Genomic DNA, 72,089 nt, shown 5'->3' on the forward strand with positions numbered 1-72,089 from the left:
GGTGACCCAAAAGTTCAACTCATCAAGACTACTGACCAAGGCACCAACATGTGCCCTTTCTCTGTGCTACAGTCTTCTCCCAGCATGGTAGCCTGGCTCCAGAAGGGAGTGTCCTAAAATGGTGTGCCTGAAGACATTGCTTTGAAGTTCACCTAGAATCACTTTCATCTTACTCTATTGGTTGAAGCAGTCACAAGCTCACCCAGATTCAAGGGAATGGGTCCATAGACTCCACCTTCTGGAGACTGCTGAAGAACCCATGGTCATTACTTTTTAAACTTTCATAGTCAGGAATCAAGATAGAGGAAGATGCATTGATGCACACTATGTGCCTTCAGGAGCTGATGATGTCACGCTGATATGAAGGCTTGGTTCTGGATGCTCTTGAATTGCTCCTCTGTTTTCCTGAGGGCCGAAACCAACCCTAAGGTGTCTGCCATCTAACTTCTGTGCAAGAGGCAGTGGCTAAACAAAGGGGGCCTGGTGATGCAGTGGGTAAGAGCTCAGCTGCTAACCAAAAGGTCAGCAGTTCGAGCCCAACAACTGCTCCTTGGAAAACCTATGGGGCAGTTCTACTCTGTCGTATAGGGTCATTGTGAGTCTGAATCAAGTCGATAGCAATGGGTTTGGTTTTGGAGACAAGGGAATATGAGGCCTAGGAGTTAAAGATTTGCACCTGGGTTCAAAGCACATCATAAAAATACACTGTACCCCCGCCCAATATAAGTTAAGCATTTTTACAATACTGTATGGGCTGTTGTCAACAGCTTACCACTTGGGACTAGAAACAGTAATTCATCAGATGATTTCCAGGTTGAAGTACAGATTCTAAAACAAAACAAAACTCAAACCTGTTGCCGTCGAGTCGATTCCAACTCATAGCAACCCTGTAGGACCCTATACGACAGTAGTAGAGTAGACCCATGAGGGCAGATTCTAGGAATGACTAAATCTTTACCTTGTTTATTCTTTCATTTCCTCTGCAGAATGGATACAGCAGTTACAACAGCTTCTACCTCAATATGTAGCTACTTTATGGTAGTGATATAAAAGTGGGATCCCACACTGGCTGGAATCATCAGGGAAGCAACGAGGTTCAAATGCTGTTTTCCAGAGCCAGTTCTCTTTGTTTCCTTCAACTGCTTTTCATCTGAACCACTCTGTCCTTGTCCCAGTTTCCAGTAGTAAGCCCTGGAAAATATCCTTTGCCTGTGAGCCCTGTGTTTTTCTAAAAACACATCCACACTCTTCAAATGCAGGCTCCTTCTAACAGACATAAAAGCAGCGTGAGTTTTCTTTTTTTAATCCATGACCACATGGTAGATTCACTGTCTGCCCACATCTGAGAACAGGAGCTCTGGGCAGCTGGTCTCCACAGTATGCAGACTGGCAATGGCTGGATGGGAGAGACAGATGTATGCCAGGCCCAGCACCGGAATGCCTGTCAGACTGTCCAAAGAGCTCAGATTAGCAGAAAGGCAATTTCTGCTCTATGGCAGGGAAGCTATAGACGCGAATAGTCAATTCTACACCTTGTTCAAAGTGAGTATTATTTCTTCGTGAGGTCTGAGTATTCACCTTCATTACTGTCCACTTCTTAAGGACACAAAATGATCCCGGTTTGCTAAAATCCATCCCATTCCTTAAAATCACTAGTGTTTGATGGAATCCATTATTGTTTGCCAGAATCGCAGAGGTCATTCTTAGAATGTTAATGTCTTAAAATTATTATCTGCTAAATTAGATATTAGAGGGTCAGAGAATAAGAGGAAGACCCTCTGTGAGATGGATTGACACGGTGGCTGCAATAATGGGCTCAAGCATAACAATGGTTGTGAGAATGGCACAGGACTGGGCACTGTTTCATTCTGTTGTACATAGGGTCACTCTGAGGCCAAACTAACTCGATGGCAGCTAACAACAGCAAAAACAACAAATTTGATATAATTCTGATGAGCAACTAATTTCTCTTTTATGGCACGATCAGCTTTAGTGGAAAAAGAAAACAGCAGAGATCACAAGAATTGGTAATGTGTGGAGAAGCTCTATATAGTATTTATAATCTTAATATATCTTTATAATGTTACTTCATTTCAGTCTAAAAATCTGCTCCATGAATGTAAATTATGTACCAGTGACTTGGTGACTTAATATCTCAAACATATTGAAGAAAACACTGGATAGTTAGTTCTACTAGATGTGGAAGGGAAAATGGTTTTCTTGGCTTTGGGGAAGGCTAGACATCGTATTAGTTCCCTAGGGTGGTCATAACCAATTACCACAAACTGAGTGGCTTAAAACCACAGAAATGTATTCTTTCGCAGTTCTGGAGGTTAGAAGCCCAAAATCAAAGTGTTTGGGGCCGTGACCTCTCTGAAGGCTCTGGAGAAGAATCTATTCCATGCCCTTCTCTTACCTTATGGTATTGCTAGCAGTTCTTGGCATTCTTTGGCTTGTAGATCCACCACTCCAATTTCTGCCCCCATTACCACATGTCTGTCTTCTCGTGTTTGTCTCTCTGTCTATTCTGCTCTTCTTATAAGGATATCAGTTATATTGGATTAGGGCCCACCCTCCTCCAGTATGACCTAATCTTAACTTGATTACATCTGCAAAGTCCCTGCTTCCAAATAAGGTCACATTCACAGGTACTGGGGTTAGAACTTCAACATATCTTTTACAGGAACATAATTCAACTTGCCAACAGGCACCCAGTAGGTGGTGCCTGCCTAGAAGTATGGCACAAGGACCTCGACATCAACATCAGCACAACGGCGCAGTGTCAGAGCCCTCTGGATGCCTGTGGTCTGTGCATGAGTTCATGTGTGTGTGTGTTGGTGGGGGGATCACTGTGGGCTCTGCGGACCAAAGCTTTCTCTAGCTTGAACATCAACCTTCCCTTCCGCTTACATTCTCCCCTACCCCTCCCAGGCAGCACATCCTGGAAGGAGCCCTCATGACCCACTAGTCTCTGATGGAAATTTAGCGAGGGATGGCAAAGCTCAAGTAAAAGTAAGGAAAAAAGCTGTTGACAAGCACTCATAAGTACAGAGATGGGGAAATGGCTGGAAAAACTGGCAGAAAGTATCTTCCTGGCCAGCACAGGGGTGATGAGCATGCTGAGAGGTGGCCTGAGTTGTGATTTAGCAGAGGCAACAGGCAAGGTCCAGTTGTCCTCTTATCCCTGCTTTAGGGAGAGAACAAGGCGAAAGCAAGATCTTAATAAACACATGAAGGTTGACATTTGGAAGATTCAAATCAACCAGAAAAGAAAAGACAGGAAATAAAAGTTCAAATACATAAGCCAATGTCAGTATTCGAATGAATCCACATCAAACAATCTCATCACAATCTCCCATAGCTCCTTCTATCTATCAACTATCTATCAAACTATCAGTCTGTCAGTCTGTCTGTCTGTCTATCTATCATCTGTTGCTCTTAAAATATAAAACTCTGTAACATGACCTACCACTACCTTCGTGGTGTGACCCAGCCAATCTCATGCCTCTTTTTATATGAATTTATTCCTAATCATCCTATGGCTCTCAGTTTAAATTGTCCCTTGCTGAGGAAAGATGTCCATGGCCTTCATGACCAGGTAAAGACTGTATACTTTTCCTTCCTAGCACAGCTAGAATTGTAGATTTGTTTTTATGATTATTTTATTAATGTCTGATTACTATACTGGACTCTTTATGACCATAAACATATCTTCAGCACCTAACATAAGGCAAGGCCCATGTCTGATGCTGATTAAATACACTGATGAATGAATGCATGCATAATGCATGAATGAATGAATGAAGCAATATTAGCAAGACACAATAGTTCCATACAAGCTAAAGGGGCCACACAAATAGCAAAGCAGGATATAGCCATAGCCCAGAACAGCTGTTAGTTGCCTCTGTCCTGCCCTCTAGCCGCTGCAGTGTGTATGAAGGCAGAGATTTAGAGTGTACTGGGAGCTAGAGGAAGCCAGGCCTCCTCGTCCCTTCCCAGGTGGTCAGAGCACCCACTTACAATGAGAACATAGCCCACACCAACAGCAGGGAGCTCAGTGAAGCAGGGTTCACATTTCTTTCCCTTCAGTGGTTTCCCTTCTCATGCCCTGTCTCTTCACATTTATTCTGGGCCACTGCTTCAGGAAAATGTGACCTTGCAGCTTGCTGAGATGTACAGCCTCTGGTTGCAGTGGGGCATTCTAGCTGTACTACAATTACTCCATAATCCATTTCAGGCTCTCTGTGTCTGTTAAATGGGCCCTCACTCATGAAACAATGAAGTCATCCACTCTGATGACCAAATCATAGGCTATTTAGGGACTGAGATGATGTCAGATCTGAGGGTTCTGAACCTGAAAAGACCTCTGCAAAATCAGATGGTGTTCATGTGCCTACTGTCTTTGGGATTAGGATCGGTTGCTTTCATAATATTCCCATCTCACAGACATCAACCCCTGAGCTGAGTGCAGAGAGAGAGGACACGAGCACTAGAAGCAGACTGCACTGGAACCCAGGCCTGACCACACAGGACCTCCTCAGCTGTGCTCACGCCCCACCTCCTTCCCACGGCTCACCTGCATCCCACGTTGCCTACTGAGTCCCAACCTCCTCAATGTCTCCCTTTTGGGAATCTCTACTTTAGGTGGCTTCTTCCTCCCAATCTGTAACTGATTTTCCTCCCCTTCTGTGCCAGCAATGCTTTGTTTCTCCAGCAGTGGTTCTTAGAGCTGAAGAGTCAGGTTGGGGAGGATTTTCCTGGCAAGTGTTCTGGTTATGAAAAGCACTGGGGTGGAAAATTCAGGGGCAGACAGAGGGAGACATTTCAGGACATACAGGCTCTTGTGGGACAAAGCAATGTTGGCTAACAGAGGGCCATAAGCAGTCCAAAGCCAAAACCAAACCCATTGCCATTGAGCAATTCCAACTCATAGCGACAGCAACCCTATAGGAAAGAGTAGAAGTGCCCCTTAGGGTTTGCAAGGAGTGGCTGGTGGATTCAAACTGCCAACCTTTTGGTTAGCAGCTGAACTGGTGACCACTGGGAAGGTAAAGGAATGAAATAAATGTGTCTTTCCTCAATAGCAGTAGGGGACAAAGTAGAGTTAGCCACAGCACTGACCTGAAGGAGCTGACAGCCTCTCCAGGGAGAGGAAAGTAACACATGGCCCATCAGAGCACAACGCAATGCCATGCATGACCCAGAGCCAGGACGTTGGGAGCTCAGACAGCAGAGGCATCATGCAGGCTGAAGTAAAGGGAACTGGACCATGCCACTGGGTTGTCCATTTAATATTTACCTCAGTCTTGAGCAAGGGGCCACCAGTGTGCCGGTCACAGACAAAGCACATTGAGTCACTGAACACTTGAGATAATTCTCCAAGATAGGAATTTTCACCTTCACTGAGCCAATGCAAAAGCAGGGGCTCTGTTAAGTAACTTGCCAATGATTATGCAGCTAATAAACAGAAGAGATGAAATTCAAACCAGGGTTTATCTGGCTCTTTCACTACTTCTGGCCACTGTTCTCTAGTTACTCACATTGAGCTCAGGAAGACACATCACAGACAAGGGGCAGAGGGAGACTTGGACATCGTGGTCAAAGAGGATTAGTCCTTAAGGAGAGAGAACTAAGTGGGATTTTAGAGGTCATCCAGTTTCCTATTACTGGAAGCTTGTAGAAATGCAGATTCTCAGGCTCCTCTCCGGGCCTGCTGAATCAGAACCTCCATTTTAACAGGAGCCCCAGTGGGTTCATATGCACATTAAGGTGTAAGACGCACAAATCCAGTTCAAACTCTCCATGGTACAGAGGAGAAAAAAACAGAGTTCAAAGAGGTAGAATCACTCATTCATGGTTGGCAGCTGGTTAGCCATAGATCACATCATAGGTTGGAATCCTGGCCTGCTGTCTCCCAGTTTGAAGGGGTTGAAAACTGGGGGAATTTAAATGGGAGAAAACCTGGGAGTGACAGGATCATTTATTTGAAGAACTGTGAATTAGGAGAGGAGTTAGATTTTCCATGTGTCCTCAAGTGAAGTGATAGGGAGACAGATTTCAGTCATATCAGGGAGAACATTCCAACAGTCAGAGCCAGACAGAGATAGAGTGAGCAGCCTCTGGGGTGGGTGAGCTCCTTGTCACTGGAGCCTTGAATCACCAGGCAGGGATATGCCAGAGGGATTGGTGCACTTCACCCCAACACAAATTTTCACTGAGGACTGAAGTTAGGTCAGACACAGTCTTGAAACTGGAGTTACAAAGACAAATAAGACACAGACCCTTGTAAAGGAGTGAAGAGACTATTCTTTTCTGATCATGATAAATCTGAGGTAGTGGAGGGCGTAGGAGGAACACCTTTCCCAGTCAGCAGGGTCAGCGTGAGGTAGAAAAGGAGGTGACGTCTGAGCTAAGAGTTAAAGCAGAAGTTAGTAGGTGTTAAAGGGTCTGAAAGGAACCAGGGGCTGAGCAACAGGAAATGCTATGGGTAGTCCAGTTCAGCTGGACCACAGAGAAGAAGGGGTAAAGTACAGTGATGTCCTGGTGGGATGTGTGTGAGAAGTCAGAAGTAAGCAACATCTGATAATGAAGGGCCGTGCATATCGTGCAAAGCAGTTTAGACTTTACTTTGAAGGTAAAGAGCCAATGAATAATTTTAAGCAGGGAAGTGAAATGATCCTACTGTTATAATAAGAAGGAAGCTAGCTGGAGACAATCTGGAGAATGGCTTATAATATGTGCTTTACCCGGGAAGGGGGGCTGTAAGATGAGATGGGCACCTAATTTAAGGCAGGGTGAACTAAGGGCATAGCTGTATGGGGAGAAGGAGGAGGGGGAGCTAAAGCAGGTTTGAAGGGATTGATTGATGGGATGTGGGTGAGCCATGGGAAGTAGTCAAGAATGACTTCTAGATCTCTGGTTTACACAATGGGAGGAGAATAAGGCCTTTACCAAGACAGAGAATGCAGAAAAAGGGACAGGTTTGGAATGAAAGCCAAGACAGTCTCAGCTTCATATTGGTTGGTTTCGGAACAACTGTGAGCCTTCCAAGGGGACAGTATGAGAGTATTTGGTAGCACTCTTCCAAGCAGAGAGGTCCAGGAGGCAGCTGAGAATGCAGCTCTGGAACTTCCGAGAAAACACAGGCTAGAGGCAGCTGTAGGTGCTTTATGGGGATGTGGCTGTAGCTGCAGCTGGGGGTGAAGATGACCACCCAGGGACAGTATGTAGGGTACAAAGAGGCTAAGACTGACAGTCTGGGGGATAGCAACATTTAAGAGATAAGCAAAAAGAAAGAGAGGAATGGTCAAGGAAGGGCGGGGAAGAACTAGATGAAAGTAATATCTGGGAAGCCAAGGGAGAAGATATTTTACTAGAAAGAAAGAGTTGACACTGATATCTAATACTATAGAAAAGTCACTCAATATAAAGACAGAGAACAAATGCTCGTTTGGCAACTAGGTGACACCTGAGGCTCCTTCCAAACTTGGTATTCTTTCATCCACTTACCACCACCACACACTGTCTCTTCATTTCATTTTCTTTGGCATCCCCCACAGTCCAGAGATCTGGACACATAGAATATCGTACATAGAGAATCTTTACTGAATGAAAGAAGGAGGGAAGGGAGGAAGGGAGGGAAGGGAGGGAGGGAGGGAGGGAGGGAGGGAGGGAGGGAGGGAGGGAGGAAGGAAGGAAGGAAGGAAGGAAGGAAGGAAGGAAGGAAGGAAGGAAGGAAGGAAGGAAGGAAGGAAGGAAGGAAGGAAGGAAGGAAGGAAGGAAGGAAGGAAGGAAAGAGAGAAAGAGGGAGGGAAGAAGTTCATTCTGCCAATGGCTGAGCAAGACTTACAGCTCTAGACAGGCGGCGCTGGCAGACTCTTCAGCCCCAGCTGTGCGTAGACTCAGATATGACAAGGAATCAGGGCCTGGGGCACAGCTCCCTGAGGGCATGGCATGAGGAAGAGTCTAGAGTAGACCTCATGTGTCAAGGCCAAGGCAGGTGTGCCTGTGGCTGTTGAGTCAATTCCGATTCATAGCGACCCTGTAGAACAGAGTAGAACTGCCCCACAGGGTTTCCAAGGAGCAGCTGGTGGATTTGAACTGCCAGCTTTTGGTCAGCAGCTGAACTCTGGACCACTGAGGCACTTCCTATAGGCACCACAAAAACACTTGTAGGGACTCCTTTAAGTAGCCCGAGAACAATTAAATGCCACCTCATGCTCTTCCTCTACTAGTTACCACAGCAAGCTGGCCCACGTGCACACACATGTGCCCACACATGCACACCAGTTTAGTGTCTCTCTCAAGGGAAAGGAGAATCCCCACCCCTTCCACACACCCCTTTTTGCAGCCTGGGAGAATCTTTTGGTTTCTTTCACCCTGATTTTTTCCCTGGCACTACCGCTTTAAGGCACTCTTTGCACACCCAGGGATTTTCCAGCCTTTTTTTTTTTTTTTTGGCTGTGTGCTGCTCTCGCTGTCATCTGGTCAAAGAAACTGACAAGCATGGGCAGGTTGCCAACTTGGCCCCAACTCCACTTGGTGTGGACTGACAGATAAATTGGCCCTGGAGGAAGGGCCAAGGAGGGAGAACAGGAACGGGGTGGGGGAGCCTAGAGGGAAAAATTTCAAATTCATTATTTTTGCTAAACCAAACCTAGCTTTCCAAGGTTCATAGCTGTAGTTGCGAAGGATGACAGAGTGCCAGCACGGAAAGCGGGCAGATGGTGCTAAGAGAGAAGCGTGGGACAAAGGCTGCGTGGGGAGTGTGGGGGCCACACAGGGGATTGGGCATGAGTCACACTCAGAATCAGATAAAGCAGTGACTCCCGGAGGGATGATCTGGCCTGAGGATCTTGGAAGCAGAGCATCTCTAGAGGCCATTCTGGCTCATTCAGGTTCATTCCAGTTCTGAGAGCGCCAGAAGCCAGAGTCAGATCCAGCCTAAGAAGCACTGACCCTTACATCCTTAGAATTGCTGAAGAAAAACTTGACCCACACCACAGAGGCTATTTGTACAGGCTCAACAGGCAGTCCCTGGTCTCAGCCCTTGCATATACCCATGAATGATACCAGTGTGGCCATCTGTAATCCTAGAGAAGGAGCTTGGACAATACTAAAGGAATTGATTCATTGTTAGATGCCATCGAGTTGGTTCCCATTCACAGAGACCCTATGTACAGCAGAACAAAACACTGCCCTGTCTTGTGCCATCCTCACAGTTGTTGCTACATTTCAGCCCATGGTTGCAGCCATTGTGTAAATGCATCTTGTTGAGGGTCTTCCTCTTTTTTGCTGACCTTCTACTTTACCGAGTGTGATGTCCTTCCCCAGGGACTGGTCCCTCCTGATAACATGTCCAAAGTACATGAGATGAAGTCTCGCCATCCTTGCTTTTTAAGGAGCATTCTAGCTGTACTTCTCCCAAAACAGATGTGTTTGTCCTTCTGGCAGTCCCTGGAATATTCAACATTCTTGAACAAACCATAATTTGAAGGCATTAATTATTCTTTGGTCTTCCTTATGCATTGCCCAGTGTTAGCAGGCATATGAGGCAAATGAAAATACCATGGCTTGGGTCAGGCGCACCTTAGTTCTCAAAGTGTCATCTTTGCTTTTAACACTTTAGAGAGGTCATTTGCAGAAGATGTGTCCGATACAATACGTCATTTCATTTCTTGACTGCTGCTTCCATGGGCATTGATTGTGGATCCAAGTAAAATAAAAGCTGTGATAACTTCAATATTACAAAAAGACTAAGACCTAAATGCATATATTTATTCATTCTTGACAACCGTGGTTAGAAGCTACTACCAGATTCTCTAGTGAAGAAGACTTGGCTTTTGATAATAGGTCTTCACAGTATAGCCTTCATATTTTAAGTTAATGTATAGTAAAACGTACATAGTTTTCATTCCATAAAGTAACTTCATCATTCCCTATTAATCTTGTTATTTCTGTGAAGCCCCAAGATAAAAAACCTTTCAACTATTTCTGTATCCAGATATTTGAACTTGGAGATCACCCGATTATTACAAGCTCTAAATATTGAGTAAACCAAGGCAAGCAGCCCCCTCCTCCTGCAAAAAATGTTGTCTTAATTCCTATTTCTCCCTGAGTATATGTTACACATCCTAGAGGCTCTGTGACATCATAGGATTACTGGATGCCTGGGATGGAGCACATTGTTTTAGAGACCGTTGGAAGGGCAGATTTGGAGATATTAAAATGGGCAGGGGACAACTCAGCTTTATCTGGACTGTACGACAGCCTATTTTCCATGCCTCTCCTTCCTGTCAATGTCAGTCAGCTTCAGGCCTGCCCATAAGTTTTAGTTCCCCTACACTTGTGTTTGAATAGGACGTTTGCAGCCATGTTAACCTGATACCTGATCCAAATCTAGGCAGATGTCACATTGGCTTCGAGGACTTGGTTCCTATACCTTGTTCATGTTATCTTTGACCCTTAGCCCTGACCAGCTGTTGCTTTCAGCTCTTTCATTTTAGTTCATGAATTTCACCCTGGTGGCCAAGAGAGTTTAAAGTTTGGAATCTAGTTGGTGTGTCAAGAAAGTTACTCCACAAACAAAAACCAGGCATTTAGAGTGATATAAAAATTCTGTGTATGTGGTACAATCAGGGCATCAATACTAAAGGAGTTGAGAAGAAATTTCCTTAGATGAGACACTATTCAGTAGATAATGCATAAGAGGGATGAGGGCGAAGATGAATTCTGAGAGTCTCTCTAACGAGACAACTCTTGATTCTAACAACAAAGGAGTCATGTTGACAGGAAAATCCCCCAGCAGAAATCAGGGAAAAACTGTACAAATATATATAACAATATATGTAATGCTGTCTTTTGTTTAAAACCAATATTGCCTATTTGGAAATTCCAATTTTATCTATTCTTAATACTGTATGACATAATGCAGAAGGTAAGAGTCCCAAAACCCTTTAGTAGCTTTTTGGATGCCAAACAATTCTTACAAATAGCTATTTGGGGAATAAAAACTAAATGAATAAAAATCATGCTAATCGGATTTCCTTTGATTCGGACTTGTCATTCAGAGTTAAGGAGGTCAATACTTACTTAACACAAGGTATTTCAAGTTTGCTTGGGTAAAACAATTGGAAAATTAGTATGAGAACAAGCCAAGTCAAAAGTACCATATAAGTGTTTACAAGAAGACGTTGTTGTTTTTGTTGTTGTTGGCTGCCTTCAAGTCTGCCCCTGACTGAAGGCAACCACACGCACTACGGTCCCATTGTGGCCCATAGGATTTTCATTGGCTGACTTTTGGAAGTAGATCACCAGGCTTTTCTTCCTAGAGGTAAATAGTTGGGAATCAAACCTGGGTCTCCCACATGGAAGTCAAGAATTCTTCCACTGAAAAATTAAAAATCGAATTCATTCCTCACTAAATGGTTAGAGTGAATTTTTAAGAAATACTAGTATTCAAATGTACTTGGTGACATGGATACATTATTGAAAAGTAAAAAACACCACCAAAACAAAAACAAATAACCTGCAAAAGTAGTTGAAGATTTTCACTTTTAATTTCCTCCAAAAATTGAGGCTCCAAAAACTGTTTTTAAAGATCTAACATATTAAGTCATTTTCTCCTGTTATCACCTTCTTGAAATGAATATTCCAAATAGTAAACATGGTAGAAGTAAAGGTAATAAGTAAAAGAGGAATGTTTAAAAGAAGTAGTTGGGGGATTAACCTAGAAATCAACAAGGGTAGGAATTGCATTTATCAGAGTCCTTTTGGAATGACATAAGATCCAAAATGGGTTAAATGAACCAAAAAAGATCTGACAGCAAAAAATCCAAAAGATGATCTTTGTCTCTAGCAATTTACCCCTTTGACAAAGACTAACTGAGTAGCTAATGTGTGTGAGATGGGAATTCAGAGACGAATAAAACACAGGCTAGGTCCTCCTGGTAATGGCAGTCCAGCTAAAGATGGCATTCTCCATTACTTTCCTATCCTATTGCTATGGATTCAATGATGTCCCCCGAAAATATGTTTCTCCTTGGTTGTCTTCCATTTCGTGATCTGATATATTTATTCTATGTGTTGTAAATCCTCTATGATGTTAATAAGACAGGATTAGAGGCAGTTATGTTAATGAGGCAGGATGTAATCTACAGGATTAGTTTGTATTTTGAGTCAATCTCTTTCGAGATATAAATAAAGAACAGAGCAGAGAGGAGAGGGACCTCACACCACCAAGAAAGAAGAGCCAGGAGCGAGCACATCCTTTGAATTCAGGGTACCTGTGCTGAGAAGCTCCTAGACCAGGGAAGATTGATGACAAGGAACTTACCCCTGAGTTGAGAGAGAAAGACTTCTCCTGAAGCTGGTCCCCTCAATTTGGACTTCTAGACTCCTAAACTGTGAGAGAATAAATTTCTCTTTGTTAAAGCCATCCACTTGTGGTATTTCTGTTATAGCAACACTAGATAACTAAGAAACCTATGTCCATGCCAGATATCATTAATTAATCACTAAATTCTTGTCTACTGTGCCTGAATATTGTCTCTGAATCCCTCCAAATATTTGGCTCTGCATAGACACCCTCTATTAATGAAATTAGCCTACACAATGAGTAAACACTTCTGGAATAGGTCCTTAGCCTCCTTTCTACCATGTAATCAGACAGGCAGTACCATAAAAAAATAGGATTGGGAAAAACATGAGATTTGTGCTAAGATCTCAGTTTAAATTCCAGCCCTGACATTCAGACTGTGACACCTCAAGTGAGTAGCATACAAGATCTCTCTGAGCATCAGTTTCCTCACATTGAGAAAGATACTTCTTTCCAGCTGTTGTAAGGGTTAAAGTTATATAAAATTATTTCAAACTATAACCAAAAGCAAAAACAAACTAGGTGCCATTCAGTTGACTCCAATTCACGGTGACCCAGATGTATCAGAGTAAAACTAACTGCTCCATACGGTTTTCAATGATTGATCTTTCAGAAGTAGGTCATCAGGCCTTTCTCCCAAGGCACCTCTGGGTGGACTGGAACCTCCAATCTTTTGGTTAACAGTCCAGTGTGTTAACTCTCTGCGCCACCTAGAAACTCAAATTATAAAGTAGCATAAAAATATAAGTTATGATTTTTGTGTTTATCAGAAAACGCAATGCTCCAGTGAGTTTCTTTGGGCTTATGGTATAACTTGGGAAGTGGGCCATTTTGTACCAATGGGGGGAGGAGACAAGTAAGCAGATATCTCCCTAACTTTTTGAAGAATCTGGAAGTCTAGCCATTGCTATCCTGGTTCTTTTAGTTAAGAGCATGCTTTAAATGACAGGCATAGGAGAGCTTGCCAAGGTTCATCCCGGATCTAAGTAGGGAAACAACTACTCTAGTCTATGGAAATATGGCTTCAGGTTCTGGAAAATGGGCCCTTTCTGTCGCTTTACCTCTTAGCTTCCACATAAAAAGTGCAATGGGATAGGTATTCTAGTTTTAGAAACTTCACAGACCACATAATGTGGCCAACCCTTTCACAATCTCAGAGTGAGGTGAGCCTCCATTGGAAACCTGGGCCTTCAAGTCTTCCTAGATCTAAAGTGTAAGCTGATATATGCACAAATGCACACAGGGAGAAAGCAAATATTTTGTATGGATAAAATATCTTTGTGTGCTTACAGACACACATAGCAAAACATAAATGTATGTTGAGGCAACTTCCAGAAGGCCCTGCCAAGTAGACCACTAGAGGTTCACCCAGAGACAATTAATTCAGGGGTCTCAGGAAGAATCCTCCCGCCTTCAATGTCAAAACATACTTCCTTTGTCAGGGAACAAAATCTTCCATTCTACCTTTAGAACCTAGGCCTAAGCCCTGCTAAGAGAAGTCAGCATGAATCCTTTAATTTCCATGAAGGCATAAGGTCTCACGGTGAATCCTTTCCTTGTTGGTAATGCAAAGAGAGAAGGAAGTAAGAGCCTAAGAGTTCTGGACAGTGTAGAAGGTGAAAAGGAGCATAATGGAGGGATAGAGTGGGCAGAATATGGTATAAGGACAGATATGCCCAAATCAAACCTCCTGGACTTCAGGAGTATGCCCACATCTTGCCTTGGCTGCAGATGAAATATTATATTTTAACCACCAAAATATGGTGAGTCCTATCCCCCATCTTGTCTGCCCTAAGTACCTCCCAGTTGAGTGTCTTAGGATGTCAGAAAAGGATATCTGGAATTAGTCTCAAGGCCAGTTCTTTCCTACTTCCCTTCCTTCCTCTACAATGGACTAGGAGAGCTTGATGTGTACAGGGTACAGAGGAAACAGTAGAGTCCCCTCTTAAGCAGTCTCAACAGTCAGCCAAAAGGTAAACTGAAAATGGAACCCACTCCCTATCATATGCTTTCGCTGTTGTTGGTTGACGTTGACACAGCTCTGACTCATAGCGACCTTAGGTATAACAGAATGAAACATTTCCTGGTCCTTCGCCATCTGCACAATCTTTGGTATGTTTGAGCCCATTGTTGCAGCCACCACATCAGCCCATCTCATGAAGGGGTTCCCTCATTTTTTCTGACCCCCCACTCCAAAAACATGATGTCTTTTTCTAGTGATTGGTCTTTCCTGATGATGGGAGCAAAGTAAGCAAGACAAAGTCTACTATCCTTACTTCTAAGGAGCATTCTAGCTGTACTTCCTCCGAGACTGATTTATTCATTCCTCTGGAAGACCACAGTATATTCGATATTGTATATTAAAACCTGTTAATTCCCCGCAAAAGAGAGAAAAGCCAATTTTTCTGGGATAGTTCAGCAGAGCATCAAATAAAGTAGCTGTATTACATTTAGAGGACGTGGTGTAGATCTCCCCACAACACAATCACATTCGGCACAGTGTGATGCACACCTCAGACTGGCATGAAGAAATGGAACTGACCAGGCAGCAGAAGACCCACGGCTGCCATCTCATTGCACAGATGTGCACACAGGCACTGGGGTGCAGAAGCTCCACAACCACTATTAAATTCATCCTCTCTCTGTCTCTCTCACACACATGCACACACACACACACAGGTTCAGTATCTTTCTTTTCATAACCAGGAAAGAAGGAGTTGTTCAGCAGAGCTAAGGAAAGGAACTCGCTCAATCTTTTCAAAGCTTTGATCCATTTTCCTCATTTTGAGTAGGTTTCAAACAAACAACACCACCAAAAAAAAAAAAAAAACTTTCTAGAGACCTTCCCTTTTCTTTACAAGTTTCAAAGAGAAAGAATCACAAAGGAAAGGTGAAAACCAGCAGTACCGGGTCTGAAATGGCTTGGTAGTTACCCTTCCTAACTGATAGTCTCTTCCAGGGCTCTTCTCTCCTCCAATCTAGGAAGGCCTATAGGTTATTTCCTCAAGAGGAATCACTCTGACAGAGACCTTGGATTGAATTGTGACCTCTGAAAGTATATGTTGAAATTCTAACCACCTGTACCTGTGAGTGTGACCTTTTTTGGAAATAGGGTCTTTAAAGATGGTGTCAGTTAAGTTAATGTGGTATCATACCAGATGGAGCGATGCTGCAGCTGAAAGCCAAGGAATGCCTGAGGCTACCAGAAGCTGGGAGAGACAAGGAAGGGTCTTCTCCTAGAGCCTTTGGAGAGAGCATGGCCGTGCCAACACCCTGAATTCAAACTCCTAGTCTCCAGAACAGTGAGACGATAAAAGTCTGTTCTTATAAGCCACTCAATTTGTGGTACTTTGTTACAGCAGCCATAGGAAGGTAATACACCTGCTCTTGATTTGTATGTGGAAGAATAAACCTATTCTATCTCCAAGGTGTCCATGCAGCTGCTTCTAAGTAGTCACAAACCAGTGAATTAACCATCCCAGGATTTGGAATCCACTCTAAAGTTGTGATTCTAATGCACTTGTCTTGGAATTCTTGCTAAAATGTAAGCCAATAATTTAGTTCCTCTATAACCACTCCTTAACCATTCATTACCAAACCAAAAACCAAATCCACTGCCACTGAGTCAATTCCAACCCATAGTGACCCTACAGGACACAGTAGAACTACTCCATAAGGTTTCCAAGGAGCAGTTAGTGGATTTGAACTGCCGACCTTTAGGTAGCAATCAAACACTTAACCACTGAGTCACCAGGGCTCCCCAAAATGTAAAATAGCCTCTAATTAAGAAAAGCAATTTATTATCTTACCTACAGTAGGAATGTGAAGCACTATGATGGGAATAGAGTTGGGTCTATGTTTCCCAGACCTTAAATGATGCCTCCGAATCTTTGAACAGCTGTCTTCACCCCTTTCCATAGAGAAAGGGAATTTAAGCTCTTTCTATTCCGTGTTTCTTAGCTGTTGTAATCCCTGCCTGTGTGTGTCCTGCTCTCTGTTATTTCCGAAGCGCTCACGGGGTTCCTGTTTACCTGAGCCTCGACTCTGTCAGAGACTCCTGCATTCAGAGGCCTGCTGAGGAGGCATCTTCAAGGGACACTCAGCCTCTGGACATTGTCCAATTTGGCAGCTTTACCACAGAGCTGCTGAGTGGGAGGTGTGGTAGCCAGCTGGGAAGGAAGGCGGCTGGTGGCAGCCCAGACCAGCCTGCTGAGCCAAGATAAAGCTGCAGGAGCCGTGGTTATTGCCAGAGGGGATGTCTGCTGGATTCCCACAGGTGACTGACAGGAAGGAGAGAGGCCAAGTCAAAGACTCCTGTCAGAGGCAGTGATGGGAAGAGAAGTTGCCAGAATGCTTTCTACTAGGACCAAATCTGGTACTGACACGAGGAGCCAGCCCCAGTTATGATAGCTGACACAAGTATACAAGTACAGTCCTTGCTGGCTTTAAAACTCTTTTCCTACATAAAAAAATCGTATGCTATTTAATACTTACCACAGCCCTGGGAAATAGATCAGGCAGGTAGTTATCAAAGATTTACAGACATGGAAACAGCAGTTCAGAGAGGTGAAATGACCTACTCAAGGAAGTTTCTACAGTTAGTTGGTAGCAGGGCTGGGACAAAGGCCCAGGGTTCTGCCTCCTAATTCTGTGTAAGTGGCTGAAGGTGTGTACTGCTTCCCCGAATCATCCCCTGATAAACTCTTTAGCTGTGTTGGGTGGCAGGTATAATCTCTTTCCCTGTGAGCTGCAGAAAAGTCACTCAGGTACCATGGGTTCTTCATGCCACGGATTTTGTTATACCTCACAGCTAATCCCGTCTCTGTCACACAAAGGGCTCTGCTGGATACTTCTGGCTGCCACTCCAAATCTACTCCCCACCCTTTTCCTCTGGAGGCTGCCCCTGTGGGCTAACAGACCCTGTGCTCTCTGGCTTGACTTGGGTTCAGTTAGTTAATGGGGAGCACCAGCAGAACAAGTGGGACAGACGATTACTTTCCTCCAGCTCCCTTTGTGGGATCACTAACACCTGGCTTTGGTCTTAGACCAAAGGACACAGGTCCTATCAAATGTCCTTTACTCAGCTCTTCCGGGTTTTGGTAATAGTTTGATCACTTTGCCCTTTCAGGCCTGGGGTGATAAAAGCTTCCCACCCCTTTAGTAGCCAACAGGTACTGCACTATCCTTCATGAATTTCCTCAGTTCTGCCTCGGGCTTTGTCCATAGACTCTGTCACACTTCCTCAAATGGACAGCTTGAATTTGCCTTCTCTTTTCTGCTAGAACCCTAACTGATGCAAAGATCATCTTATTTGATTTCTTTATTTTATAATTAGAACATGGGGTCCTAGAAAGGTAAAAGAATTTGCCCAATGTCTCAAAGTCAGTCAGTGACAGAGCTGCCCCTATTACCAACACTGCTGAGAGAATCCCTGGTGTGTTCGTACCTCTGTGTGTGTGTGTGTGTGTGTGTGTGTGTGTGTGAGAGACAGAGACAGAGACAGAGACAGAGAGAATGAGAATTGGAGGTGCTAAGTCAGGCTTATCCAGAACAAGATTTCTGGACCTAATTTAAGGGGACATTTCAAGGACCCAGTACTCTACCAGCTGAAAAAATGGAAAACAAATGCCTTACACCTGTTGTTGTTAGGTGTCATTGAGTTACCCAAGCAGTTATATGCCTATTATTATCAGCTCACTTGATCCTCAGCAAAAATAAAAAAGATAGAAAAGGAGATGTATTATTTCCACCATTTTAAGGATGTTAAAGCAGAGGCCTAGAAAGTATTTGCCTAAGATCAACCAACAAATGAAATAAAAAACGAGGAACAGAATTGTGACTGGAGGTCAAGCTTGCCCTGGACTGACAGATGCGTGGAGGACTGATGCTGCTCTCGTTCTGGCTGCCTTTTGGTCTGTGCGATGGAGCTAGCAGTCAGACGTCTTCTCTGGGCCACATTTCCCTCATCTGTAAAATGAAGGGGTCAGATCATGATACTGCTAAGGTCAGGTCTCTTCCAGATCAAAGATTATTCTAGAGCAGACCTGAGGCTAGTAGGGCTGTCTGGCTAAAGACAAAACAAAAGGTGCCCAGAGATGTCTCTCTGGAGACCTATTGTGGTTCACACAGAGAAAGGCTCAGCTCCTGTTGTCTTCTCCTTCGTCTGTACCGAGTAGGGCGGTCCAAGGCAAAAGGAAAGCACGTTCTCCAATACGCCTGTCTAAGCTAGTTTGGATGGAGTTTTGGCAAGAGCCGCATTGTAAATCTCCACTCCAGGAGTGGAGATTTAGGTCTCCAAACACGTGGTAAGTTTGCTTTGGACTTTTTCTCCATTCTTCCCCACGGTAAAATGTCAAAGATGTCATATGCACTCAATCGGAGACAAATTAATCTGATTAGTATTTTTACCTACTTCATTTTGGAGAAGGCATTCAAAACCGCATACATCGTGTGTAAAATCAAGATAGATAAAACCCCCCACGGTCTAGAATGTTTTTGTCAGCTGCCGTCCAGTTGACTCCCATCTCGAGGCAACCCCACGCACAACAGAAGAAAACAATGCCCTGTCCTGAACCACCCCCTGATTGGCTGCAGTTTGGACTGCTCCATAGGGTTTTCATTGGCTGATTTTCAAAAGTATATCTCCAGGCCTTTCTTCCTGATTCATTTTAGTCTGGAAGCTCTACTCAAACCCATTCAGTATCAGAGCAATATACAAGCCTCTGATGCTGCCCATGAGGTGCACTGGTGTATCAGCTGGGAATCTAAACCAGGGTAAAGGGCAAGAAATCTACCACTGAACTGTCACTGCCCTCAGATCTAGAATAAGAACTTCTTATCATTTTTTTTATCCAGAACTACAATTAACCCTGATTGCTGTCATCCATACTACTGACTCATCACCCTCCAGTCCTCTCCCCAGTGCTCAGGCTCCCCAATGTCCACCCGCAGAAGTGGGGATGGACAGAAAACAAAACCAAGGAAAATGCATAAAGAGGAAAAAAGTTAAAAATGATACCCCAAGGTGTCTCTGAACCATTAAAAAAGGACACAAACAAACAAAAAAAAAGAGCTAGATTAAAGTCTTAAAAATAAGAAGAGTCTTCAAATTAAGCATCTTTTATATTATGACCTGACAAGGCGAATTTAATTTCATAGCTTTTAACATTCAAGCTTATCTTCCCCAAAAATGTTTTTAAAGCCTGGTGTTTTGAATTCAGAATATGTCTTGGGTAAAAGCAATGATGTATGTGGTGGGTAAACTGTCAGCTAACCTGCAGATGCTTAGTTAACCTTCCGAGTTAGTGAGTGTCATTTATATGTCCCTCAGACTTGACAAATCCACTGGAAGCGCAGGGGACAGGGCAGGGTTGGACAGTGTTATGATTTGAGTTGTGTCCCCCACCAAAAGAGATGCTGGAGTCCTAACTCTTATACCTATGAATGTGACCTTTTGGGGGAAATAGGGTCTTTCTTTGACGATATTATTATCAGTTAAATCATAACAGAGTATGGTGGGTCCTAGTCCTAATCCCTTCTTTGTGGTATCTTATAAAAGGGAGAACAGACATGGAGTCAGGATCACACACATAGGGGAAGGCACCTGTCTTAGTTAACTAGTGCTGCTATAACAGAAATACCACAAGTGGATGGCTTTAATGAAGAGAAATTTATTCTCACATAGTCTAGGAGGCTGGAAGTCCAAATTCAGGGTGTCAGCTCCAGGGGAAGTCTTTCTCTCTGTCAGCTCTGGGGGAAGGTCGTTGTCATCAATCTTCCCCAGTTAAGGAGCTTCTCAGCACAGGGCCCTGGGTCCAAAAAAAAACACACTATTCTCCTGCCTCTTGTTTCTTGGTGGTATGAGATCCCCACGTCTCTCTGCTGGCTTCTCTTATATCTCAAAAGAGGTTGGCTTAAAATGCAACTTAATCTCATAGATTGAGTTCTGCCTCATTAACATAACTGCCTCTAATCCTGCCTCATTAACATCGTACAGGTAGGATTTACAACACAGAGGAAAATCACATCAGATGCCAAAATGGAGGACAATCACACAATACTGGAATCATGGCCTAGCCAAGTTGACACATATTTTAGGGAGCCACAATTCAATCCATGACAGCACCATATTGAGATACATCTCCAAACAGCAAAGGAACACCACGGATTGCTGGAACCCACCAGAAGCTAGGAGGGAGGCATGGGACAGCCCCTCTCTCAAAGCCCTGGGTGGAATGATCTCAGCCAATGCCCTGATTTGGACTTGTAGCTTCTAGAATGGTAAGAAAATATCTGTTCTTAAAAGCCACCCACTTCGTAGTATTTTGTTATGGCAGTCCCGGGAAACCAAGACAGGTGGATAAGGGCAGATCTGGGTACCATCTTCTCCTGTTCCTTCCCCTTCTGCTCCTTATCCCTGTCTCTTCCCACAGAGTTCCAGTGACACTATGTGTTACCTTGAACTTTCCTAGAAACATTTAAAAGAAAAAAAAAAAAACCATTGCTGTCAATTCCAACTCACAGTGACCCTACAGGGCAGAGTAGAACTGCCCTCTAGGGTTTCTGAGGGGCTGCTGGTGGATTTGAACTGCCGACCTTTTGGTGAGCAGCCTTTGCCTTTAACCACTGTGCATACAGGCTCCATGGCTGTCCCCATAATGCTGTTGTGATGATTTATTGAGATAATACACTTAGTAAGGTAATAAATAAGGTACCTGCCACCAAAAGAGAGCTCAATAATGGTGGATACTGTTGTCTTTGCTGATATTTGTATTTTATTGAAATTATTGTCAAAAGGAAGAAGATAATGCAGTAATGTGGGAAATGCAAGTGGTTTCATAAATGCAGTTAGTAATGATCACCTCACAGAGTTCAAAGGGAATTTCATAAATAACAGTACATTCTCCTCTCGTGGGATCGTCCCTAGACTTAATGCCAAAGGATGAGGGCCTTTCCAAGGTACTGTTGCTACCAATGACTAACTTTTATTCAATGCTTACTATATGCCAGACAGTTGACATTTACTGCCTCATTTAGCCCTCACAATGATGCTATAAGGTAGATAATATGCTACCCATTTTACAGATTCAGACACTCCAAGACATTGAGGTTCATACAATCGGTGTGTGGTCGAGCTGGAGGTTGAGCCCAGGTAGTCTGCCTTCCAAGGCATTATGTTAGACAGTCTAGTGCGAGTGGCTGTTACTCTGGCGAGCATTCTATACATTTTCCTTCCAAGGCCCTGTGTTACAGACTTTAACTTAGATGAAACTTGGAGAGATGGCTGACCAACTGGACTCCTTGGTTCCAAAATAATCCACTAATAAATAGAACGTTGCCCATGTAGCAGAGAGCCTCAGAGTGCTTATAAACATTAATTATTCACACAAAAAGAAACACAAGCCCCAGCGATAGAAACACAAATGGTGCTGACAAAACCAAACTGAGAAAGAAAAAAATAAAAAGGAACCCTTCCCTTTAACTGTTTTATGTCTGAGGTCTTTTTTTCTTTTACAGAATGCTGAACATCTTGACTTTTTTCAACATAGGCTTAGCTTTAAAATGTATGTTTTTGTCTTTTTGGTTGTTGTTTTTTTACTTCTTTTCTTTTCCACAGCAGGAACGGAGGTTCACGGTTTGAGTGGTTGATTTTGGTGGGAGGTTATGAGAACAAAAAGGGGAAGGGGGCACATCCCAGGAGACACCTTCAAAGCCGTTTCCCTGGCACAACTGTGAACCTGCTGATAACTGCGCTGCCATCTCTCGTGAACCTTCAATGAAAAACAGCGGGACTGCGCCCCAAATTCCCCTGGTGCCTGTTTGGAAATTCTATTTGCTGCTGACAATTTATGGCATAGGAAAAAAATCAGGCTGCGGAGACATCCTTCTTGATGAACGTTGTTGTTTTCTCCCGGTGACCCCCCCGCTCTAACTCCTATTTTCGAGAGAGAAGCACCTGGAAGGATCCAGGAATATCTTAGTCTGACTTTCCACCTGCCTCATTCCCTCGGCCCCCAGGAAATCTGTAAACCCTTTCCTCTCAGAATGAAACCCCAGATTCACCCCCTCAAGGCCACACGCAGGAAAAGAACAGGGCCTTCATTAAAAAGCAGCAGCCCACCTGGAGAAGGGAACCTGACAGCCTGTCACAGGAGCCAGAGCACTGGAGTAGCTATGTATTGTTAAAGCCTCCCCAGGCTGCTTGTGGAAAGGAAAACAACAACCACAAAAACTGTGGCTTAATTGGAAAAGGTATATTGATCGGTGCCTTAATCAATGGAAGGTCACAGAGATCTCAATTCCAAGGACCTCTCTGCCTCTCAGCTCAGAGCTTACCATGTAGACAGCTGGGCACAGCCAGAACCTACCAACACACAGCACTCACATACACACTACACACACAACAGAAGTTCACACATACAATACACATGGCATACACATACCACACTACACACACATACACACTACATATACACACACAAGTTCAAAATACAACACACATACCATACACACCACATACACACACAAACCAGTGCACACCGAACCACGCACATACAAGGGCTCACGACCTATACTACACACACACATACACCCCACATTTGTGCATGCAACACACTGAGCACGCATGCGCCACACACCGCATACACACACACACACCCTTGCGCAGTACACTATACACACGCACACACAGGTACACACACATGCACACGCACACCCCACCACACTGCACCAGTATCACTCCGCCCACCCCACGGCCACACTTGGGTTAAAGGATGCTGGATACGGTGCTACGTTGTTGTCGCTTTGCTCTTTTGAAACTGTAAACAACCCTGAAATCTCTGTGCGGCCTCCCGCCCCCTGCTGCCAACATCTGCATATTTTATCTTCCTCCCTCTCTCCTTGTCCCGGGGCTCAGAGCTGGCAGGAAAACTGGGGGCTGGTAAAGAAGGCAGAAGGAAGACAGATAAAAGGGTCAGTTAGCTGAGACAAAAGCTGGTCACACGTCGAGACAAATTACCGAGGTGCTTCTGCGTCTGAACCTGGGAGCGGGAGCGCGGAGCCGGGGAGGGAGAGCCGCGGCCCGGGAGCGGGGGCCGGACGGGGGACCCGGGCCGCAGAGCGAAGACCCGCTCCGGGAGGGCTCCGTCGAGGCGCCGCGCGGCTGGCTCCGGCTGGCTGCCCTAGGAGAAGTCGCCCAGGGCAGGCGAAGGCCGGTCACCGCGGTGCTGCCGGGCGCAGCCGCCAGGAGGTGAGCGCACCGGCCCAGGGTCAAGGTCGGGGTGCTCACCTTTCTCCCTCCCCCCAGTCGTCTCCCAAGAACACACAGGGTAGACAGGCTCAGAAAAAGCGATCAGTGAGGAATCTTCCCTGCTCGTATTGCTAAGCATTATGGAGGCGAAATGGCACAGTGCACAACTGACCTGCCCTGGGCCCTGGGTGCCCTGGGCCCTGGGTGCCTTGGTTCGCTCAGCCACCCAGGCCTGGACTTGGAGCCCACCTCCCTCCTCACCTCCACAGCTAGCCACTAGGAGGAACTAAAAAAAAAAAATCTCTAGTGGATTCCAAGTCATAGCGACCCTATAGGGCAGACTAAAACTGCCCGTTAGGGTTTCCAAGGGGCAGCTGGTGGATTCTAACTGCCAACCTTCTGGTTAGCAGCCCTAGCTCTTAACCACTGCACCACCAGGTCTGGCCATCCCTTTTCCTTTGCCTCCACCACTGCCTCTTGAGTTCCTGCCCTCACCGACTGCTGGATTCATGCGAGGCTCCTAAGGGTCCCCCTGCTTCATTTTATCCCTCTTGAAGCCATTCTCTACCACCCACACTAGAGGCATCTTCCTTATACTTGCTTTTTTGTAATTATTATTTTTAATTCTTACCTTCCTGATTAAAACATCCATGGCCCTCTCTTGCCTTCAGGATAAATGCCCCATGTACCTTTTCCAGCCTCCTTTCCCTACACGTACCCTATAGAAGTTGGTCATATAATGTGTGCCCCAAACTGGAACACTTTTGAGAGTGAACAGAAGGACAGGCTGCTCTTAATAATTGTTCTGGAACAGCAGACGTAATTTAGGACCCGCCCAGGCAATGGGGGCCATATGGCACCCTACAGGTATGCCTACACTTGTCCCGTATGCCCTCCGAGGATCCTGGAACACTCCCTGTTCCTTGAACATAATCGAGTCGCTCTCCACATGTATGTAACTCAGCAGTCTGGTACCTAGCATACTGCTCAACACATAGTTGGCAATCAATATTTATTGAATGAATGAAATGATTAATTACTAGTCATTAATTTCACATGCTGATCCCCTTGTCTGCACTGCCCCTCAACTACTGGCCTACTGGAAAATCCCTGGCCCTTGTAGCCCTTGAGGCATCAGGCCTCTAATCCTAGCAGAAGGAGCGAGAGTCTCCTTTCACATCCCCGTGTGCCTTCACCTGCCCTGTTTCCCTGCCTAGTTGTCTGATTGTTCATATATCTTCCCCTATTCCTCCTTGAGCTTCCTGAGGGCAGATGGTGTGTTCCATTCATCAATAATTGTTTACTGAGTTGTTCATCATATTTCCTGACATAAAATTTCTGAGCCAAAAAAAATCTCATTATCCATTGGAAGGGTATTCTAAATGGAAGTATGAGGAAGGAGTCTTTGCATATTATAACTGGAAAGGACTTAAAGAGACTCTTGACCAGCCTCTCATGCTATAGGTGAGGGAACTGGGGGCCATGCAAGTCTTGCCCAAGGCCGCTCAGCGAGTCGAGGTGCAATTCGGGGACAGAATCTGGTTTCCCGACTCCCAAGCTGACATTTCCCCCCACACTCTGTCTGCTCCTCTTGTAACATTTCAGACATCCCTGATGTAATTAAGCCAGAGTAGCTCTTTCATCCAGCAGCCTTTGTCATTGTTCTGAGAGACGGAATTCAGCAAGTGCCCGCGACTGACACTCTGGAGAGCTCTTTTTCAGAACACGCTCTGACAGGAGAGTCTGAGAACCAGAAAACACCCAGATATCTTTTATGATTCCAGTCACTGGAAAGAAGGCTTTATAATCATTGTCTAGCAAAACGCTTCTGGAACTTCTGTCTGGAACTTCTGGGGAGGTTTAAAATGATTCTGTTCAAGTGCCTGGGCCTCCCTCACCAGCATCATAAAGACTCGGTCCCTGCCTACCTCTCCAGCCATCTCTTGCCATACCTAGGCCACTTCTGCCCCTGCCGCGGAAAGCTACGGTTTCCTAAACGTATTAGGATATTTCACCTCTCTGAACACCTCTCATGCTGTTTCCTGCGCTCCACAATCTCTCCCCTTTCTAGTTTATTCTATTCATTCTTCACCATCAAGCACAGTCCTTTCCTCCTCCTCTTAGAACTCTTTCTAGACCCCATCCCCCAGAATGCAATCTCATAGCAGCCTATGGCTCCCTGTGTTTCCCCATCGCAGGATGTTAGACCTGTTCACTTACCTGTCTCATCCATCTGCCTCCTCTCCCTCTGCCCCGTGAGGTCTGTTTCCCCAGCGTCTAGCATGGTGTCTGGTAGCTGTCAGGTGGGCACAAATACCTGAATTAAATGAATATTAAATCAATGAATTACTTCAGGATATTGGTAATACACGTAATCAGATAGCATCCTTTTTTTGCTGAACAGAATTATGAAGTCCGTGTAAGTGTGGTTTTGGGGACGTTCGATCCTTCCTTCCTCTCCCCATCTAAGCTGCTCTTGTAGGCTCCTGTCACCTGCAGCCTAAATGACTGCCAGCAGCTACTCTGTGATGCCCGCAGGGGAACCTGCATTTTAAAGAGCTAAGCCTTTACTGGTAATAAGCTTTATTTGTGTGAGGGCTTCACAGTCTCAAGGGCAAAATTGCAAGCATTATCTAGTGTAAAGGAATTTTTGGAAGGAGGAAAGCCCTAAAGTCACACCGTGTAGGCAGGTCCCATTCTACTAGGGAGAGAAATTAGCCCATGTGGAAGGCTCATTTGCTTAATGAGGTTTTATCACTTTGAGGCTATAATAACCCTAAGCAGGCTTGCTCCCAGCATAAGGGCATGTGTAAGAGGCTCCCTGTGTAAGAAGTCACAAAAAGGATTCCTTGGTCCAAAATCCACCTATGGCTGCACCCTAGATGCCACATCTTTCATTTTTGGGATACTTCTGGATCCAGTGATTTCTCATATAAATGGGACAGCCTTCCAACTGATTGATCTTACCTTTTATTGACCCATGAAGCTATCAAGAAAATTATTTTTAAATATAGATCTAATCATGCCATTCTTGTGCTTTAATTCCTTCAATGTTTCCCCACTGGTGACAGAAAATAGGAAATCTCAGTCTCCTAAACCTAGCATACAAAAAAAAAAAAAAAAAAAAAACCCTTGCCACCAATTCTAACTCACAGCAACACTATAGGACAGAGGAGAACTGCCCCACAGGGTTTTCAAGGAGAAGCTGGTGGATTCGAAATGCCAACCTTTTGGTTAGCAGCTGAGCTCTTAGCCACTGGGCCACCAGCACTCCACTAACATACAAGGCCTCTTGAAATAGGTTCTTTCCTGGATTTTTCAGCCTTGTCTCCCATCACTCTTCTACCTCTCTTTCTCACTCTTATCCTATCTTCTGGGCAGACCAGACACATGCCATTCTCAAACATCTTTGCTTTGCAAAGGAAATTCCATGTAAGGTGCTCCTAGAAGACTGAGTAGGAGTACAGGTAGTTGAAGCAAAGAGAGAACTAGGAGCAGAGAGTGCCATGGAAAGCTACAGCACTTGTTTGAAGGAAAGCAGAAGGAATGGCTTGAGAGAGGGGATGAAGGTGAGTGCCATGTGCAGCAAATGGCAAGCAGTCCAGAAAGATGGGGTAGAGGAGAGGCAATAGAGCAGGAAGAGTGACAGGAGGAGAAACTGAAAAGACAGGATGGCCCAGATGCAAGCTAGAACACGTTCATAATCCTTTTACACCTGTATCACATTTAATCTTCATGGTAACCCAGTGGGTATAGTTACTCTCACTGTATTAGTGAGAAAAAGAAGGCTCGCATAGGTGAAAAATTCACCTTAGGTCCTGAGAGCATATAAGCAGAAAAGCCAGGGTTCAAGCAAGAGTTGCCAGAGCTGTGTTCATGCCTTGCTCCTCTAATGCCATACTATTACTCTTATCAATAACCCTTTCTCTAGTGCCCACCCTGTGCTCATGCCAGACATAGAAAGCATTGTGCTTGCCATTGATAAGCCTAAAAGCCTTTTAGACAAGATGGGAACACAAGAGACAATGAGAAAATCATTCAAGGTTTTATACAACCAAGTACTAGACTGAGTGGTGCAGAAGTTCTAGGTAGTGACAGTTACTGTGGACTGGACCATCCAGGTAAGGCTTCAACAAGGGAGAGAACAGGTGGATGGACTTTTAGGGAGTTGAACATGAGGACGATGGGATGACAAAGAGACAATACAATTGGAGCGGTGAAGAATTTTGTGAAGCTTGACTAGAAAATAAAGAAGATACAGAGGCACCACTGATCTGAGTGTGACTCCTCTCCCACTGAGAAAACTTGTATATCAGTCACCTGTGGTTTCAACATGCTGTGTAACAAAGTACTCCTTGACTGGATATTTAAAGGAAACCCTGGTGGCACAGTGGTTAAGTGCTACAGCTGCTAACCAAAAGATCAGCAGTTCGAATGCACCAGGAGCTCCTTGGAAACTCTATGGGGCAGTTCTACTCTGTCCTATAGGGTCACTATGAGTCAGAATCAACTTGACAGCAATGGATTTGGTTTGGTTTGGATATTTAAAAGAGCGATCACTGTTGCTCATGCTGGGGTTTGACTGGTCTAGACTGGGCTTGATTGAGCAACTCTGCTTCAGGCTGTAGGTCTATGGGTTGGCTAGGCAAAAGTGTTCAATGTGTGTCCTATCATCCTTGAGCCTGTGGGTGAGCCACGGCCTGTTCTTCTCATGACTATGGCGTGAGAAAGTCAAGACAGCAAGAAGAAGTGCAGGAGGACTTTCAAGGCTGAGGCTTGGAACCAGAATACTGTTACTTCTACTCACATGGCATTGGTAAAAGCCAAGGACAAAAGTTAAGTCATTCTTCCCATGATGAGGCCAGGGCAGAAGTGCAGATGCAAGACCAAAAAATCAAACCAAACCCAGTGCCGTCGAGTTGATTCTGACTCATAGCAACCCGATAGAACAGAGTGGAACTGCCCCATAGAGTTTCCAAGGAGCACCTGGCAGATTTGAACTGCTGACCCTTTGGTTGGCAGCCGTAGTCCTTAACCACTATGCCACCATAGATGCAAGAAGGGGTAAAGAATTGGGACCAATCATTTAATCAACCCCATCTTGGGTGGTTCTTCATGGCCTAATGTTTGACTTGACATTAGAGGGTCTTCTCTACACACATACACGCTCCATGAGATATGAATTTTCAGGGCTCCATGCCTTCCTTCTCTGTCCTACAGGGTCGCTATGAGTCGGAGTTGACTCAACAGCAATGCAGTCTACAAGTAACTATGAGGAATAGGACTCATTGAAACTACTTCTCATCTTTTCTAGTCTATTTTGAAGCTTTGCTCCTGAAGCTTTTATCATCCTTCATCCTTGCTCCTTCCCCTTAACTCCTAGAAGAATTAATCCTTCTCACTGCTGTGAGCCTGCTATATTCCATTGCACCACTTATCATGTTCCATTTTAATTCTCTGTGTAATATGGGTCTTCCCAGCTATAAAGTGACTCTAAAGGCTGTGGACTGTGCTTCTTCATTTTTTTATTCCTAGCACTTAATACATAATAAGAAACCAAAAATATTTAGTCAATGAAATACTGAATTAAGTATAAAAATACGGATGAATAAGTAAATTAAATGTAAAATGAGACCATATTATAGACAAAGGGTAAAAGAAACCTTTGTAAGGTAAGAAGCTCTAGAAAATAGATCTTTTAGAAGTTGAAAAGAAAATTTTTCTAGAAAGACAAAGAGATAAATGTATGCCCAGAAGAAAAGGTATGCCCAGGAAAAAGTGAAGCGGAGGCATGTTGACAATAGAGCTGAATGTATAAAGGAAAGCACTGTGGAAGACTTGGAATGGACAGAATTCAATCACCTTTATGCTTCTGTAGATTATTAAGCATGGACATGACATAAATGAAAACCTAGAGAGAGTGACCATGTGACATGATCCTTAGAAGCGAGGATGGCGAGACTACATCTCATGTATTTTGGACACGTTATCTGGAGGGATCAGTGCCTGGAGAAGGACATCATGCTTGGTAAAGTCAGTGAAAAAGAGAAAGACCCTCAAAGAGATAAGCTGACACAGTGGCTGCAACAATGGGCTCAAGCGTAATGATTGTGAGGATGGTGCGTGACTGGGTTGTGGTTCGTCCTGTTGTACATAGGGTCGCTAGATGTTGGAACAGACTTGACGGCACCTAATAACAGCAACAGAGGAGGCGACTATGTGACATGAGGAAATAGAAAAAGTCCAAACTTTGATGACTGACTAACTTGAGTTCATATCTGGACATTTAAATAGTATGCCACCTTGAGCTGGTCATGTCATCCCTCCCAATTTAGGTTAACCAAAAACAAAAAACCATACCACTGCCGTCAACTCGATTTGGACTCATAGGGACCCCATAGGGTTTCCAAGGCTGTAAATCTCTACAGAAGCAGATTGCCACATCTTTCTCCCTCGGAGTTGCTGAAGGTTTCAAACGGCCAACATTTCAGTTAGCACCTGATCACTTTAACCGCTGTGCCACCAGGACTCCTGGCTAAGAATAAAGGTTCAATAAACATTAGTTTCCTTCTGCCTCTTTCCCACTTCCCTCCTCAAGGGTTTCACTCAGTAGCATGTTTTGTTTCTTCGTGTTAATGAAATGAATGAATGAATGACAATCATACCTACTATATCCCTTCTCATATACCAGCACCAGAAATGGAAAATTGGAATGGATGAATGTTACGGCTGACCTAAATAAGTTTTTTCTGATGCTTTCTGCTGCTTATACTCTTATGGCTCCATCAGACACTCCAGCTACAGGGCTAATTCTGTAATGTTATTTGACCAGAATTTCTAAAAGAGATTGATGAGAATTCCAACTAAGTAGCCATTACCATGTATGACAGGCTAAAAGGGTTAAGGCTGACAATAAGGACGTGGAGAGGTATGGATTCTGAGACTTTTGCTCTCTTATTATTTAATCTCCAAATTTACTTCTAACATGCCATTGTGTTTTCTGAAGCACAACTACAACAATTACTTTAAAAACTATAAGGACTTGAGAAATCCATATGCTTCTCTTTGCATGCAGACTCAGCTATGATAACTCACGTTTTCCACTTTCACATGAAAAAGCCAATTTTCCAATTATTTTAAAACTTATAATTCACGCTATTGCTAATATTGCTGTAATTACCTATTGGCACGTACAATCTCTACCACATGAACATCAATAGACCTCTAGATGCCTTTATCTTTAATAAGTGGAAAACAATTCCCATGTTATTATCACTATTTTGTGAAGTGATTGCACAAAAGTTCTGGGAGGCATTACACATTCAACCCGCTTTAAAGCATAACTATAAGATAAGGAAGCCACAACATGGCTTAAGAAAAAAGAGGGTAGCCTTAGGAGTCGGAGAACCTGGATTACAACCCTGCATCAGTTATTTACTGGCTGTATAACCTAAAGCACTTTAAGCCTGTTTCCTCATCTATAAAACAAATAAAATCCTCATAAGCCAATAAAAGACAGTGGATGTGATAATGCTTTGTATTATCACAAGATTCTGGTGAATAGAATGTCAGCCCATTTTTAAGCTTAATTGACTATGGTACTTCTTCCTTCAGTACCAACAGTTCTTGATCATATGCTACCTCTTGAAATGGTTGAATGTCAACCCACTCTTTTTGGTACAGTGACTCTCTGTGTTTCACCAATCTTCTTTTGATGCTTCCTGTGTCATTTAATTTTTTGCTCATAGAATCTTTCAGTAATGTAACTCAAGGCTTGAAGTTTCTCTTCAGTTTTTTTCAGCTTGAGAATTGCCAATTGTTCTTCCCTTTTGGTTTTCCCACCCTAGCGATGGAAACTATGGTACTCACAGAGTATCATACTCAACTTTAGGTCACACACATAAGATAACTCAACTGAGTTGATGGAGCTGACTAACAACAGGGATCTCATCACTGTGACTTCTGAATCAGATCTTTCTTTCTATATACTCTCCCTGGCTGGTCTCATTGGCTGTCATGATTTACACCTCTAAGCACATGCAGGGGACATATGCTTGGTGGCACAGTGGTTAGGAGCTATGGGTGCTAGCCAAAAGGTCAGCAGTTGGAATCTACCAGCCGCTCCTTGGAAACCTTATGGGGAAGTTCTACTCTGTCCTATAGGGTGGCTATGAGTCGGAATCAACTCAGTGGCAACGGGTTTGGTTTTTTAGAATGCACATGCAGAACACCCAGTTCTGTAAGTGAGGTCCTGTCACTTCCTCTGTTCTTCAGACTTGTTGCCAGATTTAACTGCCTACTTGACAAGTCACTTAGAGGTCCCACAAACACCTCAAACTCAGCATGTTTCGAATTAAAATAGTCTTTCCGCACAAAGCTTGCTCCTTTTTTCTGGTGTTCCAGTTCTGAGTTAATGGCACCACCGTTAACTTAGTCACCCAAGCCAAAGACCAAGGGGGTCCACTCTAAACTTCTCCCTTTCTCGCACCACCCCCATCAATCCAATCAATTCAAACACTACCTTCTGGTAATTTTACCAAAACTATTTGTCAGTATTATCTCCCTCTCTCCATTCTACTGTCCAAGAACACATCTTCATCATCTTTTATCAGGGCTATGAGTTTCCATGATTCCACACTTGTCCTACTTAAAGCTGACTTCCCCGTTGAAGTAGAGATATCTTTAGGAAAATGTAAATCTTGCCTTCATGTGTCTGCTCATCTCATACTGTTCCCTCTTCCTGGAAGTCCTGACCCACATCAAACTCTAATTCATTTTTCGAATCCCAGATCAAACTTTATCACTTCCGGGAAGCCCCAGATTGAGCAAAGAGCCTTCTGTGTAATATGCTGTCTGTGCATACTTCTCTACTGGCCCACTAAATTTCACTGAAATTATCTGTTTGTCTCCCCATCGAGCACCTCCAAACCAGGACATTGTGCTGAATATTGTCTGTTGATAGTAGTGTCACCAGCCTCCTACTTTTCCCAGGATATAAAGAGAGACATCGAATAAAATTTGGAAGACAGATAATAGAAACCAAAAAAGATCACTTTCTCCAGCAGCAATTGCGGCCAGGCACACAAGTAAGATTTTTCTAATGGAGTCCGGACACCTTCCTAAAAATCACCCACTCAGGGCTGTCTATCACCAGATATGGATAATGACTTCCCTGCAATTTCTACACCTTTCTGATCTCCTAAAAGGCTCCCATTAATTCACACACTTTTGGATATCCTAAAGGCAAGCAGCAGACTTCCTGACCTTTACTCATCAAGACCTACTGCTGTTGTTGGTTGCCTTCAAGTTTGCTGCAACTCATGGCAAACCCATGTACAGCAGAAAAAAAATGCCCTGTCCTGCGCCAACTTCCTGATCACTGGCGTGTTCAAGTTCATTGCTGCAGCCACTGTACATTTTGAGTTTCTTCCAATTTAGGGGGCTCATCTGTTGTGATTCATAGGGTTTTCACTGGCTAATTTTTGGAAGTAGATTGCCAGGCCTTTCTTCTTAGTCTGGAAGTTCCACCAGAACCTGTCCACTATGGGTGAGCTTGCTGGCATTTGAAACACTGGTGTCATGGATTCCAGCAATATGTAAGTTATCACAGTATGATAAACTGGCAGACAGGTGGTAGAAGGCCCTGCTACATATCTGTAAATACCTAATTCCCTGTATTAATTCCTTCCTGCTTGAAATGTATGGAGTGGATTTTCTTTCCCTGGTATTCATTTTCAGGTATATTCCCATCTCTAGCGACTACATAGAACTGTGCCTCTACTAGAGCAAGTACTCAATAGTATTTCTTAAACTGAACTGAACTGATTTGCCTTTCATTCATGGTCCCAGAGAACTTTCCATCCTAGTGCCTGGAATAATTAGCTATTATTGATATTCTCATTCACCTACAACTTGTTCCGATAACTCTAAACTGCCAATAAGTTGTTATGTATCCTGCTACGAGCTGTCAAAATTGGTCCTTTATAAAAGAAGAAATATAAATGTCTAATAAATATATATTAAAAAGTTCATTCCTGTTGATAAAGAAATATTATTAAAACAAAACATATCTGTTTTAATAGATTATTGTCAATTTTGGCAAGTATGTATGGAAATAAATTTTACCAAATACTCTGTTAAATTCTTCTGGTAGAGTTGTGTTTTTCTACAGATATTTTGAAAATTTTAAAAGACAAACCTTATTCTTACTTATCAAGATATTTTAACTCCTCCATATTGTTTGATCAAAGGCAATAATCTGACCTACTAACAGAAGTTTAGACATGAGGTCGTCTGATGTAACCAGCGATTGAAGCTATTGGACATCACAGGCAAGCAAAAAGCAACTTTTTTTGTTTACACCACTTTCTTACAACCCTGTTCTCTCTGCTACTTTCCCTCAGTCCTAAATAAAGTCTGGGGCAGGTTCCATAACTTTTTCAGTCATCCTGGATAATTAGAGGCCCTCGGGTCAAATGCAGACAATAGAAAATCCAGTCAAATGTTGTATCAAAACTGAAGACTCGTATCCAGCCTTCAAAACTGAAGATTCATGTCCATTCCCCTAAGCTTGCGTTTCCTCTGGCTGGAAAACTTTCAGTGAGAAGGGAGTGTGTGATAGACGTGTAGATTACTAGTGGTGGGGAGGAGAAAATTCTTATTTGACTGGGTCTTATAATTTGTCATCTGTGCCATCAGATTGAAATGCTGACTCTTTCCCTAAGAAAAAATAGATGTTCAAAAATAGAGGATTGCCTAAATAAGTTATTGTTTGGACTTAATTTTGGAGCCCTGGTGGTGCAGTGGTTAAGAGCTATGGCTGCTAACCAAAAGGTCTGCTGTTCAAATCCACCAGCTGCTCCTTGGAAACCCTACCTGGCAGTTCTACTCTGTCCTATAGGGTCACTATGGGTCAGAATCAACCCAACAGAAACAGGTTTGGTTTGGTTTTGGTTTGGATTTAATTTATATAATTTGATGTAAAATAATATCATTAAAATCCTACTTAAACTTTCTTAATTACTTAAAATGTTTATGATGAAATGTGATGCAAAAAAGTGTATGTATCATTTAAGATAAAGAAAAATTCTGTAGAAGAAAGACTTGAAAAATGATTACTTCTATTTGCCTTTTTACAATTTTCTGTAATATTCAAATATTTTTGTCAATGACAAAATACAATTTAGATAAACAGAGAAAAAAATAAAGTATAAAACTGAAGAAGAAATACAAAAGCATTGCTTTTCCATGCCTGAGTGTTTTGCAGCCTTGCTCTTCTCTATCTTATTCTGATTTGTTCATAAGTTTATGAGATAAATCGTTCCCTTCAAGGGAACAAGGATTTAACTCTTAAGACATGCAGCCAACGCCCAAATGTCCACAGTGGTAAGCAAGCCTGTAAGGGGAGTGATTTTTGCCCTCCGAATGGCCATCAGAAAATTCCTGATGGCCAAGGAAGTGATGTAGTTTTTAAATGGGATCCAAGTACCCATGAGTGTCCCATTCTGTCTGAAGAAAATTATGGGATCAAAGATCTCAGAAATGGAGCCATCTCAGGAGGTAACTGGTCCTGCTCCAAGTCTACAACGTGACCAGAATATGAATATTTTGCTTAAGGAACAATCTGTGGCAGTCAGTGGGACGATGGTACCCATCACATTGTGCTGCTGCCAATCACAGAGGACGATGCTTCTCTTTCCCTGTGTTGAAACTTCCCTGTTCAATCTGGACACTGGAAGCCAAATCTCTTACCTTAACAAATGAATCCTAGCCAGTGTGCTAGAGGAAGGGCCTCACATCACTCCAAGGTAACATAGCTTCTACTTTTTCTCTAGTATCACTAGTTGGCCTCCCATTTTATAAATATTATTTTATATAATTTATCTTATTTTTGTTTTTGTTGTTGAGAATTATACAGGAGAATACATACCAATGCATCAGTTTCTACATGTACAACTCAGTGACATTGATTCCATCTTCAAGTTGTACAACCATTCCCACCCTCCTTTTCTAAGTTGTTCCTCCCCCATGAACATGAACTCACTGCTCCCTAAATTTTCTATCTAATCTTTTGAGTTGCTGTTGTCAATTTGTTCCCATACAACCAAACCAAAAAACCAAACCCATTGCAATTGAGTCAGTTCCAACTCATATAGATAGACCTTAAAAAAGCACAATTCTCAAGGCAGGCATTCTTTACCAGTTAAGCTAAACTATTGCCTGATTTTAAGAAGACTTCAGGGGTTGGTTTAAGGTTTAAAGATTTTCTCAGTATAATAGTTTCAGGGGTTCATCTAGCCTGCATGGCTCCAGAAAGACTGAATTCTATGAGAAATTTTGTTATTCATTTTCTCTCTTTTGATCAGGATTATTCCATAGAATCTTTGATCAAAATGTTTAGTAATGCTAGCCAGGCACCATCCAGTTCTTCTAGTCTTGTGACAAAGCAGACAGTTGTTCCTGGAGGCAATTAGCCACACACTCCATTTCCTCCTCCTATTCCTGAACCTTTTTCTTCCTCTGTTGTCCCAGGCAAATAGAGACCAATTATTGTGCCTTGTATGGCCATTTGCAAGCTTTTAAGAACCCAAGCACTACACGACAAACTAGGAAGTAAAACAGAACCACTAAACACATTATTAGGCCAATTAACTGGGCTATCCTATGAAAACATGACCTTAAATCTCCAAACCAAGAAACCAAATCCCATGAAGTATTTGGCTATACATTAACAGCCTCAGCAGCTACTGTTTTTTGTTTTTGTTTTTGTCATTGTGTAAATGTATCTAACGCACAACTTTTGCCAATTCAACTTTTTACAGGCGCACAACTTAGTAACAGCAATTACGTTAATTGGCTGTGCAACCCTACCCCTAATCAATGAGATTTTCCCATCACCATAAATTGAAACTTGAATCTTTTGATGAGCCCTCCTCATTTAACTAAATATCTACCTGTCAGAGCACTTCAGGGTCACAACAGCTCTCCTTTCTCTTGTCTCTGCTTTCTCCCTTAGTGATGTCATTCAATCCATGGTTGTAAATACCATTTATTGCTCATAAATCTCCACTTTATGTTCCAGTCATCACTCCTTTCATAAAGACTATTACAGACCAATCTGTAATACTACAGATTACAGACTATTACACCCGATGCCTTCCCAACCTCTGTATTTTGATATGTCACAGGCATCATAAAATTAATATTAAAAAAATTTTAAAGGGAAAGCCTTGATTTTTGTCTTCTTCCAGCTCGGAACATTTCCTATCTGATATCCCAACTGATAAAGATAGTATTCATCTCGTTGCCCAGGCAAAAGGGATTAAGACTTATTCTAGGCCTCTCTGTCCCTTGTATCCTACATCCACTCCATCATCAAATCCTGTAGAATCAGCCTCCAAAACTCTCTAGATCCATTTACAATAATAAGGTCTAATCTTTATGGACTATCTGGGTATTTCCTGTAAGAGTTATCATCTCCATTTTTAGAGGTCAGGACACAGAGGCATAGAATACTTAAACAGCTGTGCCGCAGATCACAGAGTTCAGAGGTGACAGACCTGAGGTTCACGCCCAGCAACATGGCTCCAGCACCTGCTTTGGTGCCCACCATCTCTTTCCCTCTGAAAGCTCTGGTGGCACAGGGTTTAAGTGCCCAACTGCTAACTGAAGATCTGTGGTTCAAAATCGCCATCTGCTCTGCAGGAGAAAGATGTGGCACTCTGCTTCCTTAAAGATTTACTGGCTTAGAAACCCTATGTGGCAGTCCTAGCCTGTCCTATGGGGTCACTATGAGCCGGAATTGACTCACCAGCAATGAGTTTTTGGGTATCTCTCTCTCTCTCTCTCTGCTCCTACAATAGCTTCCTAACTCTGTCATCTTCCATTTGTTTTCTGCTCCACCCCTAATCTATTCTCTCCGTTGAGAGTAGCTGAGTAATTTCAAATCATAAATCGGATCATATCATTCCCCTCCTTAAGCTCTTGAAAGATTTCTTTTAAATTGAATTTAAAATGGAATCTAAAATTTCTCAGATGCCTGGCACCCCTGGTCTCTGTCTGCCTCTCTGACCTGCACCCCCAGCTCCCCGGCCTGCATTGGTCTCCTTTCTACTTCTCAGACAGGCCCTTGGCCTTCACACTGGCTGCTCCCTCTACCTATCGTGCTCTTTCCTCAGCTCTGGGCAGGGTTGATTTTTCAGGCCTTAGTCCTTATGTTACCTTCTCACAGAGGCCTTTCCTGACCAAGCTCTGGGTCACTGTCTGCTCCACAATGTCATTTAATACTTTTCTTCATGGTCTTTTATTTTATTGTCTGCTCCCCTTTAGGCTGTGAGCTTCCAGAGAACAGGGACCCTGTCTGTCCTGTTTACCTCCACATCCTCAACTCTCACAACGAAAAACAAACCCATGGCCATCCAGCCGATCCTGACTCATAGCAACCCTATCAAAAATTGTAGATGCTCAATAAATATCTGTTGAGTGAATGAAAGGCTTTTGGCAGGATTTCACTGGAGGCAGTATTCTTACTACCTTTATCAGCTGCATTTTTTCTGCCTCATGTTGCCGAAGCCCTGTAAGTCTGGCCTTGAAAGCAAGGAGAGGGAGAAGTTAGTAGGTTGAGAGAAAAAATTAAAAGGTATTCTAATCAGGGTTCTTTACTTGCACAAAAAGAGAGGAACTCATTCCAGTGTCCTCAGGGGAAGGGGAAATTATGAAAAGGTTACAAAGCAGAGCCCAGGAAAGATGAACAAATAAGCCTCACTTAAACAGAGCAGGAGTTGAGGAGGCTCCAGGGGCAGTGCCTTTCCTTTCGGTCACTGGCAAGCCTCCCTCTTCACTAGACATGGGCTTTTTAGATTCTGAGGTAAATTGAAGGAAAAAAAAAAAAAGACCAACTTGGCTGGCAGAGTCTCAGGACAGTTTACTAATGGCCTGCACCAGAGGGAGGTAAGGATGATGTCCGTCTTAGTACAAATGGATAACTGAGTAAGTCTCAGATATAAAAAAGGGGCAAGGAAGTAAAAGCCCTTCCCCGTCTTTATATTTTGATCTTTTCTCCCATGCTCAGACTTGTTTTCTCTAGGAGACACCTTTCTGAGCCTCCTAGTGATTTCTTTCTACCTCCCGACTCTTTACTCTTAGGTCATTTAGGGACGCTTAGCATCAACAGATCAGAAACCCGAGAAGACATAAACATGACTTTTTTTCGTTCCCTATCTAAGCCTTTCTTCATAATGTGTTATAACTGATCCCTCACAAAGATGCTAGAGACAAAAGGATAAGTAGGAAACCATCATGATTATGCAAACCTATCCACTTAGCCTCTGGAATAGAATGCTAAGGAATAGGTCAAGTTTGAACACAGAATGTGGGCAGGGACCATATTTAAAAGATGCTTTCCCCTTCAGACAGATTGTGCATGTTCCATGAAGCCTCCAGCAATCTCTTGTTCTTCTCCCTTTCATGGTGCCTTTGCTGCTCTGCCACTCTGTTCTTTTTATCCTCTTTCCCTCACCCAGGTTTTTCAGCTCATTCATATTGTTCAATCCCCAAGTTATTAGACCCTTTAGCTCAGTTCTTCACAGGAAATTGATAACTTCTGTCTATGCCTTATATTTGGAATCATCAAAATACTATGCTAACTCATCTTTTCAAGCTTTAACACATGTCATGGTTTGCTGGTCCCCATTGCATCAATCAAGTATCTGACCCAAATCCATTCACCTCTAACTACAGGTGGGAAGGTTGTAGAGGTTTTTACAAAAGAGGAGGTGGCCAGGGTAGGTAATAATTGGCATCTCTAATATGGGGAGTTCATGGCAAGTTTGCAATTGCTCACTGAAGTAGAAGGCAAGGTCATTGTCTGAGAATAAAGGCATCCGGGATATTAATTTTTTTAAAGAAGATTGGGAGAGATTCCAAACAGCTACTGTGGGAAATGAGATGGGAAATTACCAAGGGGTGAATAATAAGATTGGTGAGCAGCATTTGAAAACTAGCCGAGATGATTAAACATGATTTTGTATTGGTCTCAGTCTGGAGCCTGATTATCTATGGTAGAAAACCAGTAACAGTAAAAATGGTAACGCACAGGTTTGAGGCAGGGTGAAGAAGGGTGTCCTTGGGTGGCAAAACAGTTAAGTGCTCAGCCTCTAACAGAAAGGCTGGCAGGTGGCACCTCAGGAGAAAGGCCTAGCAATCTACTTCTGAAAGATCACAGCCATGAAGAACCCTTTGTATGGCAGTCCTACTCTGAAACATGTGAGGTCACCATGAATCAAAAATGACTCGGTGCCAACTGGTTTTTTAAAGAAGGATGTGACGCTAGGTGGGACCTTTTGAGAAACTAGAAGATTGGGATGGGCTGAGGGATTAGAAACTTCCATGTGTGAGAAGAATAGATTTAGTGGGAGTCAGGTAATAGGATAAAGAGAAGAAAGCAAAAATTATTGTGTCATAGACAGTTTTCAAATATATTCTTTGAAGTTGGGTGAGTTCAAGGTGATGACAAATTCCAAGGACTGGCTCGAGTGAGTGCATTGCCACTGAATAGAAGATCAAGAACCTGTGAAACCTGAAGGATGGAAGAATCACCTAAGTGAATGCAGAAGCCACCAGCACGATAAGTGAGATGATTGGAAATGGAAATTGTGAACAGATGTCTTAGTCCTAGAGGACTGCATAGGGTAACATGAGATTCCACACATAATTGTGACTGGGAGAGGATGAGGCAATTCAATGGCCTAGGCTCCAAAAAAGAAGCCTTGTCAAATGAAGGTGTGGAGCAGCGATCTAGAAACGGCAGAGGAAACCAAGATCACTGTGAAAAGTGACAAACTGGGTGCCTGACTATTGAGGGGCCCACATTTCCCATCAGAATGGGAGCCCGTAAGTGAATGTGATGTGATAAGAGAAAGGATAAAGACCTATCTGGCTGCTAACAGAAAGGTCAGTGGTTCAAACCCATCAGCCGCTCTGCTGGAGAAAAGACCTGGCAATCTTCTGCCATAAAGATTTCAGCCTAGGAAACCCTATGAGGCAGTTCTACTCAGTCCCATAGGGTCGCTGTAGGTTGGAGTCAACTCAATGGCGCACAACAACAACAAAGATGGCAGAGCAGAAAGATGGAAAGAGGCTGGTTCCTAAGAGAGTTGATCTTTTAAACCAATGCAACTGCCCACCTCTGGACAGTTATATGAAAGAAAAAACAAAGCCCTCCACAAACACACACACACACATTTTTAAACACTCTAAGATTTTCTGTTACTTTCAGCCAAATGCAGTCACCTTATAAGAAATACTTCAGTTTAAAAAATAATAATAATAACCCTTTGTGGGATCAGCCCAAATGTCCTTAGGCTGCTCCTAGATCTCTGAAATAGGAAAGAAACACAGAAAAAAAAAAAAATGGATGACCTATGATTAAGTCATGTTGGTGAGTCATATCATTCATTAATTCTCCCAATAAGCACCCCCAGAAAAATCATGTCAGCTGAATTCTGACTCTTAACTACTGCAGTCTAAAGTCCATACTCTAGACAATGAACTGATGATAATGTCACAGCAGACATATATTGTGGTAAAGCACAGTCTGTATTTGATAAAATATAAGAAATACACTCCAATAGCTCTTCATTGTGAGAGAAGGGTCACAAACTAGTTAGATAATCTGAAGAAAGTTATGATCCCTCTATCCTTTATCCTGGAGCCCTGGTGACACAATGGTTGAGAGCTCAGCTGCTGAACAAAGGGTCAGCAGTTCGAATCCATCAGCTGTTCCTTGGAAACCCTGTGGGACAGTTCTACTCTGTCCTGTAGGGTTGCTATGAGTCAGAATCGAGTTTAGTTCAGCATGCTCTATCCTCTCAAATAAGGAGCCTGGGTAGTGTGAGCGGTTTATGATTGATTGCTAACTTAAAGTTTGGTGGCTCAAACCCACTCAGCAGCTCTGCAGAAGAAAGGCCTGGCTAACTGCTTTCATAAATATTACAGCCAAGAAAACCCTATGGAACAGTCTACTCTGTAACATGGAGGGGCCATGAGGGGTTGCCTTGAGTTGAGGGCCAACTGGATGGCAGCTAACAACAACACAAAATCCTCTCAAAATCTATGTTTTTACATACAAACAAAACTTCTCACCAGATATTAGGGAAGAGGTGGCTACATAGATCTCTTGTAACCCATCAGCATCCAAGTCCTATGTTCCAGGCTCTTGATAGAAAGATTGAGATGAGACTTGAGAAGGTCCCATGCTTTTAGATACCTATTACAACAACTCAAAAGGTAAGATTGGATTACAATACATTTGGTGCTTGTGTTTCCCTAGACACTGGCTATACTATCTATTTCGGAGAAGTAATTTAATTTATAGAACAACAGCATCAAAACCAAAGCAGTTTAGAAGGGTTATTGTTTTTGAACAAGCGAGGCTATCGGTGCCTTTCATGCCATCTAGTCAGCCAAAGGAGAGGCCACTCTTGGTGGCACTAGAAGCAAAGAGTGTCACAGCTCCATAAAGGAAAAAGTAACTTCTAGCAAATCTTGCACTTCTCGAAAAATCCTCTGGTGCTAAAGCACACAGGCTGGTAGTTCAGTCCACAGAGTGTTGAAAAATCATTCTGCAATTCAGAATGTCACACGGCAAAATAAAATCAACGAGTCAACAGCCCAGGAGGCTGTGAAGAATGACCACCATCCTCCCAAGGTGGGGTAAAGCTATTACCACCTGATTAAAGTCACATCGTGAAACATGACAGTGCCCTGAGAGGCCAAAGGGGAAAACGAAGCCTCAGTCAGGATCCTACTCTTGGTAAAAATATTTTGAAACTGGGCCAGCACATGTATTTCTCTAGACAAAATCAATGCAAATTTGATTTCCTTTCCTTCAACCAGTGGAAACTTAAGGAAAAGTATGCTAATCAAAGAAACCAAGTTCGTACCAGTGACTTATCTTTATGTAGCAAGGGAAAATTTCCTCCTTAAAACCAATTCTCCTTCCTTCATAATGGGTTTATGTACAGCACATGATAAAATCACAGGACCTTCTAGCTGAAAGGGACCTGGAAATCAATCCAGTACAAGCCTCTCATTTTATAGATAAGGAAATTGAGGCCCAGGGAGACTCTGATTTGCCCCTCAATGAGCATGGCATAGTCCAATAATCTTTGTATGGGCTAAACAAGAGTGAAAAACTACAAGAGGATAGACTTATTTTTGTTGGTGGGTTGCTTAAGAAGTGGACAAGAAGGAATGGGTGTTTATATTTCTTAAAAACTCAAGTTCATAATAATAAACATACATTCTGTGCTATAATGTGTCAGGTACTATGCTAAGTACTTCTCAATGGTCTCATTTAATCCTCAAAACAACCTTACAAGGAAGACACTGTTATTATCACCACCTTATATATAAGGTAACAGGGACTTATAAAAGTTAAATAACTTGCCCAAGGTCACACAGACAGTAGTAAATGGTTGAGCTAGTATTCAGATCTTGGCTCTCTATCACCACAGTCTATGCTCCTAAATAAAACGTTATTCATAAAGGTAAACGTTGGTGCCTAGATATATGGAATTATCTTTGTGGTCAAACGGCTAAGATCTGTAATTAAGGATGATCTTCCCACAGAGTATTCTGAGCCTTCTGAGGGCCACAAGCCCTCTTTAGATGGACTACACTCTAGAGGGGCAGTCCTGGTGGCACAATGGTTGAGCACTTGACTTAAGCACTAACAGTAAGGTTGACAGTTTGAACTCACCAGTGGCTCCATGGGAGAAAAGACCTTGTGATCTGTTCCCGTAAAGATTATAGTCTAGGAAATCCTATGAGGCAGTTCAGCTCTGCCATATACGGGGTAACTATGAGTTGGAATCAGCACACAACAACAGACTGTAGAGGGATGCCCAAAGCATTTTCTTAACTCAGCGTAGAACTGCATCAAAAAGGGATTGCACTGGCTACCTACGAGGAAACAAGAAAGAAGCATAACTAGGTTGGGGTTTATTTCCCATACTTTGAGGAAACCCAAAAATAGCCTGTCTAGGCAGGTGCAGCGTCCTCTGGTATCTTCAGTGTCCAGGCTCTTCCTCTCTTCCTATTCGTACATCTCTGTCATGTAGTTTTCATCTCCGTGGTCACTTCATGGTTGCAAGATGGCTGCTTCACCTCTAGCCTCCTGTTTTTACTCCTGACAGGAAGAAGAAAACAGAAGCAACAAGGAGAAAGAGATGACACCCTGATTCATTCCCTGGTGTGGGGGATTGGGCCTGTAGCAGATGGATGCAGGCAGAAGAAAACTGGGGCACTGTTAGAGAAAAGTAAGAGAGGAATAGATGTTGGAGAAGTGGCCCACAGAGCATACTCCAAAAGTAAACTGATCTTACGCAGTATGTCTTCTCCAGAGTCTTTCTCAAAGGGTGCCATGAAGGCTTATACATTGCAATCAGAACTGCTGGCTTTCCTGAAAGCTTTGCTGTGAGTGTGCAGTATGACTACTTCACACCGCACGTCCATCCCTGGATACTCTTGGGAAGGAAGTGGTTTGCATCACCAAGGCACTCATACCATTAGAACTGCCCAGAGGAGTGTCAACAGCCTTTCCGAGCTACTCTCTGAGGAACAAGATGCCATCAGGAGATGTCAGTGTCATTCTGTTTGGATCTGTGAACTGCTGAAAGCAAGTACTATTGCAGTCACTTTGTATTCCCAGCATCTAGCAAAATGCCTAACAAGTATAAATACCCATTGCCGTCAAGCTGCCTCCAACTCATAGAGACCCTGCAGACAGAGTAGAACTGCCCCATGGGATTTCCAAGGCTGTGAAGCCACATCTTTCTCCCGAAAAGTGGCTGGTGTGTCCAAACCACTGGCCTTTTCGTTAGCAGTCGTGTGCTTAACCACTGCATCACCAGGGCTCCCCCTAACAAATATAAACCAAAACCAAACCCATTACCATCACTATGACTCATAGCGACCCTGTAGGACACAGTAGAACTGCCCCCATAGGGTTTCCGAGGAGTGGTTGGTACATTTGAACTGCTGACCTCTTGGTTAGTTGTCAAGCTCTTAATCACTACTCCAGGGCTCCCCTAACAAGTGTAGAAGGTGTTAATGTTTGTTAAATAAGTGGAATAATTAATTAGTCCACAATTAATCAAACGACCAACTAATCCAACCATGTATGACATTAATTCATTAATTGTATTAGTTCACCTAGAAGTTTGATCTGAGAAAAAATTGTGAAGATCTTAAGCACCCAATACAATGAAATGCTCTGTGAACAACACTGAAGCTACTAAAAATGGATCTTGATGAAATATCTAAGTTCTGCATCATGGCTGACCACCCTGCCCCTCTTCAGCCCACACGATGTGAAGATATGGGTTTGGCTACCTTAAGTGAGATGTTTAAGTGAGTGATTTGGAAGCAGAGTAGAAAGGATGGAAAAGAGGAAAAGGATTTCTTTTGTTTAATGATTTGGTGTTGGAGTGACCTCATCAAGCTGTAATAGGTGCCTTACCGGTAATATAGCTTACATCATGCCAAGTATGGCCTTCAGGACTTTTATAGACGTCAAAGGAAGCTGCAGAACTGACCTCTGTCTTCAGGCACCTGGTATTCTGCTCTTTGAGATGAATCGAAGATGAGATTCAGAGAAAAGGTTAAGGCTACCATGACTACTCAGCCCACTACCTCCCATAATTTTTCTTTAGCTTCGAGCTTGTCTGCCTCAGCACCTCCACTCCCATCACTGCATCGACTTAGTGTGGGCCATGGCCTCAACCTGGGAGGCCATATTTTTTTCTAAGATGACTATCACACTTACTAAGTACTAGGAATACCTCTGAGGATCCTACAGGATGATACTCCAAGTTCAGGATCTACAACCCTTGCTGCTGCTTCTGGGGCAGAGATGGCTAATATACCAGGATAAAACCTAGGAAAAGGGGGCTTCATGCTGGGGCATAAGTGGGGGAAACAAACAAAAAAGCAACCCGTGGTAATGTTATGCTGGAAACAAAGAAGGGTGAGTGTCCCTGGGCTTACCCAGTGTTTAGCATATTGAACTTTTGTTGGTTGGTTGGTTGGTTGGTTGGTTGGTTGGTTGGTTGGTTGGTTGGTTGGTTGGTTGGTTGGTTGGTTTTTGGAGGAAAGCTATTATCTGTGGGGATAAAAGTTAGTACTTATTTTGAACTACTTAGAATGAAAATGCTTTGCCCACGAGAATGAACAAATTCTGAGCTTGAAAAAAATATATTCTGCCAGGCTACTCCACACCTTTTGAGCCCCCTTTATCATGTTGAGTTTTCCTTCACCAGCAGGGCTGTGGCACAGAAGTACCGATCAGTATCTTGCTGCTCTAGAAGAGGTGTTCTTTAAAACTTTTAATATAGACATCGTGGCGAGCTGCTCTCAGACAAGCTGGTCAGACCTCTCTGCAGCACTCACAGACCGTTCAGTGCTAAGAGTTAAGGTGCACGGATAAGCCATGAGGCAACCACAGGGGGATAGTGATTATCAGTCCCTCTTCATTTCCCACCATCACCCGTCTGTCAATCCCATAAGGTATGTACTATACAACATTTGAACTGGATATTATAGAAGGGATTCAATCATCAACTAGTGTATGGATTAGATGACTTTTAAGTTCCTGTCTAAATAAAAACTGAAAACAATCCAAATGTACACGAACTGGGGAATGGGAAAACACACTGTGATACATTCATACAGTGGAATCTTACTCAACACTAAAAGGGTAACATAGTGTTGATACACACAACAAAACAGATGAATGCTAAGTGGAAGACGCCAGACACAAAGGACACATTGCATGCTGCCATTAATACAGCAAAACCTGTGAGAGCCGGAACTTGACAGGACTGCTTCGTTTTTCCAGGTCTCACAATTTTCCACCTTTGACAGGGTGCAGTCTTACCACTTTTCTATTGCTCTCCATTAGTGAAAAATATTTTATTTCTTTATCTGACAGGTTTCTACCTTACACAGGTTCCAGCTTTCACAGGTTTTAGTGTGTAACATTCTGGAAAAGGCAAAACCATAGGGACTGAGAATAGATCACTGGTTGCCAAAGGCTAGAGATAGAGGAAGGAGTTGATTACTAAGGGGCTCAGGTGGAATTTTTGCGTGATGGAAATGTTCTTGATTGTGGTGTGTCTTAGGCTGGGTTTTCTAGAGAAGCAAAACTAATGAAGTATATCTATATATAACCTATATATATATATACACACACACACACATATGTATGTGTGTATATATATATAAAAAGAGAGATTTGTCTCAAGGAAATGGCTCACACAGTTGTAGAAGCTGGGAAGTCCTAAATCCGTGGATCAGGCATCAGGCTGGAGGCGTCTCACACCGTTGCACTGGCCGACAAACCCACAATCAGCAGGTCAGATGACAGGCTGCTGGCTCATGGGGCTGTGGAAGCTGGCGAATTCCAAAAGTGTCAGCTCAGATGAGATGATACTGGCTCACAGGGTTGCAGGAGCAGGCAAACCCACAATCAATAGGTCAGACAACAGGCTGCTAGCTCAAGTCCCAAGATCTGGAAGCCACATGGTAATGAACAAGATGCAGGATCCAGAGCAAGAGAGCTTTGCCAGAGTGTTCATATGTATATATTGGATGCAGGCCACAGTCTCAAGGAAATGCCCTGTCTTAGTTACCTAGTGCTGCTATAACAGGAATACCACAAGTGGATGGCTTTAACAAATAGAAGTTTATTCTCTAACAGTTTAGGAGGCTAGAAGTTCAAATTCCAGGGAGTGCCTTCTCTCTGTCAGTCCTAGGAGAAGGTCTTTGTCATCAATCTTCCCCTGGTTTAGGAGCTTCTCAGAGCAGGGATCCCAGGTCCAAAGGACATGTTCTGCTCCTGGCATTTCTTTCTTGGTGGCGTGAGGTCCCTCTCCTTTCTGCTCAATTCTCTCTTTTTTATCTCAAAAGAGATTGACTCAAGATACATCTAATTCTGTACATTGAGTCCTGCCTCATTAACATAACAGCTTCTAATCCTGCCTCATTAATATCATAGGGGTTAAGATTTACAACACATAAAATTCTCACATCAGATCACAAATGGAGGACAACCACACAATACTGGGAATCATGGCCCATTCAAGTTGATACACATTTTGGGGGACACAATTCAACCCATAACACTCCCCTTATATCAGATAAAGCTGTGAAAGACAGTGACTTAAGAAAGGCTGTGACTTGAGTCACGTCCTTTAGTGCTCAAGATGCACCCCACACTAATACTGCCCCATAAGCGTATAAAGGTTTAGAATTACAACACCTAAAATGGAGGATAATCATACAGTACCACAAAATGGAGGACCATTAGATCACAAGATGGAAGACAATTACTCAATACTGGGAATCGCAGCCTAGCCAAGTCAACACATAACATTAACCAGCACATGTTGGTAGCTGCACAACTATACTCATTTTTCAAAACTCATAGAACTGTACACTTGAAGGGGTGAATTTATTACCTGAAAATTATACTTCAATAAACCTGATTTTAAGAAAACCTCATCTAGACCTGGGATTCTGTGGGTCTACAAGTTGCTAAGAGCAACCCTGGGGAGTGGATCTCTCAGAAGGTCAATGACCTGTGTGCAATGTCACAAAGCTGTGAGCGGGCAAGCTGGCCCAGAGCCTGGGTACCTTGACTCTGATTTCAACATTCTCACTCCTTCCATGGTGCCTCCCAATACCTTTGTATGTGTTCATCCATTACCTGTTAGCACACTTCATAGCCTCCTATTTAGCTAAACTGCAAATGGTAAGACCTTTTTCAGCTTTACTTACAAACTCAAAGGCTACAATGGATCAAGAACACGTATATTGGTCAATAACAGATACATATGTACATTAGCTTGGCCTTTCAGAAAAGGACAGAGATTGATGCAGTGTGCATATTTCCCACATTATCCCTTATTAGCATTCTCATCAACTCTTTCCGTATGGATTAGTAAGGATTCAGTGGTATGAGAATATGGTAAAAGGAGAAATGTATCCCCATTAGGGACCAGCTCATATTTAAGGAGGCAAAGACTGTCTCTGTTTTCAGCTGTGTTCTGCTCTGTGCATTCAGAATTAACTCCATCTACAAATTGTGTGTTTCAATAACATCAGCCATTTATATCCTATTTTTTTTCTGCTCAGATTCTAGCTAGAACCTGCATGCCCAAGGACTCATAATGGTTAAAGTATTATTATTCTATATTCTCTGCCATGCTAGCAAAAAGGCAAGCATAGCTCTCCCTCCTAATACAAGTGTTCTGTTAATTGCCCACATTGAAATGTGAAAACTGAGGCAGAGATAAGTAACCTAGTTAGACCACACAGCTAATAAAGGAGGTAGGGATAGGATTTCAGACTTATTAAGGAGCCCTGGTGGCTCAGTGCTTAGAGTGATCAACTGCTAATCAAAAGGTAGGTGGTTCGAAACCGCCAGCAGCTCTGTGGGAGAAAGATGAGGCAGCCTGCTTCTGTAGAGATTTACAGCCTTGGAAACCCTGTGGGGTCGCTATGAGTCAGAATTGACTTGAGGGCAGTGGGTTTGGTATTCTCAATTTAGGGAGGTTAATAAGGAACCCCAGCAGTGTCTGAACAACTAGAGAGCCTAGAGAGAAACTCAGGCACTTCTGATTTCCCATTGCTGCCATCTTAACCGTGAGGAAAAAAGAGAATTTATTGAGCACCTTCTCCATGACAGGTAGTTTCTAAATATTATGCTACTTAACCCTTAAAGTGGTCCTCTAAAACAGATACTACTCTCCCAATTTTTATGCATGAGGAAACTGAGGTTCGGGGGGTTATGAACTTCATTTAAAAATAATCATTTAGAAAATGATGGAAGGATAATTATAATTTTTAAAATAATAGCAGTTGCCATTTATCCTGAGCTAGCTTATGGCATACCTCGCAGTTAATGCTTTATAATCATTACAGCATTTAAGCTTTACAACAGCCCAGGAAGATATGACTGTGGCAGAGATGGTTAACTGCCCACCAAAAATTTGCATCCTCTTGCCCATAGAGTGGAGTTGGCACTGCAAAGAGGTACTCATCCCAGGAACACATTGCCCGTCCCCCTTGTTCCAAGTATGGCCGTATGCCTAATTCTTGCCTATAAGCAGAGGACTCTGAAGACGCAGGGGATGGCAGTCACTAGATAGAAGTCTTTGTCCCCAAGTCACTACATGGCAGAAGACCATTCACCAACCAGGAACACTTGCAGCACAATTTCTGTAAGCAAGAAATAAATTTATAAAATCTAGGGGCTTTTTATCGCAGCTCATTTTGCCTAATTAACCCAATGTTATTGACACATGACAAACTGAAGTTCAAACAGGTTAAGTAGCTTACAAAGCCCCCATACTAGTATATGTTACCCTTGGATTTACACCTAGATCTATCCCTCTCTAAAACCCATCTTCCTTCAACCCTGAAACCCCACCGTCTGGAGGTGCATGCATCTCCTTCTCCCCCTACCCCACTCCAGAAATTTAGAGTGAGGGCAGTGACCCCTATTCTTGCAGGGTTCGACTTCTGGTTTCCTAAAAGAAGCGACTACACCTTCTTCGTTATTTTAACCAGCCATCCCCCAGCAGTGACTGACTGTACCCAACAGGCCAAATGAAATTCTGATGATAGGATAAACGGAACTGTAATGAGTCTCCATAGAGGGGGAAACTTTCTCCAACCCCATAGCCATGAAAGATGAACTAATGCAGAAAGGAATGATCTGGTCTGAAGTTCTCCTAAATTTCCCCCACTCTAAAATCAGGTAGAGTTCTCCCCATAAATTGAAAGATTTATTTTATCATTCAAAACAGTATATTTTTCTATCTGATCACAGAATTCTGCACCCAGAAACTGAGCCCAGTCCAGGCTGTACTCAAACAAGGTCATCCAGCTCTGGTAAGAGTAGGGATACTAAGGTATACAGTCTCAGGACTGGTACCTTCCACGTTGTCTCAATCGTGGTCTCAATTCACTCTACTTCCCTTATTTTCTTTAGAATCACCAAGCAAAGCATTGACTAGGTTGTTAGCAATCAGAAGGGAACACCTCATACCCACAATTAACATCCTGTAGGGTATTGTTCAGAGTCCATAATTGCTGCAATTGTCAAATCTTGTTTGGGTTAAATTGTTCCCATAACTTTTTTTACCCTGGTACAATGCTCTGCTACATTTCTGAATGTCAGCTTGAAATCTGCTTATCTTACATCGCCACAAACACAAGCCATCTTTTGTTTTAAGCAAACTAGCTTTGCAGACTTTTGAACTTATGTAATAACTAAAGAGAAAGCAAGGGCAGGGAGAAGTAACCATTACTGGAGAACCTACTATGAGTAAGGAGCCCTGGTGGTGCAGTGGTTAAGAGCTTGGCTGCTAACCAAACGGTCAGCTGTTTGAATCCACCAGCCACTCCTTGAAAACCCTAGGGGGCAGTTCTACTCTGTCCTATAGGGTTGCTATGAGTTGGACTCGATGGCAATGGGTTTGGATATTTTAGTTTTACTATGGGTAAAGCACTGAACTAACTTTATATCAGAGTTGCTGGTTTCTACCGACCCAATGAACTGAAAGGGGGGAGATTAAAAAACAAACAAAACACACAGTCACCACCCAGTCTATTCTAACTCATAGCAACCCCTATATGTGTCAGAGTAGAACTGCACTCCATAGAATTTTCATGACTGTGACCTTTCAGAAGCTGATTGCCAGACTTTTCTTCTGTGGCATCTCTGGGTGGGTTCGAGCAGTCAGCCTTTTGGTTAGCAGTTGAGCGCTTAACCATTTGTGCCATAGAAGGACTCCTGGGGAAGGAGATAGGACCATAGTTACGGTAATAATATCTTCCTGGCTCAGCCCAAAGCTTCAGAACTCTTGGAGTCCAAGGCTTGGAAGTTTCTCTTCCAGCACCTTGGAATACCCGAGTACCTCAAATATGTTCACACAAACCCGCTGTCCCTGGCTGTGTCAGGCTCTTCGGTCCCAGTATGCTGTCCACAGTGAGGTCTTGGGCTCCTGCTTGAGGCTGTGTGTCTGGAAGCTTGGGGCAGCAGGTGCCATATGAAATGAGACCACAGCTCTAGAAAGGTATATGCCAGCACCTGCTAATGGTCCCACAGTAAGTTGAAGGCAGTGTCATGATTAGATTTTATGTCTCTTGGCTCCTGTTATAGAATTTCTCCCACCAGCCCTCCCTGAGTCATTTGTATGACATAAACCCAAACATTCCAGAAAGAAATTTTAAAATGTCAGCAGCATCCCCCAAACAAGGTGACCTTTCATTAACGACTGTTGGTGCACACCAATGAAATCCTCTATTTCTGGGAAATGACGCTGAACGAGTAAATGGAAAACTGTTCTAGTTTAACTGGGAAGCTTACTGAAATAGCTCCATAGAAAAAGGCGAGGTTAAAAGTCAGAGGAGCGTGGATAAAACCCTGGCTCTGTCCCATCCGGCTGGGTGAGACTGGACACCGCGGCGTCTCTTCCCAAGCCTCCAGGGCATCCGACCATCCGGTTAATAGCTTCCACCTCTCTTCAAAGGGTTATTGTGAGGAACAGAGTGAAATAGTGGAGCTGACAGAGCTTCGTGAACCATCAAGCATCATCCAAAAATCACTCTCTTTAATCTACATTTCAGACACCTGCCAGTGTGGACTTTCTGAAGCGTGGATCTTATTTCACAGCCTTGCTTAGCCACCAAGGCTGCCTTCTTATTGCCTAAGGGCAACCTCTTAACTGACCTCAAGTCCCTTGCCAGTCGCACCTAAACCCACCATGTGGCTCCCTCCTTTTTCCCCACATTCTCCCCAGCCCCCACTCAAACACCAGTAGGAAACCCCCGCTCCTTATTCCTTAATCATCAGTATTCCCACAGACTTCCTAGTCTTCACAAATGCTGTTCCCATGCCCACCCCATTCCTTCTCTGCCAGGCAGACTCTCAGACAACCCTCTGAAACCTCCTCCAGATTTCCAGGAACCTCGGCCACTGCCACCTTCATGTCCCCTGGGCACTCCCTCCTTGGCTCTCTGGGGCTGAGTCTCCCCACTCATGATACAGCATGCCCAAGGTGTATCAATAAGCGGCCCTGGTGGCACAGTGGTTAAAGCTCAGCTGCTAACCAACAGGTCAGCAGTTCGAATCCACCAGGTGCTCCCTGGAAACCCTAAGGGGCAGTTCTATTCTGTCCTATAGGGTCAGTATGAGTCGGAAATGACTGGAAGGCAATGGGTTTGTTTCGTTTTTTGTTCCTTTTTTTTTTAGTTTTGGTCTCAACAAATCACGCACTCTCCCCTCCTCTTAGCAGGCTGACCTGCCAACATTTTCACTTCCTACTTGTTTTTCACTTTCATCCTCGAAACTTATTTACCACAGCACATTAAAAGATGGATAGCACATGCCCAGTGACATTTCCCTGATTCCACTTAAAAATACCCGCCCTCTGAGGCCGGATCAGAAGGGCCTCCTTTCTAACAAGGCCTGCCTCCCACTGCACACTAGAAAATGCAGCCCTCAAACCACTGCACGGCCTGACCCCGGTGCCTTTTCACATGCATGTCCCTCTATGCAGTGTCTCTGGCCTCAGACTTCCTGGCTCACCCTGAGTAATTTTCCCTAATAGCCATTATGGCTCCCAGCATGCCTTGGGGCCTGTTAGCTGTCTCATACTCAAGGCAAACGCAGAGTGCATTAGCCTCAGCAATTGCTGGGCCCAGCTTACCGGAATATCGGAGTTTATGGTCTCTGTCTGAATCATCTGTTTGATGTAATTCCCCAACTGAGTCATTTTTCATTATAAATTCCTCTTTAAGTCCTCAGATTTCCAAGCTTGGCGTCCTCACGGCACCTCTCCGAGGCAGCTGTGCTAATGCTGAGGCAATGTCTCTCACCTTTGGGGGTTCTGTCTTCGTCTTGCATGACAAATTAGCACAGTGGCTCTAAAACAGGTGGAAGTGGCTACAGGCTAAAGGTCCTGCTCTGCTGCCAGATCACATCCCTTGGACGTACCCTGACGTCAGGGCTGCAAGCGCTGCTGTGAGCTCTGTGCCAGCCTGACTCACAACACTGTCACCTCAGTTTACGTCACGGAGTCCGTGGAAATGATAGCCACAGGTGTCCAGAGCCTGAAGGCAAGAAGTGGGGACTAGGAGGGAGAACAAGAAACACTTTTCGGACACCCTGGGTTGTAATTCTTCTTCCCCATTCTCAAAGATGAGACTCACTTCACAGTCCAGGCCACATTCTATGCCCCCTTCTCTCATTTGGCAACATGATTAAGTAGGAATATGACTCATTTAAGTTTAGCTTTCAAAAGGTATACATACAACCCCTGCTCTAGGTCTTCGAACAAATAACTTTTCAGTGTCTTTTTTAAGAAGACAGCCTAGCACAGTAGAATCAGGTAGACCTGTTTTGTTCATTACAGGCAGTCCCCAGGTTATGAATGAGATCCGTTCCTAACTGTGTCGTTAAGTATTTGTAGGTAAGTCAAAACAGGTACATACTATTCTTATTTAGCCTTACTTTAGTGCAAGAAAAGGCTCAGAGTCTTTTCAATGATTTAAAAGCTGTATGTGCAACACATACAGGTGATTGTGATGAAGAATTTCTTACAAGTAGGGGCTGGCTCAATCATTTCAAAGTGAAGGCAAATTTACATAACATTAAAGACCAAGTAGGGGTTGTCCATAAGTTAAACGTTCGTAACATGGGGACTTGCTGTACCGTATATCCAGCATTACCTGGCACATAGTAGGTGTTGAGTAAATGTTGAACAGGAAAAGTCTTAGTACAGATCCAAGGTAAGCCATTAACCAAACCAAAAAACCCAAACCCATTGCTGTCAAGTTGATTCCAACTCACAGTGACCCTTTAGGACAGAGTAGAATTGCCCCATATGGTTTCCAAGGACTGGCTGCTAGATTCAAATGGCCCACACTTCGCTTAGCAGACACTTATCCACTGTACCTCTAGGGCCCCACTGAGCACATCAAAAAACCAAAAACCAAACCTGTTGCCATCTAGTTCATTCCAACTCATAGCAACCCTATACAGAGTAAAACTACCTCATAGAGTTTCCAAGAAGCACCTGGTGGATTTGAACTGTCGACCTTTATATTAGCAGACATAACTCTTAACCATTACGCCACTAGGGTTTCCCCATTGAGCACATAAAAAAAATTAAATGCTAATTGTTATCATTATTAGGTACCCTGCTGTGTCTGTCATTTGGAAGGTAAACAAGAATAAAACACAGTCTCTGTTGTCAGGGGATTTCCAGGGTGGAAAATGCAGGAAGAAGGGTGTCCCTAGCAACACGACATGCATGAGCCAAGGCATGAAAATGTGAAGCAACATGATGTACTGGTGATTGTCAGGGATTCTGGACTCCGCCAATAGCTAGCAATTCCTCTACATGAGGGTCAGTCACATGTAAAAAGCGAGCTAAAGCAAAGAGCAGGAAAAAGTGCAGCAGGGCCAGGGCTGCAGAGACCAGTGCCCAGCATAGGGTGCTCAACTAATACTTGTTGAATTAATGACGAGACCTGGTGTACAGCCAAACTAGCCACTACATTGAGTGGCCTGGTGTAACCCTAAAAGAAGATCTAGTGGGGATGTGGCCTCTAAAGCCATTTTGGCCCTAGGATATAAGCCTGGTGTCTCTGAGTTCTTTACATTTCTTGCTGTGCTGGGATGAGCAAACAAAGGACTCAAAAGCAATTAAGTGATGTACCCCTCTCAGAGTGTGAGTTTTTGGATCTATAGAATCCAGTCCAGTCCAGGTGCCACCAAGTGGATTCCAACTCATGGAGACCCCATATATACAAGAGTAGAACTGTGCTTCGTAGTTTTCAATGGCTGATTTTTTGGGAAGTAGATCTCCAGGCCTTTCTTCGAAGGTGCATCGGGTTGGAATTAACCTTGAACATCCAACCTCCTACCTTTCAGTTAGCAATAGAGTGGGTTATCAGTTTGCACCTCATAGCAACTCCCATCTGTTAAAAAGGGTGTCATAAGGTCCTTCTCTAGGTTTCCTTTCAACACTAATATCCCATATTCTTTTTTTTTTTTCCCCCTTTTTCTTTCATCACCTGGCTCTGGAGGAGATGGAAGGCGCAGGAAAGGGTCCCTGGGAGGGAAGAAGGATTAAAAGGTGGAAAACAGAGAATCACTTTTTTCCCCAAAACACCTTGAGCCCTGAATATTATACACAACGGTTTGAGCTCTTTACAAGTGCTCAATGATTACTAAAGAGCTAAAATAAAATAAAGAGCTGTAGCTTTTCCCAGGAGAGGGCACGTGCTGGACACCGCCTAAGTCTCTGTCCTAGCATGCAATCCAAGAGCCAAACATGAAAGTTCTGACCCGCCCACTGTCACCTTCAACAAGCTAACAACACCCTTTGTAGGACTGCATTAAACAGAAGCCTAAGTACCTTTTATTGCCCCTTCTCCCTACCTCACTCCTTGAAAAAAAACTAAAGAAATCCTCCGATGGCGATGGGTATGGAGTTGGCTCCTTTGTTGTGCGTGTGTGTGTGTATGTGTGTGTGTGCGCGAGCCTGTGTTCGTGTGTCCGTGTGTTTCTTTTCCTGCCAAAAGGGGTTCAAAAGTTGAGGGCTGATTTGTATTCCAAGCACCGGGACCACCGCTGCAAACCCAGCTCCAAGGGGGACAGCGATTGAAGCCTCACGGCCAGGCTCCTGCCAGCTCCAGCCCTGGCTTGAGCCCCAGCTCTGCGGAATCGCGAGGGCTTTCTTCTCCTGGTTTTTCACTCCACCCCCACCACCCCCTTCTTTAGCTTTTATAACAACCATGTCCCTCCTGCGTCTGTTCCACCTCCTCTTTCTCCTCTTTAGGGTAATAACAGCCTAGCCACAGACGGTGGTGGAATTCACCGGGGGGACCGCCAAAGGATTTCATTCCGGGCCTTTCCAGACAAGCAGCAGGCAAGTCATTTGCATAGATTTGTATAAGTTATGCATCGGTATACACTTCTCTTTAACATTGCAACCTAATGAAATCACTCAGGCAGGCACATTAAAAACACGATTTACTCTGGGAAGTCTGACCCTTTTAGGTGTTAAATCATTTGAATGATCATTTGAATATATTTGCACAAGTGGCCCGTTCAAATGGCCTTTACCCACGTTTTCGGAATTAATGGAACAATTTAGTAAGTACCTTTAAGGCGTGGGAGGGGAGAGGGATGAATCAATGGTTTGCCTGAAGATTTTCGGGGCGTCGAGAACTTCAGTCAGCCAGGGCTTGTCCCAGCATGAACACCCAGCCTTGGCGCTGGCCCGTTCCCAGGCATCAGGGAATCAGCGCAGAAATTCTTGATAACAAATTGCTTTTACTACCCTTCAGAATAGAAAAATAGATCTGCCCCTTGGAGGAAGTATGAGTGAAAACAAGCAAATCAGTGGGGCGCCAACTCCAAAGCTGTTGGGAATCTGGTAAAGACTTTCCAAAGGTACCGGGGGTAAAAATAAATAAAAATTTTATTTTATTTATTTTTTTTGTAGCAGCGCTCTAACCACAGGTGTGGGGTGGGGGGCGGAAATCCCCTTGCCTTCCAGTGGATCCTGGCTCTAGGCGACCCTATAGAACAGAAAAGAACTGCCCCATAGGGTTTCCAAAGAGCGGCTGGTGGATTGGAACTGCCAAACTTTTGGTTACCAGCCGAGCTCTTAACCATTGCGCCACCAGGGCAATGTGGAGGGGGTGGGAAATCAGCACACGGAACGCAGATGAGGCTGGGGGATGCGCTTTTTTACCGCAAGGGTTAAGGTACACTCATCTAGATTGGCGGGGGCTGTTGGAGCTCATTACGCATAAAGACTTTAAAGCCAAGCACAGAGTGTTTCTCTCTGGAATGATTGAGGTGCAGCCTTGCCTGGAGGCTGATGGCTTCTCAAGGTCGTGCAGCTCTGGCTCATCCAAGGCTCCCGCGGAGCTAATGGGATTCAGAATGTGCAGTGAGGATGAGGTATACTTGAGAACGGGGGTCTTGGCAGGAAGCCCAGGGCAAAGGGTCCTAAAGCCTACCCCACTACTTTATACTTTACAAAGTGCATCTTTCACATAATTTTTTTTTTTTTTCACTCGCTCCTCATGGAAACCCTCAGTTAATAGATAAAGGAAACAAGTCGAAGACTGTGTGACTTGCTCCAGGTTGGTCAGCTAATAAGGGGTAGCACAAAGACCTGAGCTTTTTACAGCTTCTGAGAAATCCCAAACTGCTCCTCTCCTTTTCCTTGAAGGCCTTGCCCTTCGCGACCCCTATCCTCTGTCCCATTATCTGCTCAGAATGCAACTTTTTGACCGACAGCCTTTCTCCAACTCTGTCTTGAACAGAGCAGGGAGCTTTGTGATTTTGACCTATCACCTGGTGAGAATTATTTCTTCCCATGGAGCATGGATGGGGCACTGACCCTGAGAGAGACCCTATTAGACCTCCCAGCCTTCTGCCTCCTCCTTATTCTGGAACTGTCTTAATTGCAGGGTTCTGTGGCTACCTCCAGCTGCTATGCTCACTAAGGCTTCCTGGACTCAAATGCACCGGAATGGACCAAACCAAAATCAAACCCATTCCCGTCAAGTTGATGTTGACTCAAAGCAACCCTATAGGACAGAGTAGAACTGCCTTATAGGGCTTCCAAGGAGCAGTTGGTGGATTTGAACTGCTGAAATCAAACCCATTCCCGTCAAGTTGATGTTGACTCAAAGCAACCCTCTAGGACAGAATAGAACTGCCTTATAGGGTTTCCAAGGAGCAGTTGGTGGATTTGAACTGCTGACCTTTTGGTTTGCAGCTGAGTTCTTAACCACTATGCCACTAGGGCTCCACCAGAATGCACAATGAATATATATAAAACAGCAGCAAGCTAACAACCTTTGTCTGCCCAGAATTAGAATTCATTTCCAGGACTGCCTACCCCTAAATACATGACCTCCTCAACCCTAGCCTCTGAACGATGAGACCGCTGGTATCCATTTGTCAGGGATTGAACTGTGTCGCCCCAAAATATGCATCAACCTGGCTAGGCCATTATTCCCAGTATTTTGCAATTATCCTCTATTTTGTGTCTAGCCTCCATTCTGTGTGTCGTAAAATACTAAACTCTATCTGAGGCAGGATCAGTGTGGGGTGTGTCTTGAGTAGCACCCTTATTAGAATGTCTGAATCAAGTCACACCCTTACTTAAGTCACACCCTTGCTTGAGTCACACCTTCTATCTTACAAGAGATAAAAGGAGAGAGAAGCCAGCAAAGAGGGGAGGGACCTCACTACCACAAGAAAAGGGGAGCCTGGAGCGGAGCTTGGGATCCTGGCATGCAGAACCTCCTAGACCCAGGGGAAGACTGATGCTAAAATATATATATATATATATTTTTTTAGCTAAGACACATGGAAATCTCCAAGGAACAGTGGGCCCACAGATGTTGAAAAGAGACAAGAACCTTCCCCCAGAGCCGACAGAGGGAGAAAGACTTCACCCTGAGTTTGGGCTTTTGGCCTCCAAAATTGTGAGAGAATAAATTTGTCTGTTAAAGATTTTCCCCTTGTGGTATTTCTGTTATATCGGCACTAGATAACTAAGACACTGATTGATCTGACATAATTGATTTTCCCCAGACCAGAATTTTTGCCTTTCTGGACCATGTGTATGACCTGATTATTCCTGGCCAGCCTACTTATCTGAAAAAAGAACTCCTATTTTCTAGACCAGGCATCCTGCCAGGCTTCTGCCTAGCTTTTGGTCTGGTTCTTCCCAGTCTCATCCTCTCTGATTTCGCCCAACTCAGCAAAGATTTATGGACTCTACAATGTACCTGGCACTGTTAGATTCTAGAGCCATGCATAGGCCAGGTGACAAGAGATAAAGGTTGTGGGTTTGCAACCTTTACAGTACTGGCTAGAGTTCTTTCTCACTAGGTTGACTGCCATGACGGGCAGACGTTTTCCAACAATTCTAGGCATAGCTGAGTGTTTCCTTTGGCAAAATTTCCTCATCACTGCTGTGTCATCCGGGCAAAGCCAGTTTCAAGGGTGAACATGAAATTGCTCCTCTCATCTTTGGCTTACCCATCAACTATGATTTCATTCCACCTTTTTCTAACACAAAATGACAATATGTTTTGGGTTAAAATCACTTTTTCTCCTTTTCAAGCAAAAGATCTGGGTGTGGGGAAGACGAGGTCAGAGGCTGCCAGGATCGCTTTGTCCCCTGAGTTTTACATACAGTCACTTACCCAGAAATGCGTATTTTATGTTATTCGCTACTGCTCATTCTTGACAGGAAGCGGGCTGGAGTGCTGGTGCGTTCTCTGCTACAGACTGTGCTGAGCTTTCCAAGCCTGCTGGTGCTCTTTTACTTCTGCTTTCTGCCCACCCCCTCGCCCATATCCAAGAACACAGGCCTGTCAAGAGTGAACCCCTAGTTCTGTCTGTAATTAAGTGGTTTTATTTACCGTGAGGAAATGGAACCCTTCTGCCAATTTTAATGGCTCTAGAGTCATTTTTTTTTTAGAGTCATTAGAGGATTATAGAACTGACAGCCCTTTTTGCAAGAGTGGCAGATACTGGGACATCATATCAAAGAAGTAACACTAAAACTAGTTGCAAATAAAATGATACCTAACTAATTTTTATTATTGGGATGAAAGTTTATTTCCTCCACATAAACTGAGCTGAGACTCCACTTGAATAAATTCTTTCGATGAGGTCTTCACCAAACATGGGCTGTTTATTGCTCCCACTAAATTCGGGTGCCGTTCACTTAGTGAAACACATGCTTTCTAGCAGAATCAGCTCCAAGGAGAGTTTCCCTGACGTGGTGGACAGAGTGCGGACTCGGAATCAGGAGTGCTCAGCTCTAGGCTAAACACTGTAACAAACTATCCACGTGATCTTGTGATCATTCCTTGCTTGTTGGACCTCATCTGTGGTTTGCAAGCAGCGCCCTGAGGTCCCCTAGGTTTCCATGGATGAATCTCTGATCCTCCTGCTTCTCCCAGAAGATCCACACTGTTATCTCTGGTGGTAAGTTCTGTGCAAAATTTCTTTTCAAATCACCAATTTAAATTGTTTTGGAAAAACCTATAAAATACGTAAGATTTCTAGGATCCTTTTCTTTTTCAGTTCTGACGGTCCCTGGGTGGCGTAAACGGTTAGCTTGTGGCTATTCACCTAAAAGTTGGCAGTTCAAGGCCACCCAGTGATGCAAGGGAGGAAAGGCCTGACGATCTGCTTCCAAAGATTACAGCCGAGGAAATCCTATGGAGCAGTCCTACTCTGTAACACATGGGGTCACCCTGAGCTGGGATCGACTCTGTGGCAAGGGCTTTTGGCTTTCCGCTCTGAGAAGGTAGGACTTATACACATTTTTCCCTAGTAAAGCACTTGTTAGAATAAATTCTCCCTCTCAACATGCAGTCTTTGGTTACCAAAAGCAATTAAGCAAATTGGAAGGAAAGAGTTAAACAAGAGCCAGCGCTCCTTCCTTTTTCTCAGTCACCAAATGTTTACGTGGTACCTACAGAACCTCTCTTGCATTCATCCCAAAGCTCTTCATTCCCATCACCACTGCCTTTGTCCAGACTTCCGTTCCCATCCCACCTGGATTATTCATACTCTCCTGTTTTATCTCCCTGTACCTTTCATTTATCCTTCTACTTCCCTCTTACTTCAGTAATTAATCCTCACGATGCCACCAAACCCGTTCTCCTAAAAATGCCGTGAACTCATACTATTTCACTAGTTGGAATAATCAATGCAATCTTCTTACCCTCACATGCTTGCTTGATGGATAGAATTAAAATACCTCAGCCTGGCACGAAAGGCCTTCTAGGGGCTTCTCCCGAACTGTTGGTTATAGTCTCCACACGCACTCCACATGCTGTGCTTCTGTTTGCGGGACTCACCATCTCTTTTTGCATCAGCACGTCCCTGCCGATGCTGTTCTTTCAACATGGAACACCCCCTTTTTCATTTTATGCCTTTTGAAAATCTTACTACAATCACTCAAATAAATAAATAAAGGTCCTGTTAAAATCCTAGAACTGGTACCCGTTGCTATCAAGTCAATTCCAACCCATGGCCACCCCACGTGTGCCAGAGTAGGACTGTGCTTCATAAGATTTTCAATGGCTGGTTTTTTGGAAGTAGGTCACCAGGCCTTTCTTCTGAGGCATCTCTGGGAGGGCTCAAACCTCCAACCTTAGGGTTAGCAGCCAAGAGTGTTAACCATTTGCACCACCCTATAAAAAAACAAAAACTAAGTCCGTTGCCATGGCATAAATCCGATCTTTTTTTCTTTTTCAAAATCGTCTTAGCTATTTTAGATATTTTTCCATAAATTTGTAAATAGTTGAAGTTTCAGAATAATCACACTAGAATTTGATTGAAATTACATTGAATGGGTACATTTATTGGTGGAAAACTGACTTCTTCATGAAGTTGCCTTACTCACAACTATGCTTTTATTCAGATCTAATGTCATGTCTTAAAAACTATTTTCATAAATAATTTAGGTATTTAATGTTAAGCTAATTCCTAGATAATTTACAGCTATGGTTGCTATCTGGAATGGGATTTTACTTTCTATTTCATTTCCTAGTTCATTCTTGTTTGTTTATTGGTTTTCCACAAGTGAAGAGGCTTGAATCTCCGAAAGACGTAATTTAATAGAGATCATTCAATAATCCAATAGAGCCAAATAGGCTTACGGGTGACCTAGCTTGAGTTAAAGGTAGTGCTTTACCCAGTTGTAGCAACATGACAAGGAAGCTATGATGACTCTGACAGTGCTGACCCCTGATAGCTATAGAGAAGGCAGTATAACACTGCAGTCAAGAACGCAGACTTTGTAGTCAGATTGTCTGAGTTCAAATCCCATTTACTCCACTTAAAGCTGTGTTACCTTGAGAAAGTTATTTATATTACTAAGCTTCAGTTTCACCTGTAAAATGAGAACCCTGGCAGAATCTGCCACATAAGGGTGCTCTGAAGACCAAAGAAAATGGCAAACACAGTGCAGCCTCTGAGAGCCAGAACTCAACAGGACTGCCATGGTTTCCCTGGTCTCCCAAGTTTTCCACCTTTGACAGGGTGCTGTCTTACCACTTTTCTATAGCTCAGTTTAGTGGAAGATATTTTAGTTTTCCTCCTCTGACAGGTTTCCCCCTTACACAGGTTCCTACTTTCACAGGTTTTACTGTATAAAATACTTAGTAGTACCTGGCGTGCAGTCAGTTATCAGTAAATGTTAACTTTATTATCACAGCTTTGGTTCTATAGGGATATTATTCATTGCTTTGGACTCCAATTTTTACACTAAAAAAAAGGTGTCTTAGGCTGGGTTCTCTAGGGAAGCAAAATGAGTAAAACGTATAAATATCTATATCGAGAGAGATTTATTTATATAAATATTTATATAATATAAATTTATATATATACAATATATATTTATATAATATAAATTTATATATAGGAAATGGTTCATGAGGTTGTAGAGGCTACAATGTTCCAAACCTGTGGGTCAGGCTGAAGGCTTCTCCTGACTCACAGAGCCACAGGGGCTGGCAAACCCAAGATTGGCAGGTCAAACAGTAGGGCTCTTGCTCATAGGCTGCGAAGACTGATGAATCCCAAGATTGGCAGATAAGACAGCAGGTAAGCTGCTAGCTCAAGTCCCAAGAATGAGAAGTCAGATGATGACCAGCCGGATGCAGGATCCAGAGCAAGCAAAAGCCAGTAAGTCTTGCCAGAAAGTCCACTTATATTCAATGCAGGCCACACCCCCAAGGAAACTCCCTTTCAACTGACTGGCTACTCACAGCAGATCGCATCATGGAGGTGATCACATTATATCAAATCTTATCATGGGAGTAATCACATCATCTTACAACTGCCAAGCTACATCATAATTGCCAAACCACTGAGAATCATGGTCTAGCCAAGTTGACACACAACCTTAACGATCACAAAAGTCATTGAGAATCCTTTTCTCACCTACCTGAGTATTCCTGAGATGGTGGTCTGGGACAACAGGAGGAAATCACTTTGAAACTCTAAAGTGCTACAAACATCTAAGGGACTATTATGATAGCCATTGATACCTCTATTTGCTTTCCATTTTCTTTTCTCTCCAGAATCATTTTGTCCATCATGCTTATGTGTACAGCTGTCTATTCACACAGTAAACAATCTAATAAATGACTGAGTATCTACCATGTACTCAGCATTATGTTAAGACTCCAAATTTATAAAAGTTTTCTTTGTATTGTCTTAATATTGCCCAGGGTCACAGCAACAGGCAAGCCTCCACAGTACAACAAGCTGACAGAAGCCTGGGGGTCATGCTGGAAACTAGGACACCGGTATTCAAATACCAGGAGGATTGCCCACGGCAGACAGGTTTCAGCTGAGCTTCCAGACTAAGACAAACTGGGAAGAAGGACCCAGCTATCTACTTCTTGAAAACAATTAGCCACTGAAAATTTTATGAATAGCAGTGGAACATTGTCTGATATAGTGTTGGAAGATGAGCCTCTCAGGTTGGAAGACACTCAAAAGGTGACTGGGGAAGAGCTGCCTCCTCAAAGTAGAGTTGGCCTTAATGACATAGATGGAGTCAAGCTTTCAGGACCTCCATTTGCTGATGTGGTACAACTCAAAATGAGAAGAAACAGCTGCAAACATCCATTAATAATCAGAACCTGGAATGTACGAAGTATGAATCAAGGAAAATTGGAAATTGTCAAAATGAAAAGTAAAAACATTGATATCTTAGGCATTAATGAGCTGAAATTGTCTGCTATTGGCCATTTTGAATCAGACAATCATATGGTCTACTACGCTGGGAATGACAACTTGAGGAGGAATGGCATTGCATTCATCATCAAAAAGAACACTTCAAGATCTATGCTGAAGTACGGAAACCCTGGTGGAATAGCGGTTAAGAACTATGGTTGCTGATCAAAAGGTCAGCAGTTTGAATCTACCAGGCACTCCTTGGAAACTCTATGGGGCAGCTCTACTCTGTCCTACAGGGTTCCTATGAGACAGAATTGACTCGACGGCAACGGGTCATGGTCACGGGTTATCCTGTAGTACAACGCTGTCAGTAACAGGATATGCCTACAAAGAAGACCAGTTAATATGACTATTATTCAAATTTATGTACCAACCACTAAGGCCAAAGATGAAGAAATTGAAGATTTTTACCAGCTTCTTCAGTTTGAAATTGATTGAACATGTAATCAGGATGCATCAATAATTACTGGTGATTGGAATGCAAAAGTTGGGATCAGTAGTTGGAAAATATGGCCTTGGTGACAGAAACAATGCTGGAGATCGCATGATAGAGTTTTGCAAGACCAATGACTTCTTCACTGCAAACACCTTTTTTTTTGCTATACCAAAAAGGATTGGTCGACATTCAACCATTTCAAGAGGTAGCATATGACCAGGAACCGACAGTACTAAAGGAAGAAGTCCAGGCTGCACTGAAGACACTGGTGAAAAACAAAGCTCCAGTAACTGACGGAATATCAATTGAGATGTTTCAACAAATGGTTGCAGTGCTGGAAGTTCTTACTCCTCCATGCCAAGAAATTTGGAAGACAGCTACCTGGCCAGCTGACTGCAGGAGATCTATATTTATGCCTATTCCCAAGAAAGGCGATCCAACCAAATTTGGCAATTATCAAACAAGTAAAATACTCAAGTAAAATTTTGCTAAAGATCATTCAAAAGCTATGCACCAGTATATCGACTAGAAACAGCCAGAAATTCAAGCTGGATTCAGAAGAGGATGTGGGACAAGAGATATCATTGCTGATGTCAGATGGATCCTGTCTGAAAGCAGAGAATACCAGAAGGATGTTTACCTGTGTTTTATTGACTATGCAAAGACATTCAACTGTGTGGATCCTAAGAAATTATGGTTAATATTGGAAAGAATGAGAATTCCAGGACACTTAATTGTGCTCATGAAGAACCTGTATGTAGATCAAGAGGTAGTTGTTCTAACAGAACAAGGGGATACTGAGTGGTTTAAAGTCAGGACAGGTTTGGGTCAGGATTGTATCCTTTCACCATTCCTATTCAATCTGTATGCTAAGCAAATAATCTGAGAACCTGGACTCTGTGAAGAAGAACACGGCATCAGGATTGCAGGAAGATCATTAACAACCTGTGTTATGCAGATGACACAACCTTGCTTGCTGAAAATGAAGAGGACTTGAAGAACTTACTGAAGAAGATCAAAGACCACAGCCTTCAGTATGCATTACACCTCAACATAAAGGAACAAAATTCCTCACAACTGGACCAATAAGCACGTCATGACAAATGGAGAAACAACTGAAGTTGTCAAGGATTTAATTTTACTCAGATTCACAATCAATGCCCATGGAAGCAGCAGTCAAGAAATCAAAAGACCATTGCATTAGGCAAATCAGCTGCAAAAAGCCTCTTTAAAGTGTTGAAAAGCAAAGACGTCACCTTGAAGACTAAGGTGTGCCTGACTTAGGCCATGGTGTTTTCAATCATCTAATATGCATGTGAAAGCTCGACGATGAATAAGGAAAACCAGAGAAGAACTGACACCTTTGAATTGTGGTGTTGGCAAATAATATTGAATATACCATGGAAGGAACAAATCTGTCTTGGAAGGAGTACAACCAGAATGCTCCTTGGAAGCAGATTGGTAAGGCTATGTCTCACATACTTTAGACATATTATCAGGTGGGATCAGTCCCTGGAGAAGGACATCATGCTGGGTAAAGTAGAGGGCCACTGAAAAAGAGGAAGATCCTCAACAAGATGGATTGACACAGTGGCCGCAACTATGAGCTCAAGCATACCAGTGATTGTGAGGATGATGCAGGACCAGGCAGAGTTTTGTTCTGTTGTACATAGGGTCGCTATGAGTCAGAACTGAGTCGATGACACCTAACAACAACATTGCCCATGAAGTATTACAGGACATATTTTAAATGGACTCTTACATTATCAGTGGACCAAGATTTACCCTGGTTGATTTTTTGAACAAAGTAATTAAGAAAATTTCTCCAGGATAATAGATTTCCTTCTGTAAACAAAAATTTATTTTTACTAAGTGTCTTAGTCATCTGGTGCTGCTCTAACAGAAATACCACAAGTGGATGGCTTTAACAAAGACAAATTTATTTCCTTACAGTAGTAGGCTAGTAGTCCAAATTCAGGGCATCAGCTCCAGGGAAAGGCTTTCTCTCTCCGTCAGTTCTGGAGGAAGATCCTTCTCATCAATCTTCCCCTGGACTAGGAGCTTCTCTGCGCAGGAACCCCAGGTCCAAAGAATGTGCTCTGCTCCCAGTGCTTCTTTCTTGGTGGTATGAGGTCCCCAACTCTCTGCTTGCTTCCCTTCCCTTTTACATCTTGTAAGATAAAAGATGGTGCAGGCCACACTACAGGGAAACTCCCTTTACATTGGATCAGGGATGTGACCCTAGTATGGGTGTTACAATCCCACCCTAATCCTCTTTAACATAAAATTTCAATCACAAAATGGAGGACAACCACACAATACTGGGAATCATGGCCTAACCAAATTGACACATATTTAGCGGAACACTAAAGAATTACAGTGTTTTGGCTCAAGGTTCCAAGTATCGATATCATTTATCTATCTGCTGGGGATTGGGCAATTTGACAAAAGGATAAAACTCAAAGACGGGAAAGGGGACATTAGGAATTTATCAAACATCTGTTGGGTATTTCTATGTGTGAGCATGGTGGTAGTAACTTTACTTACATTATCTTCTTTAACAATACCAATAGCCTTAAAGTTAGCCCCATTTTACAGAAGAGAAAACTCGAGCTCACTCAGATTAAATAATTTTCCTTAAGTCATAGAGCCAAAAATTTATTTACAATGCTATTTTGCTCCAAAGTCCCTAGGCCTCCTTAAGTTATAAAATTGTGCTTTGGAATACAGGAATTTAGGTTATATTTTATATTTGATTAGTTATTTTCAGAAATCACTCTATATATTTCAGGCAAAGAGGAAATTAACAAAGGGAATTGTTTATAACAGTTGTGGAAGAATTGAAGGAACGAAAGAAAGGTGGTAGCTAGAGAGCAGGAAGTCACTACTATCCCAGATGGAGCATGTGAGCCATACTAAGCCATGTGAACTTCCCCATTGCTGCCCCCTACTGAAGCCTTCTGGGGCCCGCAGATGCCTGCAGCCACCTATGCTTACCAACAATGGTCTGCCACAACTACTGAGGGAGCAAGAAAACGAATGACTTCGCTTTCCTTCCCACCTAGTAGTCTCCTGTCAATCAACGCTTCCCATTAGTAGAGCATAACCAGAAAACAGCTAGGAAGGGAATATGGGATTTGCAGTTTTCAGATTTCCACCCCCTGCAATATGGAGGAGATCATGGAAGGACTGGTATGGATCTGAATGGCAATAGCACATAAATGGCACATGGACTATTTTATGGTGAGTTCTGTTGCAACTTGAAAATTTGCTTTGAAAATGCGTAAGACTTTGTTCAGGGAACATCACTAATAAAACAGGCCTCTGTGTGTGTGTGTGTGTGTGAGAAACATGTCTGTACACCCTGAATTCTTGTTTGAGGAAAGGCTCTAGGTCATATACTACAGGTACATCTTTTGCAGCCTCTAAAAAAAAAAAAAGCACTAAATACAAGTTACGTGATCAGTTAGTGTTGGTTGAATTTAGTTAAATGGAGGGAACCCTACCATCCCCTGACACAGACTATAAGATGGAAAGTGAAATTAGAATATTCCCATTATCATCAATTGCTGATATTTTACATGGTGAAAGGGAAAAATGCTTACTACAACTATGAGCACAACTTAAAGCGAATGAGCCTCCTGGCGTTGACAATGCCGTATCCCTGAAAACAGAGACCTGAGACAATACTTTTCTTGACTAACTCAACCTTCCTGTACTTTAGTTTTTTCATCTGAAAATTTGACACTTTTTCTGGGGGGAATAGGTCCAAATCTGCCAACCATTCTACTCATTGGTATTATCGTTGCTGTCAAGTCAATTCCGACTCACAGCGACACTACAGGACAGAGTAGAACTTCCCCATAGGGTTTCCAAGGTTGTAACTTTTACGGACGTGGACTGCCACATCTTCCTCCCATGGAGCAGCTGGTGGATTCGTACCACCAACCTTTCAGTTACCAGCCGAGCTCTTAACCACTGTACCACTGGGGTTCCTTTCCGAGCATTCCAGGGATATGTAAAATAGGCGAATTTTGTGTCACGATAACATTACATTAAAACATTTTTATTAATAGAAAATATTGCAAAAAATTCCTTCTATTTACATAGTGCCTGTTTTTCTTCAGGCATGGTGTGGAATGCTTTATATAAGTTATTTTCATCCTTACGACCACCCTGCAACGCAGCTATTAACGTCTCCCTTTTACACTGGACAGAAACTGAGGCTCAGATAAGTGGGCAACTTGCTGAAGACAGCAGAGTTACAAGTGGAGGAGCTGTACTTCAGATTCAGGTCTGCCTTACACAACAGCCAGAGCCCTTCCCAGCTCCACTACCCAATGTTCCCATTAATATATAGGACCCAAACACGTTGCCGTGAAGTCAATTCCTACTCATAGTAACCCTACAGGACAGAGTAGAACTGCCCCACAGGGTTTCCAAGGAGAGGCTGGTGGATTCGAACTGCTGACTTATGGTTAGGGGCCAATCTCTTAACCACTGTGCCACTAAAAATTTCTGTAGCCTCAGGCTATGAAACGCCTTCTCCTCCCTGATAACTATAGACTCTTTACTTCAAGTCCTTAAAGTCACTTATCTCTGTGTCTGGAATCCCAGCAGCCAGGAATTCTCTCACTTGCCTTAGTCAAGCCACTAATATCAGCTACCAACGATATCTTTGTCTCCCAGGTTGCTCTGGCGCCAAATGCCTGCCACAGGCAAAAGAGAAGCTGGTGTCAGTTCAGCCACAAATCATTACAAACTTTTTGCGTATCGTCAAAGGGAAGAGAACTTAATTATATTTGCTTGTGGTCACCATCTTGGTCTTTCTTCAAGGGTAGAAAGTGTCTCCATGTCCCCATTAGGCGTCAAAGGGCTTTCTTGACACTCTTTCTTCCAACCACAGCCTCTCGATATTACAAGCCTGTTTTACAGTGCGATTACAATTTGAAAGTAGCTCAGAGCGGGCAAGGGAAGATGTGACTAACATCCCTAGCTCCGTCCCTGAAGACCAATTAACTTCATGATGGAGGCCATATTTGACGCCTTAAAGCTTACATATGAGCCAGAAGAACCACTGAGGCCTATCAACTTCCTTCTGTTTTTAAAGCAAAGACTCAAAATATTGGATGACTTTATGGATATAGCATTTGGAGGTGGTACGTTTCTTGATTTAGAACAGAAGAAGAAAAACAACTGATTTTACTTCCTATTTTTGTTTAAAACTTTGCCAAGAGCATTACCCCTTTGCAACTCAAGCCAACCCTAGATTCTAGAAAAGTAACCTCCTTTTTGCTTTTTTCCTGATAAGCGAAGGAATGTGGGAGGTCTTTATGAAAAGGCACACGTAAGAGAAGTGAAAAAGAAAACATTCTGAAAGGTGCTTTCAGGAATACTTATGTTAATTTTATATAGTTTATATAAGCCTGTAATTACAGAAATACTTTTTGCAAATTAAAATTCAGATAAAGTAAAAATTATATGAAGTACATTCACAGCATTAAAAAAAAAGACTGAGTCAAAAGATTGCATGATGTCATGTGTCTCCTGTAATTGGGAGGACATATTTTGACTTACCTGCTTGAAATGTGATAATCATGTGAAGAGAAGCCAACTGATAATTTCTTTTTTTTTTTACCTTTTGGAAACAGACGTGCAAGTTGCAAAGGCACTGTTCTTTCATTTTATTTAAATAATCTTCTCTATTATTGAAGGACCCCTGGTGGTGCACTAGTTAAGGCATTCAGCTGCTAACCAAAAGGTCAGTAGTTCAAACCTACCAGCCACTCTGTGGGTGAAAGATGTGGCAGTCTGCTTCCTTAAAGATTAAAGCTTTGAAAACCCTGTGGGGCAGTTCTACTCTCTCCTATAGGGTCGCTAGGAACTGGAATCCGCTTGATAGCAACAGGTTTTTTTTTTTTGTTGTTGTTTTTCTCTCTTATTAACAACAGGCACCTGGAACATGCTTTATTATTATCATTATTATTTTGCACAGAAATTAAGAGTTTTGGTTTGTATTCTGAAGTTTGTTGTTGTTGTTGTTAGGTGCCATCAAGTCAGTTCTGACTCACAGCGACACTGTGTTCAACAGAATGAAACACTGCCAGATCCTGTGCCATCCTCACAATTGTTAGAGCCCACTGTTGCAGCCACTGTGTCAATCCATCTCATTGAGGGTCTTCCTCTTTTTCCTCTGACCCTCTACCTAACCAAACTTAATGTCCTCTCCAGGGACTGATCCCTCCTGATAACACATCCAAAGTACAAGGCAAAGTCTTGCCATCCTTGCTCCTAAGGAACATTCTGGCTGTACTTCTTCTGGGACAGTTTTGTTTGTTCTTTTGGCAGTCCATGGTATATTCAATATTCTTTGACAACACCATGAATTCAAGGGCATCCGTTTCGGTCTTCCTTATTCATTGCCCAACTTTCACAAGCATATGAGGTGATTGAAAACACCATGACTTGGGTCAGGCACACCTTAGTCCTCAAAGTGACATCTTTGCTTTTAACACTTTAAAGAGGTCTTTTGCAGCAGATTAGCCCAATGCAGTACGTTGTTTGATTTCTTGACTGCTGCTTCCATGGATGTTGATTGTGGATCCAAGTAAAATGAAATTCTTGACAACTTCAATCTTTTCTCCGTTTATCATGCTGTTGCTTATCGGTCCAGCTGTGAGGATTTTTGTTTTCTTTATGTTGAGGTGTAATCCATACTGAAGGCTGTAGTCTTTGATCTTCAAATCCTCTTCACTTTAGCAAGCAAGGTTGTGTCATTTGCATATTACAGGTTGTTAATAAGCTTTCCTTCAATCCTGATGCCACGTTCTTCTTCATAATGTCCAGCTTCTCAGATTATTTGCTCATCATACAGATTAAATAGGTATGGCGAAAGGATACAACCCTGAGGCACGCCTTTCCTGACTTTAAACCATGCAGTATCCACTTGTTCTGTTCAAACGGCGGCCTTTTAAATTATGTACAGGTTCTTCATGGGCACAGTTAAGTGTTCTGGAATTCCCATTCTTCACAATGTTATCCATAATTTGTTATAATCCACACAGTTGAATGCCTTTGCAAAGTCAAGAAAACACAGGTGAACATCTTTCTAGTATTCTGTTTTCAGCCAAGATCCATCTGACATCAGCAG

The sequence above is a fragment of the Loxodonta africana genome, chromosome 12 (assembly GCF_030014295.1).
Source record: "Loxodonta africana isolate mLoxAfr1 chromosome 12, mLoxAfr1.hap2, whole genome shotgun sequence".
Lineage (NCBI taxonomy): Eukaryota > Metazoa > Chordata > Mammalia > Proboscidea > Elephantidae > Loxodonta > Loxodonta africana.